At 35.6% G+C, this 72,089-nt stretch overlaps 2 protein-coding genes across 2 annotated transcripts; both read left to right on the top strand.

Moving 5' to 3' along the window:
- The first annotated feature begins 35,862 nt into the window (after nucleotides 1–35,862).
- LOC112785589 (uncharacterized) lies at nucleotides 35,863–36,483 on the top strand. Its single transcript, XM_025829046.1, has one exon. The coding sequence runs from the start codon at nucleotides 35,863–35,865 to the stop codon at nucleotides 36,481–36,483; it is 621 nt and encodes a 206-aa protein (XP_025684831.1).
- A 31,628-nt stretch (nucleotides 36,484–68,111) lies between these two features.
- Nucleotides 68,112–68,630, top strand: LOC114926118 (uncharacterized). The gene has a single exon (XM_029296588.1). The coding sequence runs from the start codon at nucleotides 68,112–68,114 to the stop codon at nucleotides 68,628–68,630; it is 519 nt and encodes a 172-aa protein (XP_029152421.1).
- Nucleotides 68,631–72,089: the final 3,459 nt, after the last annotated feature.

Raw genomic sequence — 72,089 nt, 5'->3', positions numbered from 1 at the left:
TCCATTCAAGTTTCTCTCTGTGCATAGGCAAGATAATATTAAAGTTAATCCCTTCATATAGGTACCACTCACAAGGCCACCAAAATTGCAAACTAAAAGAAAGACCTCACCACTACTGGGGACTGTGACTGTGGATCTATTCTAAGGAGAAAACTTAATGATAGCTTTCAGATTGACCAGCTTCATGAAGTTTGTCCGAATACTGGGTTTCAAGCTATCAAGGAAGAAGAAGTGAACTTATTCTTGCATTTGTGTAGCTTTTTTGGATAATGTTAATCAATTATTAGGGCATTAGGCCTTTTGTTTTATTTTCTTTAAACTGTTAGATACAATTTCGTGAAGTCTCTTATTTTTTGGTATGTTTGATTTTACAGTTGGTGTTTTGTTGAATGAAGAACTTGTTATATCGAGTTTATGGTACTATCTGTTATAATATTTGAATAATGTTATGTCAGGTTTATGGTACTCTTCTGTTATGACATTGTGTGATTATTATCACAATCTTAAATTATTATAATGACACTCTTTTGTTATGGTATTTCTGTTCTGCTGGAAAGAATTTATTTTTAGCAATTTCATGTGTATCAATTAAGGAACATAGTTCATACTGCATTTACACTAATTCTAGGTAAAAAGTCTTACATTCCCAATTAAGGAACATATATCATCTTACATTTTTTATTTATCCATATTCAAAATCTTACATTAACCTTAGCGTTTGAAAAAAGAAACTCCTACCTACTATCATTACAAAAACAGTCACAAATAACATTTGAATGTATAATCTTTGAGTTCTCATTTCATCTTCTAACTTTTCTATTCTCTACACAAAATTTAGCCTGACTTGCTCAATCTTCCCTGCAGAATTCAGAGTTTCTCCTACCTCTTCTTGTCTATTGTCAACTAACACAAATAATCCGCATCACCTCTTGCCAGTAGTCTGGAACAAACAATTTTTTACATTAAAAAAAAAAACAAAATCTATTAACAAAGATGCAATCATTGAGTAGAATTTTTCACGTTATAGTTGGAACATCCAAAGAATGGCTTGTTAGAGTTTGAATCAGTTGTGGACTAGTAGAACCCAGGGTGACAACTATAACCACACCACTTTGGAACCTACAAAGATCTGCTATGGCTAGGGTTATAGTGGTTGAATGCATAGAACTTTGGCTGCCACCTGCAATCATGATTCCTAACCTATAACTATGCATAAAAAAGAAGAAGAAGAGTAAGAAGAAGAATATGGAGAAGAAGAAGAATAGGATGAATGTTATTTGCTTTAGGTTATAAAGGGGAGAAGGACCAAATTGGTTTAATCTCATTTTTCTTCTACGTCATCTAGTCATTATCATCTCCAGTGTGGCAAGGACTAAACCACATCACTCACGATGTTGAGTTCTGGTGACAAAATATGTGCTTGGGACTAATATAATGCACTTTCTCGAATCTAGAGGACTAAATTAAAGCAATTGAGATCTCAGAAACTAAATTGGTGCAACTTGCCAATCTCAGGGACCAAAATGGGGTTTAACCCTATCTTTTCACTTAAAACACCTACAAAATGAACCGATTCAATTCATACATATGTGAAATGAGCATGTTTTAAGGTGTTACCTAAAACTAAATTGTGTTTTGAGTCTGGATGTGAGGTCTAGATGCCAAGAGTAAATCGTTGACGCTCTCACCTAGTCAATGGTGGAAAGTACTTGCAAGGGATTCTGATTCTTAAGTTAGCAAGAGTTTTTTAGGAAGCTATGTGTAAAATAGATTGAAAAAAAATTCCTGAGTCTTAGGATATTTATAGAATGAAGAAATAGACTATAGTCATTCCTTGGAAATAATGTCAAATGATTATGAGTGGTTATTCACGTACAGAGTAGGAAGTTACCCTCATGTTTGAGATAGTTATAACCATAGTGGTAATAACCGAAATAGTGGGAAGGAGCTTTTGACTTGCTCCCCAAGTTGGTGGGATACGGGTTATGGATGACCTGTATCTTAGTTAGTTCTACTCGTGTAAATGTGAGGTTAAATGGTTTGGAATCACTACTGCTAGACTGAGTTATAGGATAATGAACCAATGTGAGGGTTATTCGCTATTCAATAGAGTCTTAAGCTGGACTAACTTAAGTTAGGTATGGATAGAGTTCATGTCACCTCTATTGTAAGTAAGACGGTTCTTCCACTTCCATATCCCACAAAAATAGGTTTAAATTGTTGGAGCTTATTTCTCTCCTATGTGAGGTTCAAGTCCAAATTTTTAAAGGTGTCTCCTTGCTTCATTTTGTCACTAATCTAAGCAAAGTTTTAGGATCTTTGAGAAAAAGAAAATGCAACCACAAGAGTGAGAGAGAAGAGAAAAATACAATTTCCATTTTTATGCAAAGCAAGAAATTTTGAACAGTTGTTTCTCATCGACCGAGTACTTTATGGTAGCGTTTGTTTGCAGAGACTGGAACTGAGACTGGGGGATAAGAACTCAGTATTATGTTTGTTGAGGTAGAGACTGATACTTAAATTTGTGTCTCTATCTAAAAAATTTTAGTATTTCAATACTTCCAAAATGTAGGGACACTAGAGACTGAGATTTTTAAAGACAGAGACAGAAACTTTAATAATATTTTTCTACCTAAAATACCCCTATTATAATTAATTAATACGAACTTCTTTCTTCAAATCAGATTAGGGTTTCAGTGTGAGCAGTCCCCTCACTCCATCTTCTCATTCGTGCTTCAAAGTGTGGGTTCCAGCCTCTGCATCGCTAGTGTCAGCACAGCCCCATCGTCGCCGCCGTCGTAACCACCGCAAGGTAAGTAAGTCGCAGTTGAAGTTCATCTTCCTAGGACACAAGTTCTCATGTCTTTATTTGCTCTTTCACAGGATAATGTCCGAGGAACTCAGTTGAGAGAGTCTCCCCTGTTGCTGTCAAGTTCATCAGACTTCGTTGTTGTCATCACAGTTTGTGTAACCTAGGTTAGTTGTGGTCAAATTTTATTACTGATTTGGGTCGATTTTTTATGTCGTGAGTTATGTTCTATGGATTTCATCCGTTGTTCAACTAGATGCATAGAAAGAATCTGGGTTTTTCTCTCTTCAATTCGATTTAGTTTTTTGTTCTGATGTATAGATGCGTATATGTTTTCACGCCTTGTTTCTTTAATTTCGTTTGTGATGTGCTTCTTGTGAATTGGTTTTGTTCATGCTTGGTGTTCAATCACTGGCCTGAGCTATAAGGGCCGGGTTGGCCGAAGACAAAGGGACCGACCTCTTTAAAGGTTGGTCCACTACCTACCTCTTCACAAAAAGCTCGGAAGATCGCCACAGAGGCCCAAAGAGGCCCAAAATGAAGGACCACCGCCTACTAAGACGCGGATGACAAAAGATATGATCTCACCCATGAAAAGATAAGATAAGATAACAAACTTATCTCAAAGGAAGTTGTAAAACACCACTATAAATACACTGGAGCACCCAGGTATAACTCATACTCCAATTCTATAAAAAAAACCTGCCTAAAGCCTGTACTGACTTAAGCATCGGAGTCTCTTGCAGGTACCACCACCCCCTTGTGGCCAAGGACCGGCGGTATCTCCAGCTCTAACAAGTCGGACACGACAGGCTTAGCTCAACCAGAAGATCTCGTCCAAGATCAACCTCCACATTTCAGGTAACCCTCGGAACATTGGCGCCGTTGTCGGGGACCTGGAAGTCATCCCATCATCATGGCAAACAACCCTCCTAACAACGACCACACCTCTGGGTTGGAAGACGGTACACCAACAAAAAATGCGGATACCGCACCACCGTCACCAAAGGAAGCAAACCACTCTAAGAAAGACAAACAAACTCAGAATACAGAAATCCTAGATGCCATCCGTGAGCAATAAGATCGCCTCAAACAGCTCGAACAAGAGGCCGAACGACAACGGAAAGCCGAGCGAGATCTGCAAAGAGAAACAAGACGGCGCAGAGAGCTGGAAGACAAACTCCAGAAACTCGAAGCCGACCTCAAGGCCAAAACTACTCGATCCAACCGTGAAGCTATCCCCCATAAGGAACAAGACCCATTCACAAAAGAAATCATGAAGGCTAAAGTCCCAAAGCTCTTCAAAGCCCCTGACATGACCCCATACGACGGAACATCCGATCCGAGCCATCATCTCAGCAACTTTAGGAGTTGGGTGTATCTTACAGATGCCTCGGATGCAACTCGCTGCAAGGCCTTCCCGACTACTCTCACCAAAATAGCTATAAAGTTGTTCGACAGCCTACCCCCAAAGTCCATCACAACTTTTGATGACCTCACTAAAAAGTTCCTAGCCCGGTTCTCCATTAAAAAAGACAAAGCCAAACACGCTCCAATTCTACTAGGAATCAAGCAAGGAGATCGAGAAAGCCTTCGAAGCTACATGGAAAGATTCAATAAAGCATGCCTTGACATACAAAATCTTCCCATAGAAGCGACTATCATGGGACTCATCAACGGCCTATGAGAAGGGCCCTTCAGCCACTCCATATCTAAGAAGCACCCTACATCCTTGAACGAAGTACAAGAACGAGCCAAGAAATACATCAACATGGAGGAAAACTCCAGACCGGGGAAAGCTTCTAAGACAGGGTTCTCTTACCCCTCCTAGGACAAGGACAAAGAATCAAGGAAAAAGGAAGACCAACCCGCAGAGAAGCCCAGAAAATACCATAACTATACCCCCCTTTGGGTATTTCTAGTGGATGTCTACAGGAAAATATGCAATACAAAAAAGATCCCGCTACTCCACCCAATTAAGCACAAAAAGGGAAGGAGTCAAACCGAGTACTACGAATACCACAAAATCTACGGGCACCCCACTAACGAATGCTACGACTTGAAGAACGTCATCGAGAAGTTGGCCCGAGAAGGAAGGTTGGATTGGTTCCTAGCCAGCAGATCAGATGAGCCTAAGAAGAGAAGTAGGGACGAAGAGGGAGGACGAGCCGAACGCCTCCCTCACACCCCGGAAAGGCACGTCCATAAGATCAACGGAGGATTCGCAGGAGGAGGGATCTCAACGTCATCCCGCAAAAGACACCTCAAAGAAGTATACCACGTCGGAGAAGGGAGTAGGTCGCCCGACCTCCCCACCATTTCTTTCACCAAGGAAGACGCCGCTGGCATCATCCCTGGGCATGACGATCCTATGGTCATTACCATCATACTCGCAAACGCCAACCTCCACCGAACACTGGTCGACCAGGGAAGCTTGGCAGATATCCTATTCAAATCTGCCTTCAACAAGCTCGGACTAAAAGAAAAAGAGCTAAGAGCATATCCCAACAGCCTATTCGGGCTAGGAGACGCTCTGATCCAACCCCTCGGGTACATCCCACTACACACCACCTTCAGGAAGGGAGCTGGTCCAGGACGCTAAGCATAGACTACATCGTAGTCGATATGAAATCCGCGTATAACACTCTTATAGGCCGGACAACCCTGAATTAGCTCACTGTAGTAGTCTCCACACCATAATTGTGTATGAAATTTCCATCCGAAGAGGGAATAGCCACCATTAAAGGAGACCCGAAACTCACGCGACGATGCTATAATGAAAGCCTGAACCTAAAGGGCAATCCCAGAGGAAAAGAGGCCAATGCCATCGAACTCAGAGGAGCCCGGGTTTGCGAAGAACTTCGTCCTCAACCAGAAGGCGAGATCGAAGAGGTTCAAATCGGAGACACCCAAGATAAAACAACAAGTATAGGTTCAAACCTAAAAGAAAACCTAAAGGAGCTGCTAATAAAGCTCTTAAGGTAGAACTCCGACCTCTTCGCATGGAAGGCCATGGATATGCCCGGCATAGATACTGGCTTAATGTGCCACAAACTGGCAGTGTACCCTGGATCTCAACCAATACAACAAAAACACAGAAAGCTCGGTCCAGAGATATCACAAGTCGTGGAGGAACAGGTGCAAGCCTTGCTAAAGGCAGGGCTCATAAGGGAGGTTAAGTACCCATTGTGGCTAGCCAACGTCGTATTGGTAAAAAACCTAATGGAAAGTGGCGGATGTGCGTAGACTACATCGACCTCAATAAGCCTGCCCAAAAGACCCCTATCCCCTCCTGAAAGTGGCGGATGTGCGTAGACTACAAGTACCTTTTCTTCATGGACGCCTACTCAGGGTAAAACCAGATCCCAATACATCAACCCGACCAAGAGAAAACCTCGTTCCTAACCCCGAAAGCAAACTACTGTTACGTAGTAATGCCGTTCGGACTAAAGGACGCGTGGGCCACATATCAGAGGTTAATGAACAAAGTATTTGCCAACCACATCGGGAAGCTGATGAAAGTCTATGTAGATGACATGTTAGTAAAAACCCAAAAAGAGGAAACACTGCTGCCCGACCTCGCCGAAGTATTCGGTACCATAAGAAAGCACGAGATGAGACTAAACCCCACAAAATGTACCTTTGCGGTAGAAGCTGGCAAATTCCTAGGGTTCATGCTTACCCAGAGAGGCATTGAGGCAAACCCAGACAAATGTCAAGCCATACTCAACATGAAAAGCCCGACCTGCATGAAAGACGTACAACAGCTAAATGGAAGACTAGCGGCCCTGTCCAGGTTTCTAGCTGGATCGGCACTAAGATCTCTCCCTTTCTATGCAATACTAAGGAAAGGAAAGAAGTTCAAATGGACCCCAGAGTGCAAAAAAGCTTTCCAAGACTTCAAAACATTCCTGGGGCAACCACCCATCCTGACCCGACCTCGACAAGGAGAAGAATTGATACTATACCTCACCGAAGGAAGTCGGGCGATAGCATCAACACTAGTCAGAGAAGATGACAATGGACAACAACCCATCTACTTCATAAGCAAGGCATTACAAGGGGCTAAACTGAACTACCAAAAGATAGAAAAGTTTGCTTACGCCCTCATACTCACCTCCTGGTGACTTCGACCATATTTTCAAGTCCACACCATCAGAGTACGGACTAATCAACCCATGAAAGGCATCTTACAGAAAATAGACTTGGCTGGAATAATTCTACAATGGGCGGTCGAGTTGTCTGAATTCGACCTCAAATACGAAGCTCGCACCGCCATCAAATCCCAGTACTTGGCCGACTTCATTGCAGAGTACACAGACATCCCGGGGACCCCCATAGAATGGAACCTCTACGTCGACGGCTCATTGAACAAAGCCGAAAGTGGAGCAGGCGTTATCCTAGAAAGCGACCAAGGGACCCAACTCGAACTCTTCTTAAGATTCAAATTCCCCACTTCAAATAATCAAGCAGAGTATGAAGCCATACTGGCTGGCTTGAAGCTGGCTATAGAGGTCGGAGCACAAAAGCTTACCATCTTCAGCGATTCACAAGTAATCACCTCACAGATAGGAGAAAGCTACTAGGAAAATGACCGCACTATGAAAAAGTACTTGGACAAGACCAAAGAACAGCTTGAGAACTTCAGAGAATATGAGATCCGACATATACCTCGTGAGAAAAATGTCCGAGCTGATGCACTTTCAAAATTAGCCAGCACCAAACCAGGGAGCAATAATAGAAGCATCATTTAAGAAACCCTACAGCACCCATCGACCTCAAGGGAAGAGAAGGTCTTAAGCATATCAGACCAGGACCAAGGGTGGATGACCCCTATAATCAACTACCTCAAGTTTGAAACACTTTCCACAGAAAAAAAGGACGCAAAAAGGCTCATACGGAAGGCACAATATTACACTCTGGTTCACGACGTCCTGTACAGGAGAGGAGTTTCAACACCCCTCTGAAAATGCGTCCCGACTTCTACCACAAAGGAGGTCCTGAAAGAAGTCTACAGCGGAATGTGCGGCAACCACCTCGGAGCACGGGCACTGTCCAAAAAGATATTCCGAGCCGACTTCTACTGGCTAACTCTACAGAGGAAAGCAGCTGAGTTCGTCAAAACATGCCCTTCATGCCAGAAGCACGCCAAATTTCACACCGCCCCACCTGAAGAGCTCATTTGCGTCACCTCACCCTGGCCGTTCGCAAAGTGGGGGCTCGACCTCCTCGAACCATTCCCTCAGTAATCAGGGCAAGTCAAATTTCTCATTGTAGGAATAGATTACTTCACAAAGTGGATCGAGGTAGAGCCATTGGCCGCCCCTCCACCCAGAGAAGTCGAAAGTTCCTATACAGAAACATCATCACAAGGTTTGGGGTTCCCCACTCCATCACCACGGACAATGGAACTCAGTTCACCGACACGGGTTTTAGGAACCTGGTAGTCGATCTAAAAATTAAGCACCAGTTCACTTCAGTGGAACACCCACAAGCCAACGGACAGGCAGAGGCCGCCAATAAAGTCATACTGACTGGGTTGAAACGCCGATTACAGGACGCAAAAGGAGCCTGGGCTGAAGAGCTCCCACAAGTCCTATAGGCATACCGGACAACACCACACTCCACCACGGGGGAATCACCCTTCCGACTCGCTTACGGAATGGAGGCAATGATCCCCGTAGAAGTAGATGAAAGATCCCCTAGGATGATCTTCTACAACGAGGACACCAACCCCCGAGCACAAAAGGAAGAATTCGACCTACTTCTAGAAGTCTGAGAAAGAGCTCAGATCAGAGAGGAAGCCCTGAAGTGTCGAATGGCCTCAAGGTACAACCAGAAGGTAATCCAACGAAGCTTCGCCACTGACGACCTCATCCTAATCCGAAATGACATCGAAGCAGGTCGGTCAGGAGAAGGAAAGCTGGCAGCAAACTGGAAAAGACCATACCGGATTACAGAAGTACTAAGAAAATGTTACTATAGGGTGGCCAACCTCCATGGTCGTGGCTCGCCTGTAACCTAAGAAGGTACTATAGATAGAGAAAGGTCTTGAGCCAAGGTGCATTCTTTTTTCCATTAAAGGGTTTTTTAATGAGGCACCAGGCCAAGACCCGAAGGCAACCTGACTTGCAGGTTAACCCCACACATGTACATACTCTTATTTACATTTTTGATTCATTGCATTTTATTCTAATAAAAATAGAGATTCCCTAAAAAGTTTCCTACCAAGGCGCATTAATTTATGCTCGAAAAAACGTAAAATTCATCGCCCGACCAGGAAAGGTCGGCAAGGTGAAGAGACGAGGTCCAAATTAATGTGAGAAGTTATAAAAGCAACCTGTATAAAGTGGCTTGACGAGGTCGGATAAAAAATGGAGTTGCAAAAAATAATTTGAAAAGGCCCGACAGAGAAGTCGGACCAGCTAAAGGATCACTAAAAAAGGGAACAAAGCCTTCCTAACCAGGAAAAGGTCGAAAAAGGTTGAAAAACATAGTATCAAAGTTGCTAAGCTAAAAGGTAGGAGTCCAAAAAAGACGCTACTTAAAAAGCAAAAGCAATCACAAACCCAAACAAGGCTAAAAGGTTGTCTAAATAAACTAAAAGGTAAAGGTTCAGAACAGAACACCACCTAGAAAGTTATTGAAAACTAACCAAAAGCCTGCAACACCAAACACCAAGCTGCGAGGACGAAATTACCAAATGCAGAATAAAGAAACTCGGACAAAAGTTGTCAAACACAACTAGAAGAAATGTAGACACAGAAAAGAAAAGCGCAAAAGATCAAAGAAAACCAAAAAGCCCCAGCCCTTTCAACAATAGTAAAAGGAAAGATAAAAACTTTAAACGAAAAATGGAAGCATGCAGTAGAAACAAAACACCAAGCAGAAGGATCGCAACCATGAAAAGAATGGGAAATACACAGAGCAAAGTACCAACCTAAAATGAGAAGAAGCAGTAGCGACGAACGCACGGCAAAATCACGGACGATCCACACCAACAAGCGCCTCGAAGCTTCAAGAAAAGGAAAAAACTTGGGGCAAATTAACGAAATAAAGTGAAAGAAGGATTTTCTTCTCAGAAAGCAAAAGAAAGCAGATGGAAGCAAGAAACTGAAGAAAACAAAACCCCTTTGATTTCAAACAAAATACAAAGAAGAAAACGAAACGGCAAAGGAATAAAGGCCCAATTAAAAGGTTTTAAAAGCGCTTGCATGAACCCAGGAAACTAACGCACTCGAGAATGATGCAGCATTTAAAGAGCAAAAGAAAAAAATGCTTGGCTTTTCGAAACAGCATTAAAGGCGTAAAAGCTCGCCCGAATGGAACAACAGCACCTCGGGCATGATCAACAAAAAAGATGCTTGAACGCGACTTACCCAAAAAGGTTGAAGCTCATAAATGAGCACAACCTCATGGAGAGGTCGAAGCTTAAGCAGGGGCACTGTTCATACACTGGCCTGAGCTATAAGGGCCGGGTTGGCCGAAGACAAAGGGACCGACCTCTTTAAAGGTTAGCCCACTACCGAGCTCTTCACAAAGAGCTTGGAAGATCGCCATAGAGGCCCAAAACGAAGGACCACCACCTACTAAGATGCGGATGACAAAAGATATGATCTCACCCATGAAAAGATAAGATAAGATAACAAACTTATCTCAAAGGAAGATCGTAAAACACCACTATAAATACACTGGAGCACCTAGGTATAACTCATACTCTAATTCTACAAAAAACCTGCCTAAAGCCCGTACTGACTTAAGCATCGGAGTCTCTTGCAAGTACCACCATCCCCCTGTGGCTAACGAACGGCAGTATCTCCATATTTAACAAGTCAGACATGACAGGCTTAGCTCGACCAGAAGATCTCATCCGAGATCGACCTCCACGTTTCAGGTAACCTTCGAAGTGTTTTTTTTTTGTTTTAATTTTTATGCATCTTTTGATTCTGAAATCTGGGATGCTCTATTTGCCTAATTTACATCTGTTTGATGTGAAAATGTGTAAATTATTTTGTGAAATGTATGATTGTTGTGGCTATAACCAGCACACTCACTGTAATTTCTAAAATTGTATTGATGAGGAATTTGTTAGCTTAGTGTAGTTTAAAGAGTAATGGCACTCCAGCTTTTGGAAGACTTTGATTTGCTTGAAACTAACTTAAAATTGAGAAGTAAACTTCAGTAGAAACAAGTAACGAGAATTTTATTTTTAAGGTTGGTGTATATATAAATTTTAAGTTTTTCTATATTACCAAACTTCATATATGCAGTTTTGTTAAGTACAGGATCAATTCGGTTTATTAATTATTATATCATACTCTTTTTATATATATACTCTATTATGACATAAATTTATGGTCACATGTGACAAAAATTTGAATCCCTGTATGTATAATGCTTCTATTAGACACTCCAATAATCTTAATAATTTATATGTGAGTGGTGCCCTTACTTTAATTTGCCTCTTTTAATTATCAGCCAACCTTGTAGCAGGAATTCGCATCTGATATGGTAATTGTGGATGCTTAATTAATTAAATTCATTTTAAGTTTCCAATTAAATCAACTAGGTTTCTTAATTAAGGTTCCAAAGAAGAGCATCAGATTCTTAAGTTTAAGAAACTTTAATATATATGATTAGACCTAGATAGTGTTAACTGTCTTTTGGTTCCAGTTTCTTGATCTTGTTTTTGGTTCTAAGAAGATATAGCAGATTTTGCATCAAGTAGTGTTAGATTTCTTTGAATGTTTATGTATTTTTTGATGTAATGACTTTTCTAGGAAGAAATGGAGTGGTAAAAAATTATTAAGCGATGCGTGTCTTTTTATGAAGAGATGAGATCGAACCATGAAGATTTGATGTTGTTATTTGTGCATACGCTATTTGTTTACTTTAGGGATAGAACTAGTGGCCAACTGTCGTTAGGCAGAAGAATGAATAGTAGAATTAGACGTGAGGCTTTAGAGCGTGTTGTTGGTGAGGGTGATAGGAATTGTATCTGGGAGTTGAGAATGAACACAAATGCCTTTGCTAATTTATGTGAGTTGCACCAAGTTCAAGGAGGACTTACAAAGGATGGTCATGTAAGCCTGCTAGAGCAAGTTGTGACTTTCTTAATTATCTTAGCGCATCACAAAAAAAATCGTACTCTGCAGGTTAGATTTTGTAAGTCCAGCGAGACAGTTAGTAAGTATTTTAATAAAGTTTTGAAGGCTGTAATACCCGATTCAAAGCATTTTGTTTTCCAAAGCTACACCAGTTAAAGAGAATTGTCTTGACCCCACATGGAGAAAGTTTAAAGTAGAGCTTATTCGATGTTGTGTATGATTCATATTTTTCTGAAAGATTCTATATCTGAGTATCATAACTTTCTACGGATGACAGGGTTTCTTGGGAGCATTAGATGGCACTTATATAGAGGTGACAGTCCCCGAGTCTAAGAAGGCAAGATACCGAACAAGAAAGGGTAAAATCTGCACCAATGTCTTAGGAGTGTGTAACCGGGAGATGGGTTTTATCTATGTACTCGGTGGATGAGAGGGATCGGCATCTGATTCATGGGTACTTCGAGATACAATAACTCATCGTAATAGTCTTAAGATACCCCACGATAATGATGCCATCTTTGGAGTTAAGCTTATACAATTAGCTTGAGTTCACGATAGCCAACGTCTTACCTTGTTTGCATTACTTGTCTATAGGTAATTACTACTTAGTTGATGCTAGTTACACAAATGATCCGGGGTTTCTTGCACCTTATAGAGGCACTCGATATCATATAAGAGATTTAGCTCAGGGAGCACGTGCACTGCGCAATTATCAAGAATATTTTAATAGGGTTCATTCTTCCGCAAGGAATATCATTGAGTGATGCTTTGGTTTGCTGAAGAAGAGGTGGTCCATCTTAAGAAGCCCTAGCTTTTACCCTCTAAAGACACAATCTCAGATAATTATGGCCTGTTGTTTGCTACAAAATTTCATTTGAAGGAGTATGGATATGTATCTGGAACAGGAAGGTAGCATATTGGATGAATTTATGCCTGATGGAGACGAAGAACAGGATGCAATGATTGAAGTGGTTGAAAACACGAATGAGTGGACTCACTGGCGTGACAACATAGCAACTGAGATGTATGAAGAGTGGCGTATAAGTCGTATGGAGTAGTGTTGTAAGAGTAGTGTAAAAAATACCATAATGGATTGAGTATTGTTGTAATGGCTGCATTTTAATTTGTATGACTTGTTGAGATGGAAAACATTGTAATAGCACATCTTCATTTGTAATGGCAACTACCTATTTGTGTTATTGTTTGCTGTTTTATTATTTTTTGTAATGGCAACTACCTGTTTTATTATTTTTACTATTTGTGTTATTTTTTGCTATTTCATTTTTAATGGAAACTACCTGTTTTACGTTAATTAATTGTAATTTAGATAATTTCTGCATTGTTTTGATTATCTTAATTTTGGTAGTTAAAAATGGAGAACAAGCGCATGTGGAGTGATGAAGAGACTAATGCTTTTGTTGGCTTCATGGAGGAGTTTGTGGTAGACGATTAGAGGGCTGACTGTGGGTAGTTTAAACCCGGAACATTCGAGAAACTGGCTCTGAAGATGTTGGAGGCCTTCTCCGGTTGTACCCTGACCGCGAAGCACTGCAAGAATAAGCACAAGTGGTTAAAGGAGAAGTATCAGTATGCTGCTGACATGCTTGGATGCAGTGGATTCGGCTGGAACCATGAGAAAAAAATGTGTTGAGGTCAACAGTAAAGATGTCCTTGATGCATAGTTGAAGGCGAGTGTGATTCCTACTTTTTAATATACCATTTTACAGTTTGTATAGAACTATATGATTCATATTGAGTCTGAGCCACTTTGAACCTCTTGAACAAGTCTAGTTGAATAATGCTTTAATAATTCAATCTATGATCAATAATTATGCTATTATTCTTCTGGTATAGAGAACTTTAGACTTGTCTTACCTAGTTACTGTGTCTGCGAGGCTTAGGTGGATGGTCAGATAATAAAGACTGTTTTGTTTTGAACCCTACACCTTTTTATCAAATTTTAGGTTAGAAGTGGAAACTGACCTTGGCTATGATGCATATAATTATTTCACAATTACATTAGGTACCCATCTAGTAGCTAAAATTTGCTGACTTGAATGAGTTTGTTTGAAATTTTTTGTTTCACTATTTACTTAAGGCCTTGTTCACAATCAGATTCATTTTTTTGTAATGGAAAAAAAAGTTTATAAACTTATATTTTAGTATTACACGTCCTGCCTTATGTCTGAACTATATCTATATATCTATCTAGGCTAGGGGTCTATCATCTTTGGAAGGATCATACAAAATTAACTGCAATATAATAAATATGCTAAAGCGTCATCGTTGACCCCTTTCCTTGGCTTTAGTTATCCACAAGTTGCTTATCCTAAACTTGTTCATCCCGTTTTCTATTTTTATCCACAAGTTGCTTATCCTAAACTTGTTCATCCCGTTTCCCTTTGCATGTTTCCCTCTAATTTGAGAATGTAGTTGTGGCATTATTAAATTATTCAGAACTTCATTATTGTAACTAGTTTTTCAGCAGGAACTTCATCAAAAATTTGTTAAATTCGGTTTATATTTTCACAGGCACATCCAACCAAGTTCTACAGTCCTGGCAAGCCATTTCCTCTATTTCACTGGCTGGAGGGTATATTTGGCAGGGATAGAGCCATGGGAGCAGCAGCAGTTAGTGGCTTTGATGAGGAGGAACAGGTTAACAAAGAGACAGAAGACACTGTAGTTGAATTTGATGAGTCTGAGATGTCTCCACATCCAGACAACGACGGAGGGCCAACAATGCAAGGACAAGCATCACATTCTAAAGCCGGTGTGAGTGTAGGAAACACAAGGCGATATGGGAGGAAGAGAAAATAACTTGACGTACTGGAGAGGATGGCCGACCATATTCAGCAATCTTTGGCTGACCAAAGGAAGAATGCCCAACTGATAGCTGATGCCATTGTTGGTGTGAACGAGAGGTGGAAGGTTGGCGAGAAGCTCACACAGCTTGGGTTCGGGATGACGAGGTGGTGAGGGCGATTTTGAAGTTTGCTGAGAGTCCTAATGTGTATGCACACTTCTGGGGCTTGTCAGATTCACAGATGATTGGCCTTGTGTATTCCATTATATGAAGTTGACCATTGGTTAAGGGTATTAAGTTTGGCTTAGGGTATTAAGTTTTTCACTATAGGGTTTTAGGATTTTGTGAGATGGTTATGTTTAAGATGGTATAACGTACAAACTTATATTTGGTATGCATTTGGATAGATATTTTGGTAACGCCTTTATTTTGCTCTGTTCAAAATAGGGTTAGGTTCTTCGTACAGTCTTATTGGTATTGTGGTATGGCCTTTATTTTGGTCGCTTGAGCAGGAATTGTTTGCTAAGTACAATATTTATGGTCATGATCATGTCAATAACAATTATCTTAGTTTTTGGTCATCAACTGTCCCATTCTTATAATTTGTGGTTCTCAGATGATACTGTGTATGCTGATTTTATTGAATATGTTGATGAAGTAGTGGAAATCAAACTTATTCTACAAAGAAGGCCTGGAGACCAATTAGTGCCTCTTTTTTCTCCCTTTTTTGTGGCTAAAGAAGTAAGAATCAGTTACAAAACCAAAATGGGTTTGATCAAATTTCCTGAAATATTGAAAAGGCAATTGCTTAACATCATTTTTTCCCTGAATTCAAACTTATTCAACTATATCAATATTGAAAAATAGTATTAAAATCAGAAGCAAGGACAAGCATAAAATGTTTCATGGCTCAATTCATATAATCCCATATATGTTGTCCTTAGATTGGTTTGTGTCAATCAAATATTCACGGAAAGCTAGCAACCTTTTTGGAAGAGAATTTTCATAGTACCACCACATTTTTTTTATTTGTTATATGAAAAGAATATAAGTGAGAGAAGTAGTGAAGTAAAAAGGACTACAGTGACAAAGAGAAGAAGAGATGTTGAACCTGTACTCATTTTATAATTAACAATAAAAAATACTTAAACATGTTCTCAAACTAGTTATTACAATTTTTCATTTGCCTATTTGAGTTCATAGGTCAAACTACAACTTATACAACAATAAAATGACCAAGACAACACAGACTATAGAAACAAGAAGTTGAAGGAACGCTAATAATTTCAGATACACAACATCAGTATGAAGATTTTCCACTCGTTCGCTCGTCTTCAAATTAGAATTCAGTTGACAAGAGCGATCATCTCCAATGTCAGAATGTTGGATACTTGGACCTGCCCATCTAAACCATCCACATCGCCTTGCAGGACACGCGTAATATTTTCTGCCCAGGTTGGCCATGCTATTCGAGACTTGTAACGGTGCTCTTAAACCACACTCACAAAAACATTCTCCTGTTATGTTGTTGCTGTCGTACGAACCACTTGTAGATCTTCTACTTGTGGAAGCCATAGTTAACCAGGCTATACATTTAACAGTAAGCAAAAATCATTTACCAGGTTAACAACAAATAGTAACACAACACAAGAATGAATTAACTAGTCAAAATAAAATTATTTAATGAATCTAATCAAAACAAATTTTCCAATTCAAGATATTTCCAAGAAAGAGATTCTTTGTTGTATTTAAAATCAAATGTTGGTGCCTCTAGCTTTTCCAATAAATTTTCACACTCCTAGTATGTTAGACAGTAGTAAAAATACATTCTCAAATTAATATAGCACACCAGTTCATACATTATAATTTCAACTCACTAAATCATATTGATTATTGCAGGTCATATAAACTAATTTTGGATTTAATAAGTTTTGGAAAGTGAACCAAATTCGTTATTCTATAAAATGTTGAATACTAAGTTAGGATCAATTCAATTAAATGAGTTAGTCACTTGTTCTAATTACTCCGGAGTCTGACATCTCGGCCACCAAACGCTCAATCTCTTCCTTTTGAAAGTGAGGGTAGCGGTAAGGTCTCACACTAACCGGCTGGGAACCCGGCGCCAAGTTAATTGTGTGATCAATGGTATGGTGAGGAGGTAGTTGAGTTGGTTCATCAAACACCTGAGCATACTCCTCAAGGATCTCTTGTACTTCACCACAATAGGTGTTGGAGCTTCCTTTTCAGGTTCTACTAGCTTGAGATGATAAAGGGTCGTTACTGCTGCTGCACTGATCATTTTCTACAGCATGCGATTGCTGATGGCCTCGCTTTGGAGTAAGCGATCCCCTTGCAACTTAATCTGTCGCCCATCAACTTCAAATTCCATGGTCAATAACCCATAGTGAGTGGTCACATAGCCTAAACACATCAGCCACTGCACCCCTAAAACAATGTCTGCACCCTGTAAATCCAACACAAATGTACTGATATTGAATTGATAGCCTTGCATCACAAGAGGAAGATTTTCACATGAAGCTTTACACCCAATAACATCTCCATTACCCACCAGCACTTGTAATGGATTAGTTTGTTTAATTGGGAACTTCAGCTTCTTGGCCACGCTTGTTTTCACAAAATTGTGAGAACTTCCCCATCAATTAGCACCATCACAGCATTCCCTTGGTATGTCCCTTTCAATAGAAAGGTTGTGGGTTGGTACTGTCCCACCATGGCATTAAAACTGATCTCAGGCTGCACCGTAGTTACCTCCACCGAATTCGCCTCGTCAGGTGTTTGCACCACTGCTGGCTCCGGTTCTTTAAGTATTTCTTGCATTTCTTCGTCTCCAATTAACAGGTAGCAAGAGGTTTTACACCTATGGCCAGGTGCCCATTTGTCTTCACAATAATAGCATAAACCTTTGTCCCGCTTTGCTTTAATTTCTGCTGTAGATAGTTTCTTAAAAGATGGGTTGGTCGTGGTTATTTTCTGATTAGAATGGGTGATATAAGAGGATTGCAGAGGCATAGGGGAAGGGCTGGGTTTGAGCGGAAGGTTACGGTTGTTAGTAGAAAGGGAATGAGTGATTCGGTGACTTGGTTTTGGGATATTAGCAAGGGGTTTGTGAAATAAGATAGCAGCATGTTTTTGCTCATGTAGTTTTGCTAATGAGACTGTAGTAACATAAGAAGTGGGTTTGGCTAACAATAATTCATATTTCAAATAATCCAGGAGACCAGCTACAAACAAGAAAATTAACCATTCTTTGCTTAACCCAGTTACCTGGTTTGTGAGCTCTTCAAATTGGCTTTGACACTCTGCAACGGTGCTGGTTTGTTTCAGTTCTTTAAGAGCAGCTTTGGGATTGTAAAACTGGTGCTGTCCAAATTGCTCTAGCAACGCATCCAAAAAACCCTCCCAAGTGTACGAAATATGGTTGTTGACTCCCCAGCGGTACCACAAATAAGCTGCTCCAGTGAGATGGAAGGAGATCATTCGGATCCTCATGTCTACAGGCACATCAAACCACTCAAAGTATTCTTGCGCCTTGAACACCCACTCTTCCACTTTCTCACGGTCAAAGCTTGCGAGCTCTACCTTCGTTCCTCGTCTCCCTTGAAAAATCAGTTGAGCGGTGCGGCTGAATAAAGAGTGTTGCAACTCCTCGTCCTCGGAGTCACCCGCTACCTTCTTTAATTTCAGAGCGTCCTTTAGCATCCCACGGATCTCACGCAAAGACCCTTCTAGACCATCCATGCGATCGTTTGTGGAGGAGACTTGACTAGCGATATCCACATGGCTTCTCTGTAATGCGGCCAATTCATTTTGGTGGCGGAGTTCATTGGGATTCACCATCCTCTCTCAATGAAAGCACCAATTGTTATACCTGAATTTGCATATAATGAAACAGTAGAAGAATGCACAGGATAGAAATAGAAGAAAAAGAGAGCTTGTTATTGAATGATAACAGAGGTTCAGGTATAGCCCCTTTTCGAGTAAGGGAAAACTCCTCCAAGACTCACGTCTTAATCCTTTTCTACGTAACATGTGAAAAAGACTCTCACCACTATATACTCTTTCACACTCTCTAACTAACTTTTCCACCTCAGCAGAGAAATAATTCTCTGGTTCACACTCTCACTTAGACGCATAGTCCCTCATCCAAGTGGGAGCTCTCCTATTCCTACTCATTATGGGCTCTGTTTCTCTTGCTAACCCAGCCCCTTGTTCCTCATCATTTGCTGAATTCTCCTCTAGGCTTGGTTCTGATGGCCCAATATTGTCTGAGCTAGATGGAGATCTATCAGAAACCATGCAAATATTATTAATTTTGTGCTCCATTACAGAATACAGGAAGAATAAGTATTTCAGTTTGAAATTATACTAAAAACGGAACACATATACCCTTACATGTGTCAGAAAGTACGAGATGGAGGTTACAACTTAAAACCCACTTGTTTATAAATAGTTCTAACGACTAGTTATACTTATACATAAGAACTTTTTAATTTAAATAAATATATAAAATATATTAATTTTAAAAAAATACAAGTTATTTTTAAAATGTGCACCTATCATTTTACTGCAAGTACTTGTAAAATGAGTTATAATATCTTTTCACTTAAAACATCTATAAATTGAACTGATTCAGATATATGTAAAATGAATCTGTTTTGAAAATTGTTGTCTGAAACTAAATGGTGTTTTGAGTCTGAACGTGTGATCTAAACGCCAAGAGTAAATCGTCGACGCCCTCACTTAGACGATAGTAGAAAGTATCTGTAAGAAATTATGATTCTTAAGTTAATAAGAATTTTTTAGTAAGCTAAGTATAAAATGAATTAAAAAAATACTTGAATGTTAGGATATTTATAGAGTAAGAAAATAGACTAAGTCATTCTTTGAAAATGACTTCAGATAATTATGAGTAATTATTTTCTTCTTGAGTAAAAAGTTATCCTTATGTTTGAGATGGTTGTAACCTTAATGGTAATAATCGAAATAGTGGAAAAGAGATTTTGACTTGCTTTCCAAGTTAGATGGGATACGAGTTGTAGATGATCGGTATTTTAACTGGTTTGACTCGTGTAAATGTGAGGTCAAATAGTTTGGATTCACCGCTCTTAGACCAAGTTATAGGATAGTGATCCAATAGGAGGGTTATTCACTATTCAATATTGTCTTAGGTTGGACTATCTTAAGCCAAGTATGGACAGAGTCCATGTCACTTCTATTGTAAGTGAGATGATTCTTTCACTTTCATATCCCACAAAAATAGGTTTAAATTGTTGGGCTTATTTTTCTTTTATGTGAGATCCAAGTCTAATTTTAGGAGTATTTTTTTGCATCTTTTTAACACTAACCTAATCAGAATGCTAGGATTTTTAGCAAAAGAGGGTATAGCCACAAAAGTGAGAGAGAAGAGAGAAAATAAAATTTCTATTTTTATGCAAAGTAGCAATTTTTAAATAGCTGTTTCTCATTCGTTCATCGTTGGATTTGTTCATCGTTAGGCTTTTCTTCTTATTAATTCGGAATGATGAAAATGTTGATTGGAGATCTGTTGTGGAAGAAATTTGCTTCAAATAGAAGCTCTAACTTTGGATATTTTACTTTTTCTTGTAATTCATTTGTAAGTTTTGGTACTTATATGCATGATTTGTGCTTTATTTGAGACTCTTTAGTACCTCATATTTAATTATAATGGAGCTATTTCATTAATTCATTGGTGTGAACAACTCGTAATTTTTACATCTCATATTGAGGAGATTTTTCATGTTAAAATATCTTAATGTGTTTTTGTTTGCTTTACTTGATATATTTACTTGCTCATAATTATCGTCATATTGTATTGTGAGTGTTTTTATATTATTCTTGTGTTAGATATTTGTGTTGTTTCTACTAATGAACTCTTTCATACACCACTATTTTTAAGGATTTATATTTAATCATATTTTTTGTATACAATTATTTTCACACAAATTGTAAATTTTAGTTATAATATTTACAATATAATTTTGAATCTATTGCATCATAATCTAGCTATACGTCATTTTTCATAGAATTTTCTCGCTATTATATGTGTTTGTAATTTGAAATAAAAAATCAAATAATTTTTTTATCTGATTATACACAATTATTTGACGATTACTTCGCTACTTTAAAAAATGAGAGGATAATTTTTCTTATATTATGCATTATTGCATGCTAAACCTAATTGTGTACGCATTTAACATATTAATATATTTTCTTACATATTTTTATTTGAATATGAAATATCGTGTTTCAATTAAACTTCCAATAATTAATTTCTCGCCTAATTTCGATTATAGAAGTAAAAAAATTGAAATTCTGGGAAAGTGATATGAAAAATAACATATTTTGGTGATAGTGTATTGGACTCAAAATTACATTGTAAATATTAAATTTATAATTTGTGTGGAAACAATTGTACAACTTAATTGAATATAAAATTATAAATAGTTAAAAGTAGTGGTTTAAGCAAGATCCAGGAGTGAAAGGGCCATTTCACAATTCACATCACCAAAGTTGAGATGGGTCTGGTTCATTTGCATCAGAAGTAAATTGGTTCATTTCGTAGAAGCTCCAGCCTCCAAGTAAAATAATATTATGGAAAATTAAAATTTTAGCACCTAAAGAAGTTAACGTGGTTATAATGCATTAGTGCTGGATAAATATAGGGGTGAGCACGGATAGCGGGTACCCGATTACCTGTCTGAACCTGAACCGAACCAATTAAATTGGTTTTGGAATCAACGGGTAATCAGGTTCAACTCGAACCAAACCGATAACCTTTGTTAGTGATTGGTTCGGGTATCGGTTCTGGGGGTGCAAACCCGAACCAACTCGTGAACCCGATCATATATTAATTAATTAAAAAAAATTGGTGTTTAATTAAAAAATTTGTATTTTCATTAGACAAAGATTATTCACTATTAATATGTTTAGATTTTAATGAGTTTAGTTTTTACTGTATTTGGTGTTTAACATGTTTGAATTATTTCTATTGATGTTATTGTTGAATTTTTAAGATAAAAATTTGATTTTTTTATGAATTTCAAAGTCATCGGGTACTCAATTACTCGAACCGAACCAATTCGTTATTAATTGGTTTGGTTTAGTTCGAATACATACACAAAAAAATACAAATCCGAACCAAACCGAACCAATTACATTTTAATTGGTTCAGTTCTAATTTCATCTTGAACCCAAATCAAACCGATCCGTGCTCACCCTTAAATAAATAAGTGTTTTTTTATAGAGCACACACTTTGACAATAAAGCTTGCATTGCTGTCAGTTTTTGCTTTATTATATTATACCAGTAATAATAAACTTAATAATTTTTTCTCTTTTATTAGAAATAATTAAATTATTATATTAAATTATTTCCATAATCTAATAAACAAAATAAATACCTTAATTTTAAAATACCAATCATGAAACAGATCTTAAAATGACTTCAGCAAATTGTTATATATTTTTTTTACTGATGGTTATGCACTTTAAATTACATACTTTTAAACTTTTAACCGACATTTTTTGTAAAAAATATTTGATTTCAATTTAAAATATTGATTTATTTTTTCAACCATCTAAAATTTTTAAAATAGAAAAAATAAAATAAATACTAAACAATTATATTATACAACAAATTTGTTTGTGAATTTTTGCATTACCTTTTATTATACTTTCTTGTAAAAAATAATTTAATCAAAGTTAACTCATTTTTACAATTATAAACAAAGAAACGCAAGCATAAAAGAAACCACGTTAATGTATTATTCAACTTAAGCAACAAATAATATAAAAAGAAAGTTTAGTAATTTGACTGTTATTATTATTATTATTATTATTATTATTATTATTATTATTATTATTTAAGACCGTCTTTTTTGACAAATAATACCAATTTCTCTTTTACTATTTTTTTATTTTATAATTTTTATTTTATTTTTTAAATATTCTTAAAAAATATTCACTTTTTAACTATTTTTTTTAAATTAATTATAGTTTATAGATTCTTAATTCTAATGAGGAGACAAACTATACTTCATGAATGACATATGTAATCCATAGTACTTGCTGAAAATTTTTTTCATCATCATCATATTTTTTTTTTTTGAGAAATTTTAGGGTGTTGATGGAAAAAATTTTTAACACTTATAAAAATTATGTACCAAATAATTAAAAGAGGCATGTGTTCTTTTTACTTTTGCACCAAGTACTATAGATCACATATGTCATTTATGACTTATAATTTGTCTCCTCATTAGAATTAAGAATCTATAAATTATAATTAATTTGAAAAAAAATTAAAAAGTGAATGTTTTTTTAAAAATATTTAAAAATAAAATAAAATTTATAAAATAAAAGAAGAAATGGTAAAAGAAAAATTGGTATTATCCGTCGAAAAAGACGGTCTCACAATAATAATAATAATAATAATAATAATAATAATAATAATAATAATCAAATTACTAAACTCTCTCTTATATTATTTGTTGCTTAAGTTAAATAACACATTAACGTCATCTCTTTTATGCTTGCGTTTTTTTGTTTATAACTGTAAAAGGGTTAATAGTCAAATTCGTCCCTAAAAAATCACTCATTCTTTAAGTTAGTCTTTAAATTAAAAGATTTTTTTAGTCATATTAGTCCTTGAAAGATAAAACGTAAGTCAAATTTGTCCTTCCGTTAGTTAGATGATGACGTGTCACGTTAAATACCACGTGACATGATGACGTGGTAGGTTAATGCCACATGTCACAAAATGATTGGTATAACACCCTAATATTCAAATCCTTATACTTGAGTCATAAGTCAATGATAATAAGGTGGTACGACTCACAAGGTGGATTTTTAATACATAATTATAAGTATAATTGAAAGGAGTATTAATCGAGAAGGCTGAAAAGAGTAAAAATAAAATCACGAAGTCGTATCACTCACGCATCGACAACGAAAAGATAAAACGTGAAGTCGAAAGCAATATACAGCTAAAGGCATAAAGGAGAACAAGGGAAGGATAGTATATAAATATATAACATAAGTAAATAGCCACTAGTCGCGGCCTGCAAAGTTTAGGCCGGCTAGGGTATAGTATGAAAGTAGTTGACAACAGTATCTCCTAATCTCTCCCAAAAGAAACATAAGAGCCTCTATAGGCAAGTTCAAAAGAGTTCAATATATGATATAAGCTTTTCAAAATAAAGGTGGAGAGATTCTAAGCAAAATATAAAGTAGAGAATATAAAGATCTTCGCCATCTCTCAGATGAACCACAGCTCACTTCTGAGCACCTAGACCTGTATCTAAAAAACAAGAGATATATACGGAATGAGAACCCCCGACCCATGGGTTTCCAGTACGGTGAAAGTGCCAAATAAATACAATGCATTGTAATAAAAACCCACTAAGCATCCTAAACTTCCTTTCACCAAACATTCACCCTATGTTCTCGCTAATCCATAAATGGGCAACTGTCATAAGGGAATGCTAAGTCTAATTCTTATTCTTCATGCTTCTTAACTCTCTCTAGCTCTCCAACGAATCAAAATCAGAGTCATAAACAAAACCATCACCAGTTATTCTGTCTCAGCAATTCTATATCAATACATCATATCCTCACTTGGAGCAAGTGAAATCACTTCACCGCGTCTACCCAAGGAGTTCAAATTATCTCATTCAATAATCATTATCATTATTCAATTACATCACCAACTCATCTCATCAAGAACCGCCCTCAGCGTCCACTGACACCAGCATGAGGGACCTCTCAGTTATACAAACACAAGCAATACAGACAAGTAGTACACAATTAAAGTACAAGTAGAACAAGTAGCACATAATCAGGTAACATAGCATATATGATATAGCAATCCAAAACAAATAGGCAAACCCAAATAATTCAAACATATGCAAATGATGAATGCCTGCCCTATGCCTGATGAGTCTCATTTGTCGGTTATAAAGCCAACCTGACAAGTCCTAGTAGCTAACCATTGGACTGTCCCTCTGTCGTGCATCCCTAACTCGAGTTGTTCTCAATCATAAACATGATTATAATCATAATCATACAACACCTACACTGGTGTTTATCCATATAACACCCACACTTGTGTTTATCCACGGGGACGAGCTCATTCGAAACTTTCACAGTGTCCGGCCACACTTACGACATAGGGTCAGCAGAGTATCGAGTCTCAACCTGGAGCACGTGGTGGCTAGTCACTGCTTTCATCCAGGGAAACTCGTATCTCAGATAATCCTTCCACATTCATTCATAACATTCTATAATCATTCATCATGACTATATCGTCATTTAAACATCACATGATGGCACATTTTGTACATCACTCATCATAATCCAGGGCAAGTGGGGCAAAACTACAACCCTTGCGTCCACCCGAGGAGCCTCTATACTAACCAACCTGGAGAAAGCGGGGCGAAACCACAACCATTGCATCTACCCAGGAGGTACGTTCTCATATGCCAGGAGGAACCAAAGAGGGGATCCTAACCTCCCACCATCTCACTGGGGGCGATTTTATAATACCAGGAGGAACAAGGAAGGGGATCCTCACCTTCCTTCCTCTCTCTGGGGTCGCACTTCCGAGAAAGAGAGCTCAAGATAAAATAATCATTCAAAGCCATATTTTCATTTTCAGCCATAAATCAATATTTATCATAGCCATCCGGCTCATGGCATAAACCACAACCAGCCAATAATCATTATTAAACACAGCCCATTGGCTCACGGCATACACCGCACTTCCATCATCACCCTCAGCAACTCATACAGTCATCATTAATCATAATACATCATTACTCTCCCCTTACTTCGTCCACAAGTTACCACATCTCCTAGCCTCTTTCTATCGCTAGGCATACTATAAGTATTTAGGACATAAAGGGTGAGAATGGAGACTTAGGAGTCTGAAATTTGGCTTTAAAAACTCAAAATCAGCTTTGGAGTGAAAACGTGGTCACGCGTGCGCGTTGCCCATGCACACGCGTGGAAAGCAGAAAAGGTATAGTGACGCGCGAGAGGGCTTAGGTGATCCATGATTTATGTTTCGTCTTTCGTTTCCTTTTCGTTTGTTTCGAGAGATATATTGATCACTTCCGATTCTTTTTCCATTGATTCTTTTTCGATCGAGATGTATGGATCCATGGGTCTATGTGTCTATATAGATCCTATTCATGGATTAACGTCATGGATTAACGAAAATGTGCAAAAGCTCTATTTGCCTCTGCCATTCTATGAGTCTCTTCCTTTTTGCATATGGCATCGCCACTCCCTTTTGCAGCATCCACTAATTCGGAACTTAATTTGAAAGCCATATTTCGACCCGGACGTTTTCGGGATGCCCTAATAACCAACGAATGGCAAGTGCTTTTCCTTGTGTGGATCCTATTTCAATGGGAACTTGATGAGTAGATCCGCCTACACGTCTTGCTTTTACTGCTATATCGAGAGTTACTCCACGTATTGCTTGACGTAAAACAGATAGTGGATTTGTTTCTGTCTTTTGTTGATATTACCTTGACACCAAAGAAGAGTTCGACCCAATGCTTTATTTCTGTCCTAGTTGATCCCGATTCGACATTAGAAGTATATTGATTTTTCACCAATAACCGAATACCTTTGTTTGTATATACTGCATTTTTGATTCCATTCATATTTGATTCCATTCATAAATAGATTTTCTTCCCTATGAGTTCTAGTCTCAATAAGAATACTAGTTTTTATTGTTCATATGTTATGATTTGAATATATCACACCAATTCGTTATGTATGGATGATGAGATTCCATTGATACAGAGCCAATCATTCTTTTTTCTCTGACAGATGGTCAGAACTGCATCTGGGTTCGAATCCTACTGAGAGGTCTACTAGAGATCAAAAATTGCTGAAGAAAGAACAAGATGTTTCTTTTGTTCTTTCCGGGCGATCAGAAAGTAAAGAAATGGTTAATATATTCAAGATAATTATGTATTTACAAAATACTGTCTCAATTCATCCTATTTCATCAGATCCGGGATGGAGGCATCCAGGGGTCGCAGACCGACCATAGAACCCTATTCAAAAAGCGGAAAGCATTAGCTATCCGCTCTCAGGTTGGGCAGTAAGGGTCGGAGAAGGGCAATCACTCATTCTTAAAACCAGCATTCTTAAGACCAAAGAGTCGGGCGGAAAGGGGGGCTCTCCGTTCCCGGTTCTCCTGTAGCTGGATCCTCCGGAACCACAAGAATCCTTAGTTAGAATGGGATTCCAACTCAGCACCTTTTGAGATTTTGAGAAGAGTTGCTCTTTGGAGCGCACAGTACGATAAAAGTTGTAAGCTGTGTTCGGGGGGGAGTTATTGTCTATCGTTGGCCTCTATGGTATGATGATTTGAAATTGCAGTCAAAATATTGAGTCTCATTTTCTATGTAAAAGAATTAAGTGAAAAAAAAATTAGAAACAGACGAGTCTTATTACCCCAGGATTGGATAATTAGTAATATTGTCTTGAAGCGGGCTCAAAAGACCAACAGGCGATGCGTAGATGGCAGAAAAGTAAAGTGACGCGTGCGTGTCAGCTACGCGTACGCGTGGATGCGCTTTGTGCTCCCCGCACAACACCAGCACAATACTCGCACAACTCTCTGGAATTTTGGCTAGGAACATGAATCAGTACATCGACGCGTACGCGTCGACCAAGCGCACGCGTGAGAGGGTAAAAATCGTGAGTGACGCATGCGCGTCGGCCATGCGTGCGCATCGGAGTATGTTTTACCAAAAATTTTACTAAGTTAAAAAGCTGCAGAATTACATTTTCAAACCCCAAACTTCCAACACACATAACTTCTTCTACAAAATCCCTTTTGCAACTATTTATGAACCGTTGGAAGGAACTTTGAATAAACTTTCATAAAAATCTAATTTTGAAGAATTCCGAACTCCGTGGACTGAGTTACAGACCGCCAAAGTTGGTCAAAATAAGTTTTTACCCAAACATAGAAATCACCAATTTTTCCAATGTTCACAAGCCAAATTCATTTTCACTCATCCAAATGACCACAACCCAACTACATTCACATAATTACACTCAATCAAAACCAAACCTACCTCATCTACACAATTTCACCCAAAACTATCAAAGTCCACACCTCCAATCCTCAAACCTTATTATTCAATAACCAGACCAATTATTCACACATTCAATATCTAAAATCCATCCAATCTCTTATATCATCATACGATACATACGTCAACTTATCTTCCTTACCTCTTTCCGGCCTCTGGCCCAAAATTCACAATTTAAATGCATATTTCACAACCAACACTCATTATCCAATTCATCAAATTCTCAACACACCAAACATACAAATCACACAATTCTCAACCCAATCATTAATTTATATTACATATCAACTATGCATATTAGTACCAACCATTTATACAATCCAAACTTAATCCTAGGGGCATTTAGCCTAGGAATTCTCATCACACCACATGGTACTTAAATGAAACTTAAACCGTTCCTTTTGTAGCCAAAATAATTGAACTTCTTCTTGAGAGTCTCCACCAACCCTTAGCTCTAAGCCTCACCAAAGCTCCTCAAGCAATATCAATCTTCCAATTGTGCACCAAAATCACCCAATACGCTAACATAATCAATTTTCACACTTATAATCAACCTAGGGTTCATGAAATTGATAAATCACAAGGGTTTGAGTATTTTTTACCTCAGCCCATATGAAATAGGGATAGAACCCATTTAGAATCCATATTAGAGTGTCCCTAAACAACCAAAATCACAAGATTTTAACACTAACTATCCAAAAACGTATAACAGTGGGGAATTTTAAAAACTGGGCAGAGATGAATAGAATACTCACCACAATAACTAGATAGAATTAAAGAGTATGAGAAGAGCAATGCGTGGCCATAAACGGCTTATCAATCGGAGTTCCGGAGAGAAAGTTATGATGATTTGAAGTTGGAACTAGGAGTAGGTTTTCTCCTCTCTTCTCTCTTCACCAAAGCTGCGCCCAAACCCTTTTCTTTAGGGTAAATGAGCTGAAATGCTCATAACTAATTTTTGTCCGTTGGTCCAATTTTGGGCTAAAATCCTTAAGATTAGGGTTTTAAATCGCATTTTAATATTTCTACCTTTCCTAATTATAAATCATAATTTCTTAGCCTTATTCACTTATAATTAATTTTTCCAACTACAGTACCAGACAGATCTCAGTTGATGCTGCCGGTCAAAATTCCAGTGCGCATTTTTACGCAGAAAACTATGTTTTCCAACTAAGATTGCTAGATTTTCTAACCATATTCGCTCCTATTTAATTTATTATTTGATTAATTACGATTTGACCGGATTTTACAATTGGTTTAAGGTCAGTAACACCTAGCATGTCACGTGACACTTGACATGTAAAAAAGTTATTTATAATCAAAATAATCCCTGAAAGTTCAAACGTAAGTCATTTTCATCCCTAAAATTTTAAAAATTAATCAAATTAGTCTTTGTATAAATTTCTTTTATTTTTTCTTTCTAATATTAAATTTAAAATATTTTTTCATAGTACTAATTTTAATATTATTTTTTAGATCTTAATAAAATTTTTTTTACATAAAATAATAAAAATAATTAAGTTATTATAAAGTTATTTTGTTATTTATATTTTAAAATTTTATATTTTCAAACTGTAATTTTTTTATAGTAAACTTTTTTTATTTAAACGAAGTTATCAAATTATTGTTGATTATAAATTAAAAAAATTAGTATTTTAAATCTCACTAAATAATATAGTAGTTATTTTAGAATTTAAATCTTTTAAATTTTTTAAAATTATAATTTTTATTATTATTTAATTTATATGGGTAGAACTCAATAATTAAAAAACCGATTTGTGGGATCACTTGTTGACTCTTAATATTTTAATATAGTTTTTTTAAATAATAATTATATTTATTTATTTAGTAAAATCTAAAATATTAAAACTTTTAAAATAACTACTATATTTATTTAGTGAAATCTAAAATATTAAAACTAGTTATTTTAAAACTAGTTATATACTAAAAGTTTTAATATTTTGGATTTTACTAAATAAATATAGTAGTTATTTTAAATATTTTAATCTTTTAGATCTCACTAAATAAATATGATAGTTATTTTAAAACTATTTATATACTAAAAGTTTTAATATTTTAGATTTTATTAAATAAATATAGTAGTTATTTTAAATATTTTAATTTTTTCGATCTCACTAAATAAATATAGTAGTTATTTTAAAAAATATATTAAAATATTAAGATTCAACAAGTGATCCCACAAATCGGTTTTTCAATTATTGAGTTCTACCATATAAATTAAATAATAATAAAAATTATAATTTAAAAAATTTAAAAGATTTAAATTTTAAAATAACTACTATATTATTTAGTGAGATTTAAAATATTAAATTTTTAAATATATAATCAACAAAAATTTGATAAACCCGTTTAAATAAAAAAATTACTATAAAAAATTATGATTTAAAAATGTAAAATTTTAAAATACAAATGACAAAATAACTTTATAATAATTTAAATTTTTTTATTATTTTATATAAAGAGAATTTTGTTTATTATGGTGTAAAAAAATATTAAATTAGTACCATTAAAAAACTATTTCGAATTTAATATTATGAAGAAAAAATAAAAGAAATTTATATAAGGACTAATTTGATTAATTTTTACAATTTTAGGGATGAAAATGACTTACGTCTAAACTTTTAGAGACTATTTTGATTATAAATAACTTTTTACATGTCAAGTGACACGTGGTGTGTGACGAGAGAACTTTTGCGTGGTCTAGAAATTTGCGGATAAATCCTCGTTGCAAGTATAGTTTCTAAACCTTCAAAAGTCCTTTCATACAAACGTTTTGGTTATCACAAGTAACAAACCCCTTAAAAATTGATAACCGAAGTATTCAAACCTCGGGTCGTCTTCTCAAGGAACTGCAGGAAAGTATGTTCTTATTATTGGTTATGGAGATTGTAGAATTGGGGTTTTAAGAATGAGGAACAAATATGACAAATAATTTAAATAGAAATTAAAAATAAATAAATAACTGTAAAATAAACTTTTGGCAAGGTATGAGAAATTGGAAGTCCAGACTTAGTTATCCTTATCAATAATAATGAAAGTTGAATCTTAATTCCACTTGGTTAACCTTTACTGAAGCAAAGGAAAGTCAAGAGACTAATTAGTTTGATCTTCGAATCCTATTTATTTCCTAAGAAAAGGTTGGGATTATTGAAGTTCAGTTCAATTAGCAAAGATAACAGTTATCAATTATGTTGAGATAAGATAACTCCTGAGTTACTGATTCCTTAACCAAAACCAAAAGGGGAAAAGTAAATTTGCTGGAATAAAAAATGTCTTCAGATTGGAAGCAATGGTGACATAAATAAAAGAGAGCAATAATAAACTGAAATACCTCAAATAATATTAATTCAAATAATCTGGAACATAGAAGAATTCATAAATTAAATGGCAAAAGTAAGTAATCAACTAAAGTAATGGAATGAATAAAATAAAAGGGAAGCTTAAAGTAAAGGAACATTAAATCTGGGATTGAGAGTCACTCCTAAAACTAAGAGAGATCCTAAATCCTAAGAGAGAGAGAGAGAGGAGAGAACCTCTCTCAAAACTAATCTAAATCATGAGAAGTAACTAAATTGGCGAGCTCTCCCTCAATGGATGCATTCCCTCACTTCATAACCTCTAATCTATACCTTCTGGACTTGGATTTGGGACAAAAAGGGCTTCAGAAATCGCTGGGAGCATTTTCTGCAATTTCTGGTACGTGGCCTCTGTCACGCGTCCGCGTGGGTCATGCGGTCGCATCATTCGGAGCTTTTCTTGTCACGCGGTCGCGTCAGTCATGCGGCCGCGTCGCTGTTGATTCGCGCTTGGCATGCGTCCGCGTCGTCCATGAGATCGCGTGGATGCCAGTTTCTTTAGGAACTCCGTTTTGTACTTTCCTTCCATTTTTGTATGTTTTCTTTCCATCCTTTAAGTCATTCCTGCCTTAGAAGATCTGAAACTACTCAACACACTAGTCACGGCATCGAATGGAATTAAAGGTAATTAAAATAATTAATTTTAAGCATAGGAAACATGTTTTTCACATACATCACATAATAAGGAAGGAGAAGTAAAATCATGCAATTAATATGAATAAGTGGGTGAAGGATTGGATAAATCACTCAAATTAAGCACAAAATATATCATAAAATATGGGTTTATCAGTGTGCTAGGTGTCACTGACCTGACACGTCAACCAATCATCTTGTGACACGTGGCATTAACCTACAACATCATCATGTCACGTGGCACTTAACGTGACGCGTCATCATCTAACTAATGGAAGGACTAATTTGATTTACGTTTTATCTTTCAAGGACTAATATGACTAAAAAAATCTTTTGAAGACTAATTTAAAGAATAGGTGATCTTTCAGCGACGAATTTGACTATTAACCCATTATAAAAATGAGTTAACTTTAATTAAATTATTTTTTATGTTTTAAGAAAGTATAATAAAAGGTAATGCAAAAATTCACAAACAAATTTGTTATACAATATAATTATTTATTATTTATTTCATTTTTTCTATTTTAAAAATTTTAGGTGGTTGAAAAAATGAATCAACATTTTAATTTGAAATGAAGTATTTTTTTTACAAAAAATGTTGGTTAAAAGTTCAAAAATACGTAATTTAAAGTGCATAACAATCAGTAAAAAAATACATAACAATTTATTTAAGTCATTATAAGTTGTTTCATGATTGGTATTTTAAAATTAAGGTATTTATTTTGTTTTTTAGATTATGAAAATAATTTAATATAATAATTTAATTATTTTTAATAAAATTAAAAAAAATCACGTTATTAAGTTTATTATTACTCATATAATATAAAAAAACACAAACTTACAGCATTGCAGGCTTTATTGTTAAAGTCTCTACTCTATAAGAAAAAAAGTGTTTATCTAGCACTATAACCACATTAGTTTCTTTAGGTGCTGAAATTTTTCATATATTTATCTTGATTCTCTATCTTCTTGACAATTTTTTTTAAGTAATCGTTCCATTAGAGAGAGAGATAGATAGATGGCAAGGATCTAAAAGTTTGGAATTGAGAACAGTATCGGCGGCTGGAAAATAAATCCTTTTCCATATTTGTGAGTAATCTTCATGAGGACATATTAAAGAGAGAATTATTCCATTTATTCAATTGGACAGGACGCATCAATGATATCTATCTATCCCGAAAACATAAAAGTGGGATCATATACATGTTTGCTTTCATTCAGTACACAACAAAAGGAGGGGCGTTGAAAGCGATAGCAGAAATGAATCGAGTGAAGCTGAGAGGGAAGATTATCTTTGTGGGAGAGGCTAAGTACAGAAGACGTGATGTCACTCAAAACCTCAATACTCGGAAACCACACATGGAAGCAGTACAACACAATTCTCTGTCGTCTGGACATGAATTAAGAACACAAAAGGTTGAAAAGGACCCACATGAAAATGGATGGACGAAGAAGGTTGAAGTGGCAGTGGCGACAGAAAATGTGGAATGGATACAGAGAAGTTTTGTAGGAGGCACGATGAGGCCTATTAATTTTGCTTCTTTAAGGACAATGGTTGCGAAGAACGTCCCAAATGTTGTCCAGGTTCGGCAAATGGGAGCATACAAAGCGCTTTTAACATTTGATAGTGTTTTGCATGCTGAGGAAACTTACACATTGAACATGAATGGTCTACTACATTTGTTTCACAGTGTATAGAGATGGGAGGAGTCGGAGCATAGTAAAACTCGTAGAGTGTGGCTGGAATACTTTGGGGTTCCGCTGCACGCATGGTCAGTCGATACGTTCAAAACTATAGGAGGTCAATGGGGCGAAGTCGTTGGATGTGATAGAGAGACGGAATTATGTAACTTCTTTACTGTCGGACGTGTTCAGATTGATACTTGTGTAATGGATGTGATTCAAGAATGGATCCATATCACTGTTGGTACGGGAGAATTTGATGTTCTAGTGAAGGAGGTTGGACATGAAGCATGTAATTTACAATGCACGGGGAACACTAGAGAGAAAGAGACAAGTGTAAAATGGCATCACAGTAACACAAGTAAGAGCCCAGGACTGGATTTGAGGCAGCGGCAGGGGACGGAAGGTTTACATGAAGGAAGCCAGGATGAAGAGCTGGTGATGATGGTTGTACGAGGGGAGGAAGAAGACAAGGGCAGATTTGTAATTCCGGACATAATTTTGAATGAACGGGTTAATATCAATAACTATCGTAATCGCGGAGAGATCAGAACAAATCAATCAGTTACTGGTGATAATCAAGACTTGCCAGATTTTGGGGGAGGGAACGTTATGAATTGTGGGGCAGATTCTGAAAAAATTTGGACATGTGAACTTAATGGGCTCGGCAGGAGGTCCATAGGGAGGAACAAAAAAAGAGTTGCCTAATCAAGCCTTGGACTGGTTGTAATAAGAAGTTGGAGGAGGGGAATCGGGCCTTGCTAGGCCCAACGCTATCAGTGTCCAAAGGGGCAGCACCTGCATCCGCGTTGGATCTTGCGGATTGGGTCTCCAATGCTTGTGACAGGAGCGGGTCGCGAACTGCAGCGGGCAAGAGAAACGAAGGCAGCGCGCAGGGAGAAGACCTTCTCGAAGGTCATAGCGGCGCACATGATGGGGATGCCACAGAGGTACTCGGCGAGTCAGGGGCCTACGCTGCCGGTTCTTCCGCGGTGGAGAGGAATGTGTCCATGCCAGTGAAGGTGGGGCTATCGACAACGCCAGGACTGGGACGGTTGGCGGGGCAAAGAACCCAGCAGTCGAGGACACCAATGGAGGTTGTGGTGGTGCGGATCAGCAGGGAGTGGAAGCCGAAGGAAGAGGCGAAGCAGATGGGATCGGGGAGGAGAGATGCACGATGTAGAATGGGGCTTGCACGGACCAGAGACTTGTTCAGATTGGTAGGAGAGTATGCAGACATGATCACGCTGGCATTAGAGAGGATGGCCTTAGCTATGAGGGTACAGATAATGAAGCAGAGGATAGTAGTAGCCAGAGCTCATTATTGAGGGAACAATTATTGGAAAACAGAAGGACCTAGGAGCTGGCCACAGAGTCAGGGGCTATGCTATATGATGAAGAGGAAGACATTATGATAATTCTACAGGCACAGAATGAAGAAATAGCTTGGAAAAGAAAAGTGGCTAAGTAGAAGAAAAAATGAGACGGTGCAGACCCAAACATAAAAGACAGGTGTGTAAGAAAATTTTAAATGATTGTTAGTGCATGGAATGTTAGGGGATTACGGGGAGATGGGAAGTTGAGGATGGTGAATGACCTAAAGAAAAAATATAACTTAAATATGTTAGGATTGATTGAGACTAAAAGGCAGGTTGTGACGAAATTTGACGTTGCAAGGTTATGGGGGCATGATAGTACAGGTTGGGAATATGTAGGTTCTGATGGTGCTTCTGGTGGACTTTTGCTAATATAGGATGAATGTGTGTTTAAAATGAATAATTGCTATAAGGGGGGAGAGGTGGCTGTGTGTTGAAGGCATAATGTTAAAGAGTAGTTTCAATTGCGCTTTTTTCTTGGTCTATGGTGCACATAATAGAGATGAGAAGACTCATGTTTGGGAGGAGCTGAGTTATATAGCTAGGTTATGTCAGGTTCCGTGCTGTTTTCTGGGAGACTTTAATGAAATAGTCCATGTGGAGGAACGGAAAGGTGCCACTAGCTTACCTCTGTCTGTGGAAGAGTTCAAGGTTTGGGTACAAGATATGCACTTAGTGGATCTGTCGCTCACTGATCGCAAGTTTACATGGTTTCGGGGATGATCTTGCAGTTGTATAGATAGAGCGTTGGTTAACGTGGAGCGGCTAGAAGAGTTTTCGGATACTCGGCTACGAGGTGGGCTAAGGGGTTCGTCAGACCATTGCCCTATAATAGTTGAGGACAAAAAGATGAAGGGAGGTCCAAGACCGTTCTAAAGTCTCGATTCGTGGTTTACACATGAGGCATTTCTTAGCATGGTTAAAGAGGAATGGAGAGGATTGGGGGATATACAGTTCACAGATAAACTAAAGGCATTGACGACTCCGTTGGGAAGATGGCATAAGGCAAACTTTGGTGGGATGGACAACAAAATTACTAAGTTTGAGGAAGAAATCAAGAGAATTGATGACATGGTAAGCAATAGCGGGTATGATGAAACGTTGGAGGCTAGAAGAAAGGTGCTGGTCTCTTGTTGTGAGAGATGGTATGTAAGGAAGGAAGTCCATTGGAAACAGATATCTCGGTCTCGGCATGCGAAGGAGATGGACAAAAATACAAGATACTTTCACAATATAGCATCAGCAAGGAGACGGAATAATAGGATTGATATACTGGTAATAAACGGCAGACAGGTCAAGAATCAAGCGAGAATCAAGATAGCGATCAGAGAGTTCTACAAGGATTTATATCATCAAGAAGCTTCTCCTATGATGGGATTTAGAGATGGCTTGGTGGGTAAGATAGATGAGGGAGATGCTTTGTCTCTAGAGGAATTGCCGTCCGCTGAGGAGATCAGAGAGGCTATCTGGGACTGTGAGTCATCTAAAGCGCCAGGCTGTGATGGATACAACATGAATTTCATTAAGAGGTGTTAGGGGAAGATTGGGACTGAATTCACGGCAGTAGTGATGGGGTTCTTTCAGACATCAAGATTACCAGTAAATGCTAATATCATTTGGGTGGCACTAGCACCCAAATTTGTTGGTGCAAAGGAGATCAAAGATTTACGACCGATTAGTATGGTGGGGTGCGTCTACAAGGTTATTTCGAAGGTGCTAGTTAGGAGGATGAGGGTTGTGATGCCGGGGTTAGTCGGGGAGACTCAGAGTACGTTTGTCAAAGGAAGGAAAATACATGATGGGGAACTTATTACGTGTGAAACAGTGAACTGCCTTAAACTGAGGAAAAAGGAGGCAGTAATAATCAAGTTAGATTTTCAGAAAGCATATGATAGAGTCAAGTGGAGTTTTGTGGACATTGTCTTACAAAAGATGGGTTTTGGGCATAGATGGATAGCGTGGGTTATGGAGTGTGTGACAAATGCATCTATGTTGGTTCTGATAAATGGTTCGCCATCTAAGCCATTCAAAATGAAAAGAGGCTTGAGACAAGGTGACCTACTTTCCCCCTTCTTATTTGTACTGGTTGTGGATGTGCTGCATTGAATGGTTGGAGAGGCAATCAGGAACAGACGTATATCACCGTTGTTGGTTGGGAGAGATAGTATTGAATTGTCGCACCTGTAGTTTGCTGATGATACTATTCTGTTTTGTCCACCGGAAGAGGAGTCTATTCAGAATTATAAGAGGCTACTGCGATGTTTTGAGTTGATGTCAAGGCTCAGGATCAATTTTGACAAGTCCAGTTTGATTCCAATTAATTGTGATGAGCAGTGGGTCCAGCGTATGTGCAACTTATTGGGTTGTAAGGGGGACACTCTTCTAGTTAAATACCTTGGAATCTTTTTAGGAGCAAATCTGAGGTTGGTGAAGACATAGAAGCCTATAATAGACAAAGTGGAGGAGAAACTCAGTCTGTGGAAAGCTAAGGTGCTAAACAAAGCTGGTAAGTTGTTGCTTATTAAGTCCGTCTTGAATAGTTTGCCAATGTATTATTTGAGCGTTCAAGATGCCGAAGGCTGTTGCTGAGAAATTGATTTCATTGCAAAGAAGATTCCTGTGAAGTAAGGAAGATGGGAGAAACGGTATGGCACTAGTAAGATGGGAAGTAGTGCAAGCCCCCCAAGAAATTAGGAGGGCTGGGAGTTGGTGATTCAATGATTCGTAATGCAGCCCTTCTGTTTAAGTAGTGGTGGCGGTTTGCAAAAGAAGAGTGCCCATTATGGAAGAAGATCGTATGTTCGTGTAATAATCTAAATCCCAATGAGCTACTACCAACTCAAGTGCTACCTACTAAAGGAGGCTCGTGGAAGGATATATGCCAACTACAGATCACGAATCAAAATATAAGGGATAAGCTGGTTATAGGGTTGTCAATGGAGATTGGAGATGGGCAACGGACAAGATTTTGGGAGGATGTATGGTTACTCTGTGGATCTTTAAAGAATCGGTTCCCGAGGCTTTTCTCTGTTTCAAACCAATGTGGATCTGTCATTGGGAATTGCGGATTTTGGAATGGGCTAGACTGGGTATGGAACTTCCAATGGAGGCGAGAGCTCTTCCAATGGGAGTTAGAACTCCTGAGTCAATTACATGAAGCTCTAAGACCTGTGAGATTAGTACGTAACTGGGAGGATAGAGTGCTGTGGAAATACGATAGGCAAGGTATTTTTTCAGCTAACTCATTTGTATAGGTGATGCAGGAAGAATTGATTCCGGAAGATTTAACCAGTTACAGTTTCACTAGAACCATTTGGAAAGGTTTGATTCCACCAAGAGTGGAGCTGTTTACTTGGTTTGTTTTGACAGGCAGGGTGAATCCAAGGAAAGGCTAAGCTGATTTGGAATTGTCAGACCGGAAGATAATGTCTGTATTTTGTGTAATAATGATATGGAATATGTATGTCACTTGTTTCTAGGCTATGCATTTGCTTGGCAGGATTGGAGTGCTTGGATGTCGGGTTTTGGCCATCAATGGTCATATCCGGGTTCGATGAAAGAGCACTTTTTAAGTTGGACAGAGGAACCGAGAAGGAAGGAGGATCGCAAGCATAAGATAAGATGCTTTCTATCGTGTGGAACATTTGGATGGAAAGGAACATGAGAATTTTTCAGAATAAAAGTAAAGGTGTTGAAGAGATCATCAACATGACTGTGACCAGCGTTAACGAGTGGATAGGTGTTGATCCCTTTTATTGTTAATGGCTATGCTGAAGATGACATAGGGACTAATTGTTGTCTGGGCTGGGTGTGTGTTTAGTTTTAATTAGAGTTATTGTTTAGCTCTGTATACTCCACTTTATTGTGTTAAGCTCTTATTTTCAAAAAAAAAGAAACTTTTTTTAAGTAGTTTTTTAAAATACAACTTATTTATCTAATTCTCTATCTACTTAATTGCTAAGCATTTTCTTGATACCTTTGTGATTGCTTTTGATCTTGTGTCTTCCTTTAATGGTCATGCTGTCCTCTTTTATATAGCCACTTCACCCATTTGTCATTGTTCTTCTTTGCCTCTTGTATCCATATATTTCTTTCTTTCAATTTATTTTCTCCCATGTACTCAACACCAACATTGTCAAATAGATGCCTCTTTGTATAATTTTTTTTTGTTTTTTTTTAAGTTAGGAATGAGATTCGAATCCAAAATTTTTAAATAAAAATAAAAAAATATATTATTTAAATTATTGTTCATTAACTTTACATAAATTTTATTCCTTATGAATCTCAAGTTTCAATTTCTCACATCCTTACTATTAATCCAATCCACGATTTTTTTATTATTTGTTATAACCCATTATTATTAGGCGTATATTAATTAATATATCAGCATATGACCGTTGCATATATATATATAAGCGTTGCATATATATTATATATATTAATAAAAATATATGAGCATTATTATTATGGTCAAAAATTTACTTTTTAAGAGGTGTTGGAATATATTTTATTTAGAATAAAAATAAAAAAGTTAATTACTAACATAAAGTAAAAACTTAAAAAAAATTAAAGTCAGTGTAATTTGAGCATATTCATCATCATCAAATTTAAAAATATCGTTGGTTGAAAAGATTTGTGTGGACTTTTTTATTTGTCCACAAAAATTAAAGAAGAACAAGAAAAAGGAGTAATGAATAGGGAAAAGGATAGAGAAGAGGAGAGGAAACATAAAGAAAAGATTATAGTAATCAAAGAAAAGGAGTTATAAATTCAAGCGGCGATGTAGGAATAAGAGTTACAAACTCAGAGGTAAGCGCGAAGGAAAGAGAAATAGAAAGGAATAAAGGATGGCTAAGGAAAGAGAAAGAGAAATGGATATGCAACGCAAATACTTAATGTTGACACGTTTACAATGAGAAAAACGACAGGTTCTTCATGAGATTGCATGTGAAAAAATAATTAACAAATGGTTTACTTAATGATTTTTTGTATTCATAGAGTTAAGTAGTCTGTTTTAATAATTTCTTGTATTCATGGACAACAGCATCGACAACTGAAAGAGGACTTGATTGAGCCCATATGGCAATTTCATAATGCTTATCATCAACTATAGAATTTAAGTATGTTTTTTTATATCAAGTAATTTTTTAAATTAATTTAATCTCAAATTATATATTGTGTATTATTGTTATTTATGAAGTTATTAATTTTTGTTAAGTCAAGAATTGATTTGGTTACTTGTGATGACAAACATAACTAATAATATCCTAACATACTTATTTTTTTTTATAAGAATTGTAGATATTAATGGATTCACCATCAAAGATAATAATCAAGTAATCCATGATTCAAGTAAGAATAATACATAATTGATTCTTTATAAGCAAGAATCATTTCATATATGGATTGAATAGCTGCTGCATTTTTATCAAGCTAAACAAGGAATAGATTCTCATTCAATTCCAACAGCTAAGAGCATTAAAGGTGCATCGGCTATCTTAATCATATTAGGAATGATTCTAACGGTAAACAAGAGATATGAAGCTTTATATATTGATGAATCATCAAGGAAGAAGGCAACTATTTTCCTGCATATTGAAGACCATAAAAAACAACATTTGTTTTTGTTTTTGTTTTTTTTTTTTAGTGTATTCTTACTTCTCTTTTATCTAGATTCAAGCTTATTTTGAGAGATACAAAAGACAAAGAGAGTAGTGCATACAAAAGTCATTTAACCTTTGATTGAGAGTTTGATTTCAAAAGTGTGTTGGGTTAGAGTGCACTTGATTCATCTTAACTAGATTGGGTTAGCACCTAGGTAATTTATTAAGCTTGTGATAGCATAGGTGGTGGTTTACAAGAGTGTGAGTTTTTTTGAATTGGTGTTTGTAGTCAATCTTGATTATAGTAAAAATTCTACTATTATTGCAGTGGAGACTAGACGTAGATCACATTACACTTCGTGACCGAACCAGGATATATCGTGGTATTACTCTTCTTCTTTCCCAAAATTTGCAACCTACATTTTTGTTTTATTCTCCTACCATGGGATGAGACAAAAACAAAAATAATCTCTTGTTTATCAGTTTTGATACATAATCTAAAAAAGTGTTTACACTTATATTTTCTTGATTTAATCATCTTCTCAAGTCATTTAAAAACCTTCAATTAACATCAGATCTTAGGCTAAAAGCACAAACTTAATGGCTTGAAGTAAAAGATCTATGGAAACCTTTGTGACTTACACATTGACCAAAGGACAATCATATTATAGACTTCTTGAAACTAACTATTCTTATTGAAAAGAAAGGATGAGGATTTTTGTGCAATCAACTGACTATAATATATGCAAGATCATTGTGAATGGCTCAAATGTTCCTACCAAATGCAACATCGAAGGCAATGTTGTTCCAAAGGAAGATTCCAAATGGACGGTTGAAGAAAATAAGAAAGTGAAGCTAAATGCCAAAACTATCAATATGATGCATTGCGCTATTAGCTTTGAAGAATTTAAAAAAATCTCAAGATACAAAATTGCAAAGGAGATATGGGACAAGTTGTTGTTCACTCATAAAAGAACTGAACAAGTTCGAAAAACTCGTATTAACAAGCTTATGAAGGAATACGAAATGTTCTTTATCATGGAAGATGAACCAATTGATGCTTTATTTGAAAGATTTTCCATAATCATCAATAACCTTGATGCAATAGAAAAACACTTCTCTGAAGTAGACTTTTTAAGAAGATTTTAAGAAGTCTTACCAAGCAATGGAAGATCATGAGCACTATCATATCAAAGCTAATAATCTCAGCAATATTACTTATGATGAATTGAGAGGAAAGCTATTGATTTATAAATCCACACGTCTCAACAATGATAACAAGAAAATAGAAGTGATATTTAAATCAAGAATCACATCAAAAGAAAAAAAAATCTGATCATGAAGCCCACGTTTGTTATTAATGATTTAACTGAGAATTCAGCAAAGCTTCTTGAAAAATATGGCAAATATAAAAAGAAAAAGACTAATTACCTAAATCATTCCCCAAAGATTTTAAAAGTGGATATTTTAGTCTCCAAGAAAAATTAATACACAGATCAATTCTTAAGGTTTTATTCCGGCAGACAAATTAGTTTCCAGTTTATTTTTTGGCAGAGTAGTTACCCATATCAGTCCCCAAAGATTTTAAAAGTGGATATTTTAGTCCCCAAGAAAAATTTATACATAAATCGATTCCCAACGTTTTTCTTTGTCAGACATAACAGTCCCCCATCCATTTTACTTTTACTATATATCGACCTTTATTATTATTAACTTAGCTTTGTGCATGTGGACGACGACACTAACATATTAATACACTCTTTTTGTTAGAAACAAATAAGGTGAATAATGATGCTTTGAAATCCAAATTAAAATATTTTCTTTGACAAAAATTTCAAAAATACTCCTAAATTTTATTTTGTTTCAATTTTGTCCCAAAAGTTTTCGATTTACATCAAATATACCCCTAACGGCTAAATTTTCAAAAAATTTAAGACCAATCTAACAATAATGCATGAAAATTATGCTTGATTTGCTTGTGTTGAGAGTTGTTTTTATGAAATTATTGTTGAATTGGTCTTAAATTTTTTAAAAAATTAGCCGTTTGGGGTATATTTGATGCAAATCAAAAACTTTTAGGACAAAATTGAAACAAAATAAAACGTAGGGGTATTTTTGAAACTTTTGTCAAACTTCAAGGACAAAAAGTATACTTTATCCTAATAATAATAATAATAATAATAATAATAATAATAATAATAATAATAATAATAATAATAATTTTTGGATGGAGGCTGTTATGTTTGACGGAAAAAATGTTAGGGATTAATTTATATATTAATTTTTTTTGGGACTAAAATATCCGCTTTTAAAATCCTTAGGGACTGATCTGGGTAATTACTCTGCCGAAAAATAAATTGAAGACTGATTTGTCTGTCGGAGTAAAATCTTAGAGATTGATATGTGTATTGATTTTTCTTAGGAACCAAAAAGTCCGCTTTTAAAATCCTTGGGGACTAATTTGGGTAATTACTCAAAGAAAAATGAAGTCTTGAAGTTGGAAAATGCCAAGCTCAAGAAATATTTAAGCATGGTCAAATCTTCTAAGTCTTTGAAACAAGAAAATGAGCTTTTGAAAATTGAAATAGGAGATCTAAAATTGAAATATTCTACTGTAAGTGATTCTCTTGCTAAAAATATAAAATTGCAAGAAAGGAATAAGAAATTAAAAATTAATTTAAAAAAGTTTGCTCAATATTCCAAAAACTTAGACAAAATTCTTGCTAATCAAAAGCCTCTCTTTATAAAATCTGGTCTTAGTTTTGTGAAGGAAGAAAAATCTGATTTAGAAAATGATCTTAAAGCCTCATTTTACAACGAAAGTGCTGAACAAGCCTTCTATAAAAATAAAATCAAAAATTTCTTAAAAAACAAGAATCTTTCTTATCATGCAAAAATTTTAGCAAGATGCAAACATTTGTTCAAATTGTAAGAGAGCTAGACATTTTTCACCTCTATGTTTTATTTATAAAAGTTTAGTAGGTAATCATGTTTATAATATTATTTGTGATAATAATTCTCTTGGACAACTAAAAAGAATTAACATCAAAGGATCCAAGTTAGTTTGGATACCTAAAATTCCTTGAAAACTTTGTAAGTTTTTCTTGCATCCAAGAAAATCAAAGACATATAGTATCTTGATAATAAATGCTCAAGGCACATAATGAAAAAATCTATATTCTTCATCAAATGGTACAGTGGCTGCAAATAGCTCTAGAATAGGTGCAGTTCTGAAAATGCAACCAGTTTCTACAGATACTGTTGCAAACGATAATTTTGGAGACAAAACAGAATTATCTTTTGATTCTACAGAAGACAATACAACTGCAAAAGATCCTAAATCTGTAGAACCAGTACTTGAACCTTATCCAAATGCTTCCAAACCTAGAGAATAAAAATTCATATAGAATTATCCCAATCAATTTATTATAGGTGATTCTTCACAAGGCATTACAATAAGATCTTCTACAAGAAAGCTAGACTCAAGCAATTTTTCTTGTATCTCAATAATAGAATCTCAAAAACTTAAAGAGGCTCTTCAAGATTCATCTTGAGTTAAAGCTATGGAAGATGAACTAAAGAAATTCAAAAAGAATAAGGTCTGAACTTTGGTTCTGGGTTCGAATGGCAAGAAGGTCACAAGAACAATATGGATATTTAGAAACAAACTTGGAGAAAAATAGAAAGTTTGTGAGAAATAAAGCAAGGCTTTTTGCACAAGGATATGATCAAGAGGAAGGGATAGATTTTGATGAATTATTTACTCTAGTTGTTCGAATAAGGCTGCTGCTTACTTGCTGCGTTCCAAGGACTCAAGCTATACCAACTGGACGTAAAGTGCTCCTTTCTTAATTGTTTAATAGATAAGGAAGTGTATGTGGCTCAACTGCCTGATTTTGAAAATAAAGACTTAGCACTTTTCTTTTGAAAAAGGACTTTCAAAAAGGAACTACAAACACAACTCTATTTATTAAAAAATTCTAATAATCTCTTTATTATTGTTCTTGTATATGTTGATGATATTTTTTACTAAACCCTTAGCTGAAGATAGATCCTATATTAGAAATTGCTTTGCTTATGTTAAATGCTTCTCATCTGTTTTAACTGCACTGATGAGATTTTAAAGTTTTTGTCTCTCAAGTCGAGTCGAGATTTTCTGGATAGATGATGAACAAGTTCAAGCTTTCAATCTGCCACCTTTATATCTTTGTTGAATGATTATCTGATCTTTGCATTTATTTCAAAAAAAAATTTTTACTACATTAAAATAAATTTTATTCAAAGTATTTCCAGCATTAATCATCTTATTTATTTTAAAAATCTTTTCTAGAATTCTTTTTCAAATCAATTTCACAATCTTTACTATTTTAAAAGAATTTTAATCTTGCATCAGTTTTAAATGCCTCTAGCCTTTCATAATATTTCTGTTGCTACTGGTGATGTTTGAATTTTTTTTATTTTCCACCTTGATAATAAAAGGAGAAAAAAAGTAAAGATTAAACTAAGCTTATTTGGTTTATGAATTTTATGACCTTATGATCTTATTAGTTTATTCTTTTAGTTTTTGATATCTCTCTTGATTAAGATCTAATATATACTTTATATATATGTTTGTTTGTTGCTCTGATATATTTTATCATATTACTTTCATTAAAAGAAAAATGCTATATACCGTTGGATCCATTTAATTTACCGTTAGATTTAGCGTCAGACATTAGTGGAAGGTTTACCAGTAAATTTGGCAATAAATTTGTCGGATAAATAAATTATCATCGGATTTGGTTTTTCGACTGTAAATTTGCCTGTAATAATTGAAGGAAAAAAAAAAGAAAAATTGATGCGATCATTAGTGCAATGCTGTGTTTTGGTCACTTACAAATCGTTACCGTCAGATTTATTTGCTGGTAATCTTATCCTAAATTCGAATCCCAAATCCTCTCCCTCCTTATTTTTGAACTCTCTCCCACAAACCACCTCCAGCAACATCGACCACCACCAACAGCATTTAAAGACTGCGTGGACTACTTGCATCACGTTGGTCGCTTTATCGCCGCCGTTTTTGTCGCTCTCGCCACTGCTGCCGCCGTTACTACTACCTCCCCTGTCATTGTTGCTTCTTGTATTGCCAGAGCTGCCTCCTTCCTCCGTCGAGGTAAGTTTGTCCACCTCCTTCTTCCTATTATTTTTTTCAATTTATTAAAAAAATCCTAATGCAGCCCTGCCGGTTGGTCACCACCGCTGTCACTTTGCTGTCCGGGCTGCCACCATGCCAGAAAAGCTTTTTGCACCGCCACTGTTTTCAGGTAACTCACTAATTAGTTTATAGTAGTTAAATCTTAAACTCTAATTTATCTATAATTTGTTATATATTAAAAATTTTACAATTAAAATATTTGTATTAAAAATTTAACTATGTTTCAAATTTAGTTCATGTATGTTTTTTAAATTGTTTAGGTAATATACTGAAAATAAGGTTTCGATGCTCTTTAACAAAAGTTTTTAACTTGTAAAATCTTAAATGATGATAATTTTTATAATTTTGATTGGCAGTTAAATATCATATCTACACTGCTCAATATTGATTGACTTGTCCATTATAAGTTAGGGCTCTGCTTTCATTCTTTTTATTGATAAGTGGCTGTTTGGAAAGGAAGGAGAAACCCACTTCCTTTAAAAAAAATTTCATTGGAGTTTGGAACTTTAGATTTGGGAGTAGTTCTTTTTCTTTCTTTCTTTCTTATTTATTTATTTATTTAAATGAGCTTTTCAATTGTCTAATTGGTTAATAATAGTTAGCTGTATGGAGAAGTCATTATACCTTATAAATGCTATTTATTCTGGCAATAGAATTGGATAATGGATATACTCTATATATTTAGTAACTTACATGAAGTAGCAGCAAAATCTTCTAAGTTTGTATTTCCGTTCGTTTAATTGTTTGTGTAATTATTATTGTTGAATTTTTTGTTTACGTATTTAGAGTTTGTTTAATCTTTTGTTAATTGTCATATATATGTATATATATGCTGCTGCTTGCTTCTTTTACTTAATGAATTGCATAGGATGAGGATACATTTATTATTGTTTTTATTCTGATTAATCTATTTTACATCTGGTTTGTTGCTTTTGATGTAAATATTTAAATCTCTTATTGTTTGGGTATTTTCAGAGTAGTTAATTATAAAAAAATTGGAGTTAATTTGGTATTCTGGTATTAATTTTATATTATTATTGGTTATTTTTGTATTATGATGGAGGATTATGTGTTTTTTTTATTAAATAATTTAGACCTGACAATGTTGTTTATGATTTTTAATTTTTTATTATGGGGTGAATTGTTGTTAATAAGTAAATTATTTATCTTTGATTCATTGTAAATTTGCAGTTAGACAGCTTTATTGATTTGGTATGGTTCCTAAGGATTCTTCAGGATTTAATTTCTACGAATCTTGCAATCCGTAAGTATTAAAAATAGTTTGGTAGGGTTGATTCTTTATGTAATGTAATAGCATTAGTTAGCCTAATATTTAATGCTCATTATAATTGCTCTTTTAATTTTTGGTTTAATTTTGTTTAATTTTTGTAATTGAGAGGTTGGTGCATTTTAAATATGATTTTCTTACTTAATTGAATTCTCTTATTTTGTTTAGTTTTAACAATAAACTTTGATATATGAACTTGTTTGTGAATTTTTAACTAAAAATTATAAACAAATTATTATAAAAAATTGTAAAACTTTAAATTTTATTAGTTTAAAAATTATTAAATTTAAATATTTAAAATGATATATTAAATTTTCAAACAAATTTTTAAAAAAATTAAAATTAAGTTTACTGTCGTTAAATCTGCCGCTAACTATTAATTTGACTATTAACAATAAATGATATATTACCGTCAAATTTATCGAGAAAAAAATCTGGCTGTAACAAGTTCCAAAATTTTGCCAATTTAAAATTTATATTTGCTGTTAAATCTGCCGGTAATTAGTGGTGGACAAAAATATCCGCTGGTAAATAGTTACCGACGAAATTTATACCGTCAAATTTATTTCGTCGTTAAATCCGACAATAAACAGAAAAAAATTTTGCCGGTAAATCTGACGGTATCCGACGACTTTCTTGTAGTGTTTGATACCTAATGGTCATATGCATCAAGCTATGTCTAGTATTTCTTTGGCATATGTGTGCAATTTTTGTAAATGATTAGGTTCCACAGCTTTAAGCTATTAAGCTTGATTAATAGATGCTGACAAATAGGGAGAGCTTGTTAAAAATAAGGGAAGTCATTCTTTATTCTCTCTTTAATTTGAAGTTTAATCATCTTTGTCATAAAAAAAATTATTGAGTCAATAATTGATTTAGTTCTTTGTCATGACAAATATAATTAATAATATCCTAATATATTTTTTCTTTATGAGAATTATAGGTATTAATGGATTAACAATCAAAGATCACAATCAAGTAATTCATGATTCAAGAAAAACAATACACGATTGATTTTTTGTAAACAAGAATCAGTTCATATATGGATTGAATAGCTGCTGCATTTTTATCAAGCTAAATAAGGAATAGACTCTCATTCAATGCCAACGGCTAAGAGCATTAAAGGTGCAACGACTAGTTTGATCATATTAGGAATGATTCCAACATTAAAGAAGAGATATGAAGCTCTATATAAGAAAGAAGGCAACCATTTTTGTGCATATTGAAGACCATAAAAAACAGCCTTTATTTTTCTTGTTTTTGAGTGTTTTTATTTCACTTTTGTCTAGATTCAAACTTACTATGAGAGATACAAAAGACAAAGAGAGTAGTGTATACAAGCCATTTAACCTTTGATTAAGAGTTTGATTTCGAAAGTGTGCTGGGTTAAAGTGCACTTGGTTCTCCTTAACTAAGTTGGGTTAGCACCTATAAGTTTGGGATATATAGCTTAGGTAGTTTAAGAGTGTGAGTCTCTTGGAATTGATGTTTGTAATCAATCTTAATTATAGTAAAAATTCTACCATTGTTGTGAAGAAAACTAGACGTAGGTCGCATTGCATTTCGTGACTAAACTAGGATATATCGTGGTGTTACTCTTTTTCTTTTCCAAAATCTACAACCTGCATTTTCGTTTTATTCTCCTATCGAAAAAAGAGACAAAAACAATGTTTATTAGTCTTGCTGCATAATCTCAAAAAGTGTTTATCACTTGTATTTTTTGATTCAATCCCTCTTCTTAACTCATTTGAAAACTTTTAATTTTTAATATTAATATTTTTTAATAATAAATTATTTTTTAATTTATAAATTTTAATAATATTATTATAAAAAAATAATAACTACATTAATTTAATTAATTAAATGAGACTATAATAAAAATTAAACTTAGTTTTTTTTAATAAAAAAAAAGAGATGTTTTAAATTTTTATTTATTATTTATTATTTATAATACAAAAATTAATATAAAATTATTTTTTATGATAAATGAATCATAAATAAAAATTAGAAATAGTTTTAGTACTCACGAGTCACAACCTAAGACATTGCTGTCAGTAATGGAACAGATCAAGTACTCACCAAACTTGGACGAAAAATATTACATAACTCTTTCTTGACCACAGAAGGATATGAGTATTGCTAAGCTAACCCTTTTTTGCTTTGTAAGCAACACTCGATTCCATTTTTGCTTTATCTCCATAAATCTTGGAACGCAACTCTAACCAATATAACATTCTTTTAAGCTTCCTGGAACTCTGGAACGTAACTACCAAGATAGTTTCACGTTGAAATTCCATAGTCAGCCGTTCTGAATTTGTCTTGAAAACTTGGAGTAGAGGAAAGATGCTCAAGATTTTTCAATGCATTATGTCAATTATTATGCTTTCTCTTACATGTTCCTTGGTATTTATCCTTTTAAACAAGACCAATCATGCAAAAGTTAAGCCTTTTCAAATGTAAGTTTTTTTTTTTTTTTGGACAGAACTTTTCAAATGTTAGCTTGATATCACATTCGGCATCATATTAATTGATAGTGTTATGATTGTTATCTAGTATCTACACATACTAATTTTAAAGGTGCTTTTTAATTCCCCCGTGCATGTGCTATTGAATATAATTGTTGGATATCTTTCTCTGTCCCTGATGGCCTAATGTATATCATACCATTTGCCTTCAAATTTGATCTTTATGGAAGAGGGAAAAAAACAAAAAGGGAAGAGGGGGGCAGGGGAATTAATTGACTTTAATAGTGAATCAGATTCACCTTTTTTCATAAACATCACTTTCTTTTTACATAAATTCTAGCTAGGGACCATGTATGTGCACATGCTACCTTCAACAAACGACAAGGTTGCGTCGCGATTCTACAGTTCTTGCGTGATATATGCACATTTGAAGTTTGCTGATGGTTCATGATTGTGACAAACTTCACTTCCTCTCCTCTTCACTCTAGTCTACACAACCTTTGTTTAAAGTACTTCTTATTCTCATAAAATCATTCCTCTATAAGACTACATAATTTGTATATGATTTGAAATGAGGTGAAATCCACTAAAATGGCAACGTAGGCGTTTTGTGAAAATACGAGAGATAAACAGAAATTGGATTTTTTTTCTATTATAAATTAAAAAATTTTATTTTTTAAAAAAAATTAATTAAACTTTAATTTTTTAAATATGTCTTTTTTTTTGGCATTTAAGGTAAGTTCACCACACCCCGTCGAACTTCTAATTTTATATAGAGTTTGTCGCATCCCGGCAAATTTTGAGTCGAATCCTTCATAAATACTCATATTAGTCGAGAACGAAACTCAATACTAGTAGCCGTTCTTCTCTTTAATATTCATATTCTTCTAATTTACTCTCTACAATGTTTAGAATTCCATTGTTTTCTATTCATTATGATGATGAAATAGTGTATGAGGAAAAAGGTTTTTATCATATTTAGGTCTGCTCAACCAGTAATTACATACATAGCACTTGAAGTCAATAGTCTAATAGCATTGAAGAGTTTGATATTGCATTCCATTGGCCAACAACACACTAAAAGTGAAAAAAATTTACTACAAATATCCGTCAGAAGTAGATAACTCTTTGTTTTACAAATGGTATATCATAGATTATAGTTGTGATTGTTATTTTCGTATTATTTTTATTAGAGTTTAGGTTTTGATAATATTTTATGTTTTTTGAATTAGGTATCGGTTACGTGATAACGAGGACATACATCTTATAAAGGTGTGGCACAACCGTTGAACAAATGTCCATTTGTTAGAATAATTTGTTTTCCTAGTTGAGTTCGGTGGACGAGGATCATCCACGGATATTGCTGATGATTTTCCTTTAAGTGGAGTAGTCAGAAGAAATATTAGAAGGACAATGGTTGACCTAAATATGTCACCTGAAAGTAGTCAAGAGGGGTCAAATGTTGAACATTCTAATGATAGTATGATGCAATTAGATGTTGAAAGTCATGAGGGTTCTGCTATTAGGGACCCGATGATCGATCCCTATCAAGTTAATCCCGATGATGGTGAAGATGTTGAGGCTTAACCAACGGAAATTCCTAATGAGGGTGAGGAGGAGGAAGAGATGAACTACTACGGTGACATACAAATTACACTGACACAACCTGCTATTTCTTGATCATATGACCGGACGGATCACTTTTTCACTTTGAATCTCGAGGCAATGACTTTAGATTGTTTATTTAGTCATGGAGGCCTCAAAGAAGATCCCACGTATGAGTTTGAGATTAGATAATAGTTTGAAAACAAGGAGGAAGTCATCTTGGCAGTTAAGACGTACAACATTAGGAGGATTGTGGAGTATAAAATACTAGAGAGTGACCAGTTAAAGTATGTTGTACAATGTACCCAATTTGGGTCCGGTTGTGGATGGAACATATGTATATCTTATTGCCAAAAACAGGAGAAATGGGAGGTGAGAAAGTATAACAGTCCTCACACTTGCATGCAAATATCGGTGGGTAAAGACCATCGAAGGTTGGATTCAAAGGTGATTGCTCAGCATATATTCATAATGGTCAAAACATATCTAACATCAGCATAAGGGTTCTGCAAGGAGGTGTATGTGGAGAATCACTTCAAATACAAGACGTCTTATAAAAAGGTTTGCCTTGCAAAGCAGAGAGTCATTTCTAGGATATACAGAAAGATTCTCCTAAACATTATCTTTTTTTTATTATCTTCTTTAGCGGAGCTTGGTGAAGAACTTCTCTTTTTTTGTTCTGGAGGAAGAGTTACTTTGAGTGTGTGAATAGAGAAAAGTGTAATGTGAATGTGTGAGAGTCAAAATAGTCTTTAAGTAAATAAAGCAGGTTAGGAGAGAATGAGAGGCAGCTTAGTCCGTTGCATGTGCAACACGTGATCTTGGTACGCAAATCGAACTATTCGATTACTTCTTCTGACAAGAAAGACCCTCCAATTTGTGATTAGATAGCTCCATAACAGCGTTAAACACGCAACATTCCAATAACATTATTACATTATACAACGGTTATCTCCATTTTAAAATTAAAAAGTTTTACAATTGATCATTAATAATCTTATCATAAAAAAAAGTTTTAGAGAAATATTAGGAACTTTTAATATATTTTTTTCTGTAAAAATCAAAACAAGAAAATTACTATTAAAGATTTATCACACTATCATATTACTTATATGTAGGAATGGCAACAACAATCTATTTTTTGGTATCTAACTTAATCTAATCCGATTAGATAGGGTTGTCAACTCGATTCACTGTGGGTAAAATTAAGCGTGGATCGGGTTGATTTGTTGATTAAATAGAGTAAGGATTGAGGTTCAACCCTACCCAACCAACCTACACCATATATATATAATATAAAGAATATGATAAGAGTGAATGTCGAATAAAAAATTTTTCATTCATATAAAAAGTTCTACTAAACTAAGATCTTTAATCGAAAATTTAACATTTTTGTTTATATAAAAATTAGATTTATTTAGTGATATATAAATATTAAATTATAACTCCAAAATCTTGTTAAATTATTAAATATTGTATTTTTTTATGATTTACGAATAAGATCGGATACCTATAAATGGAAAAAAAAATAAAATTGACATATTATAAACCTGTAAATTAAACAAAATAGAGTTAACTTTTAGTAAAAAAATTAAACCGCAGATAAGATTGGAATTAGATTTAAACCCTGCCATACTTTATCCATTATTACCCGTCTATATGGTACATAACCAGCTCTAAACTGCAGTTTGTAACAAAGGAACTGGTGTTTGTTACAACTTGCTACAAAGTATACGAACAATAATGTAGTTACTACTTACCATACAATACAACATGTATGTAGGTGGTCCTGGGGCAGTTGGAATGGGCATTAACATTAATTAATTCTGCACTTGCAGAGACAGAATTTAATTAATAAATAAATAATGATATTTTCATTCAATACTAAAATTAGTTATTGATATAAGACAGGATCACAAGAATACAAGTGTACAACCCCCTTGACCAAATGAGATTGAAGCAGAGAGACCAAAAAAAGGTTGAGACCTCGTTGGGTGGGAAGTGATGTTGGAAGGGTCAGTCATATGGCAAAGCCTCTGTCTGTGTTTGATAGACTCATGCAGCAGCCATGGGCATGGAAGGTCTTGTCATGTTCTGTCCCTACCAAGCTGACTCCTATGCCCCACGCTTCCACTTCTTTATGGCCTAAACGGCCTAAACTTGCAATTTATTAGTTTTGGATTTACCTATTACAGCCACTAGTATTTTTTGTAGTAATAATACTACTTGTAAATATTTTTAAATAAACTGTGTAGTAATATTTAATTTTTATCGTGGAATAAAAACATTCAATAATATATAATATTTTTGAAATAAATATTAAAGAGATTATTAAATTAGAAAAAGAAAAAATATATAATATTATCAATAGTACTAATTTTATAGTCAATTTAAATTTCTATAAATTAGGATAAAAAAACTTAGAGTCATTTCATCTATATTAATTGTTGGTTAGAGTTATATATAAAATTAGAGGTGGTCAAATAGGCCACTCTAACCCATTTAAACCTGACCCACTTAAATTTGCGAATTATACATATTAATCTCTTTTTAGTTTGTTTGTTTAGGAATTTCAGTTTTTAAATTCGGCCTTTTTATAGCCAGCCAAATGAATTATTTAGATTAGTATATTTATTTTTTATTTTTAAATTCAAATCTCTCGAAAGTAATTAAAAAAAAAAAGAAAAATTGTTACAAAAGTCTGTTAAAAAAATGTAATTATTAAAAAGGAGCTTTTAATATTAAAATTATTAAGAAAAATTAATTTTTATAATATTTAGAGAGAATGACCAAATGTTTTTTGTAAAGAGACATTTTTAAGTTATTTTTTCATTTATTTTTTTCTTGTAAATATTTTATTTTAATTGTCTATCATACTCAAATCCTTATTGATATATTTTCATTTTATTGATACATCTTCATCCATAACTCATAATAGAGATTTTTTTTTTGTTGTGAATCACAAATTCATCATTAGTTAATGTGATCAGAGCAGTCATAATCGTGCTAAATGTAAATATTTCAATATTAGTCTTTTCTTAACTTATGCATACGTAATGATTTTGATTTTAGTTGTATTTATCCAACACTTGATTTTACAATTTTGCTTTGATTTTAGTTGTATATGTGCAAATGGACACTTAAAATATGCACTTATATTGTACAACAGATTTGAATTTTAGCTATATTGTATAATAAATTTGAGGGATAAGTATTGTTTTCGTCTTTAAAGTTATCAAATCGTCCCTGACCTTATTTTAAATTTAAAATCATCCTTAACATTTTATTTCGTATTATAATCGTCTTTTTTAAATAAAATATTTTTTTAAATAACAAAAATGCCCTCTCTTCCCCACATTTCACTCTTCTTCTTCGTTGTCTTTTTCTTCTTCAAATAACAAAACTTTCATCTTCTTCTTCAATTAACAAAATTCAGAACTTAGATCCAACTAACCAGAATAAAAAATCTCCAAATTCATCACTAATTACAAGAACAAAAAATTTATAAATGCGATTACCAAGAACATATAATTAATATATATGAAACACAGCAACCTTAAAAAATGGCTCCCCTGGTTTTCTTTCAACCCCCGCTATTCAAACACATGAAACACAGCAACCTGAAAAAATGGAAGAAGCAAAATAACTTCCATGTTCAATTGTTCTTGCTGCTTTGTCTTTCATGGAGATTCAAAAACAACCAACCTCACACCTTTTACTGTCTTAATATCTCACGCTACAAATCAAACTCTTGTTTCCTCATATATAATCGTGTGTGCTTATATATATATATGAAGAACAAGAACACAAATATAAGAACAAAAATTAAGAAAGTAGGGATTGTAATGAATAAGAAAAATTAGGAACTTGAAAACGCGAGGAACATGATGATCACCACCACCACCACCACCACCATCACCTCTTCGACGACGACGAACACAAGGAGAGCGAGGGTCAGGCGCGGCGCTGCGAATGTGATGAGTGACGCTACGTGGGGGAGTCACGGCACACCTCTCTGACGACGACGAACACGAGGAGGTGAAGGTCAGGCGCGACGCTACGAATGTGATGGGTGACGCTACGTGGGGAAGTCGCGGCGCTGGCGATGGGGAGTCGTGGCGCCGCGATGGCGATGGTGAGGGTGAGTCACGACGACGACGGCTAGCGCGGCGAGGCTTCCTTCCCTCTGAGTCTCTGCTTCTCTATGTCTCTCTAAATCTCAAGTTCTCTCTCTTTTGGCGTTGGGAATGAGAATAAGGGGTTGTGATGGAGATGATTATAGGAGAGAATAATTGTCCGAAAGAACGATTTTAATACTAAATAAAACGTTGGTGATGATTTTAAATCCAAAATAAGATCAAGGACGATTTTAATTTTGACCCTAAATTTTAGGGACCAAAACAATACTTATCTCTAAATTTGATTATGCTTTATAATTTGCAGTTCTGTAATTAAACTGCAAAGTTATACCGTAAAATTCTACAATTTTGCACTATAAATTTATAACTTTGTAAATTTATACTAAAATTTTGTAATTTTATAAACTCTAAAATTGTTTAATTCTGCACTTAAAAAGTAACATTCTATTTTAAAATTTTGTAATTGTACTCTAACATTGTTCAATTCTTTACTTTTTTTTTTTCTCGATCATTACACTTATAGACCACAAGAAGAAGTGAGGTGAGCCCATAAGAGTACAACAGCACCTTAAGTGCAAGTTTAATTTAACAACTAAAATTCACAAAACATAAATATCCTAAACTAGAATATCCAACCAATCCGAAATAGTTAATAATTCCTTAGCTATGATTATTATCCACCCTTATGAATTCTTTTTCTCTTACTTATATCTTTGCCATATTCCTATTAGCCTTAACATCTCTTGTTCCATTATAGATAAGTGAACATCCTTGTTGCTAAATATTTAGTTATTTTTAGGGTTCCAAAGATATCACACAATGGCATAAAATGAAGTGTACCATACCTCTTTATAAGATTTCAGACACCATACATTCATCCAAGATTAGAAGCATTGAACTGAATTTCCAGGCCATGATCACGAGAGCTTTCTTTTTTGTAGGGCGTACTTAAACGATAGAATTATGTAATTCTGTAATTTTGCACTAAAAAAAATATAATTTTGCAATTCTGTATTAAAAATAATCAGTAGAATAAAACAAAACAATCTCATAAAAAATACATTCTATTAAATTTATAATACAGACTTAATATTTAAAATGGTCCTTGAAATTTGACTCCTGATTCAATTTAGTCCTCTAATTTTCAATTGACCCAAATTGTACCCTGAAATTTTAAGATGTGACTCAAGTTGGTCCCTTCGCCCATTTTCCTCATCGAAGAAGTGACGTGCCACATTTAGTTGTCACCTAGCACTTAAAATGTAACAAAACGACGTCGTTCATTAAGCAAACTTTCAATTGGCTATTCTTCTTCCTCCTCCTCTTCAATTTGGCACTCTCTCACTGGATTCACCGTCACCATGCCTCTAGCCTCTGTAACACTTTAACTATCAAAGTTCACGCTTTCGACTGCGCGACTCTGATAGCTCGGATATTACGACGACTTTTATACTATTTAATACTAAAATATGAGCCTATTTAAAACTTTAAACCGCAATACCGCTCCAAAATACTTTCATTCGGTAACGTACATCCATACATACCATACAACTTACAAAACTCGCAAAGAGTGCTTACATATATATATAATATTACAAACATTAACCAATACAATTCCTATCCCTCTTACAAAATGTATAAAGGTAGAGGCGAGGGAACAATAAATAATAATTAAAGCAATATAGAGCATCTCAACAACAACTAAATAAACTCTTCGTGACTTCAGCGTCCATATCCTGAAAAGGAAAATTTGTAGGGGGGTGAGAACATCATCCTCGAAAGGGTTCTCAATAGAGGGTTTTTGAGGATTACTATAATAGGATACGCGAGATAAAAATCATTTCGGTGATTAGCAACCGCCTTATGCATCTTTCCAAAAGCAAGAGGTTTACTATCAAGAAAATTTGAAATCTTTTCTGAAAGAGGAAACTGTTCATGTAACATAAAATTCAAAAGCCTTTCAAAAGGTTTATCTATACTGAACCAAATTAGCCTTTCATACTTTTCCAAACCAGAAATATCAACCAGACATGGCCTTCGGCCCACTTAATGATCAACCACGGCTCTAGGCCCAAACAACCCAACCAACAACTAATCACCACAGTCCAACAGAGTCTCAGTTACAAACACAAATAGAAAAGTTCAAGCACAAACAAATAGTTACCGCAAGTAGAACAATTAGCAGTTAATCACAAGTAATCACAAAGACAAACCAAGTACAATATGCACATCCAAACAATGTCACATAGATGCATATGATGCATGCCTGTCCTAGTGGCTGATAATATCATCTGTCGGTTATAAAGCCAACCCGACAAGTCCTGGTAGCTAACCATTGGATTGTCTTTCTGTCGTGCATCCCCAACTCGAGTTATACTCAACATAATTCATAATCTCAGATATCCAACACCCTCACTGGTGTATATTTACGGGGGCGAGCTCATCCGGAACTTTCACAGTGCCCGGCCACACTTATGACATAGGGTCAGCAGAGTATCAAGTCTCAACCTGGAGCACGTAGTGGCTAGCCACTGCTTTCACCTAGGGAAACTCGTATCTTAGATAGGTGGAAGTGCAAAAATCACAATATCAATATCTCAGCATATATACATTTATTCTCAGCCATAACTCATCATTCATTTCAGCCTTCCGGCTTAAATTCATGACTCATAGTCAGCCATCCGGCTCATAACAAAAAGTCACTTCCACCATCCAACATCATCAAATTCATAAAAATCATTATTCAAATCCATAAATCACTTTTTCTCAACTCACTTTGCTGTGAAATCAAATTTTAATTCTTTTCAGCCTTGGCTTTAAAGTTCTCATTTCTCAAATCATCCCAGGCTCATAAGCCCCCTTTTACTCAAAGTAAGGTCCCCTTTTAAAAACAAAGTCACTCTCGGCATAATCTTTCCAAAACTTCCAAAACCATGGCAAGTTAAAGATTTCTTTTGAAATATTCAAAATCATCCATCCAACAACAGAATTTTATAACAAAAGCTCCTCGGCAGAGTCTCAAGTCTTTAGGGGAGAATAACATAACTCATTTCCTCAAATTCACTTAAAATCATTAAAACCTTGACTTCCTGATTCGAATAATAAAATAGGATCTAAGCAAAATCGAGTCATGTAATCAATTACTCCTTTCAAAGCCATTTCCTTTACTTAAACAAAACCAGCTTCAACTCCATGATTAAATCTAAAGCTTTTCAGACTGCTCAAAAATCATTTTTTGTTTTGCTAAACTGGAATCCAAAGGATATTCTGAAGCTTATCTAAAATGTCAGAAGATAAGGTTTAACAACCGAAACCCAAATTCTTTTAAAGTCACAAAAACTCCTCCAAGTGACAATCTTTATGTTAAATAGAGAAAAACATAAGCTCTGTTTACTTTTTTAAAACAGCCTCAAAGCAAAATTCTCTTTCGAATGACTTGCACCCAAAGACATACTACTTTTCTTGGGGAAAAAAGGAGAAATCATAATTCCCTTTTCAATAATTCTTTCAAGGCGTAGCTTCATTGTTTTCATAATTGATCTAAGTAAAGATAATAAAAGAAGCCCTAAATTCACAATCCTCTAAGTAAAATAGGAAAGGCATTAAACTTATAATTTCCCCAAATAACATTTCAATTAAAGACTCGGATTTTATAGAAATTTCAGCAGCATCTCCCCTAAAACTTGGACTTTGCCACCTTTTTCGGGTCCCAACCAAACCATGCCGTAACCCTCTTCAAGGGGTCCAAAACCAAATCAATTCAGTTATTTCCAAAGATACATCGTGTTCAGGTTTCAAGAACACCAAATCAAATTCAAATCAATTCTTGACAGAATAAATCTGATTTCAAGCTTTTAAAAATTAACTTTAAAGAAGCATGTCAAGAACGGTCCATTTCACAAAACCGAACCACAATCCAGCCAATCAAACATTCATATTCGTTCAAGACAATCAACAATCAGATAAGACTTATACAATCACTCTCAGATACATTTTCTCATATCGATATCTATATATAGTAATTCTATTTCATAAAATATGGTTTTCTGAAAGATACCCTACCTCAAAACGCATAACCATAACACAAACACGTCACAAGAACCCTCTCTCTCAACCCGAAATCACCGGCAGCTTGCATCCCAGCTTTTTTCACTTTCGCAGCAGTAGAAACAACCCTTACGCGCAATATGTGGCACCGATAACTTAATCCTAGAAAACATTATTTTTGTGAAAACCTTAAAACACATAATGGGATATGAACGGAGAAGGTTTCAAGGTAGAGATACTTACTGTACTAAGGGATACTGACTGAACCCAAGGACAGAAGCTTCAACAGTGGTCCCGACAGCCACAGAACCGTCCTCGGTAGTCAGAATCACTTGACTCATCCTGCTCTGTTAGTAGTTTCCAGGACCTGTTCCCATGGAAGCAATCGTGACAAGGTTAAACGCCTCCTCTCCTCTCCGACTTGGGATTCCAGGAGTAGCAGCAATTTTTTAAACCGAACCAGCAACAACGTGAAGTGGCCACGGCAGCAAGCAGAAACGATGAATTCAAATCGGATAACAGTAACAATTCTGGAAATTCCAGGCTAACTCAATTTGAAGCAAGAGCAGTAGTATATAATTATTTTCAATAAAATGTCCAAATTCAGTAATTAGAAATAATATAATTAAATCCTTTATTTTTCCAAAACAGTAGTATCAATATTTTAAGATATTAATTATTTAGTCCAAATCATATAAAAATCCTTATTATTTCACAACTACCAACTTTATAATTTTGAATATAGAAAATAATTCAATGATTGTAAAATTGGATAATAACTTTAATTTATTTCAAATTCAATTAATCGAAACTTGCTTTAATTTTCTTTAATAAAGAAATTTCTGAAATTAAAGTTACAGAAATACTGAATTTGAAATTAGCTCATGATAGCCCTTTTTCAAAAGTTTTGGGTCTTACAGCCTCCATCGACATGCCTCTCTCCTCAGTCTCGCCTCCCTCTCACTCTCTCACACAGTCACACTCACAATGCCACTACAGTTCTCCTTCTCTCATCGGGACAAAGCCGTCACAAAGCATGCCCGAGGAACCAACTCCAACATCACCTTAACACCCATACATGTGAATCAAAGAGTTCTGAACCTGCAGCACCCCATCAATCCCATTTTTTAGGGCTTGATCGTGGCACTTCCTCCCAGATTGAAGGCAACCCATCTTAGCACAAGAACCAACAAGGGGCATACAAGCCCTTCCTTTTAGATTAAAGACAACCCATCCTAATACAGAACCAATAAGGGGAACAAAGGTGTAGTTGTTGGGAAAGATACCATTGTGCAAAGAATGAAAGAAAAAAAATAAGAGCTTGATGAGAAATCTGATTGTTAAAATAAGTCCAGATCACTGATTGTGTTGGCGCAAAAGCTGTCTAAGGTGTTATTGAATTGACGAAAGATCAAAAGGGTATAAGTGACGTCGCACAGGTGTAAGGCGAGGCTCAGAAGGGTGCGTGCAATGTGGAGGTTGCGGAAGAGGGCGGTGGTGGTGAGGAGTGCCTGAATTTGGAGGAGATGTCAGGTGATGTGGCACACGCTCTGAAGGATCACATTGAAGTTTCTTAACGCCGTTTCTTAAATTAGGTTCACTCAATTTTTTATTAGTATGTATGAAATTTAAAATGATTAAATTTTATATTTGCTTGAAAATTTTGATTTTTTGCGAATAGGATAGAATAGGGTAGGGTTTATAACCTTAGGTTGCGGGTAGGGTTAGGGTTGAGAGATTCTTAACTCGCAGGTAAGGTAAGGTAGAATTTAAAAAAAAATTTCAACCTGCGAGTAGGGTTAGGGTAAAGCCCAAACCCTACCCTACCCTACCCATTGTCATCCCTACACTCTTGCCATCTCTCTTCTTCAAATAATAAATTAACTTAATACCCTCTCCAAACTTCACCTTTTTCCTTTTATTTTCTCTCCTTGAACTCCACTACAACTACACTCACACTACAACAAATGGGTCATCATTGCCAGTCCATTCCCGGGTTGAGTTGGTGATGTCGTTAAGAACCAAAAGAACTCCACTCCCAAGCGCAAGGATAGAGAACAAAATGGTAATACTAGTGATACTAACAGTGACGGAACTAGAAAATTTTGATAGTAAGGTAGAGTATATATAACATGATAAAGATTTTTATAAAAAATATGATGTGTACATAAAAAAATAGTTATTAAATTATTTATTATGTACTTGTGTATAAATGTATATGTTATTTAACTCATTTTTAATATATATTTTGTATTTGAATATATATTCTTACGAATGGTTATATTTTATGCACATGTACCATAACTATTATTATTGTTATTATTATTTTAATTATATTTTGTTATTATAAAATATAATTAATCTTTAAAATGTCTAATTATCAAATTAAAATACTAAATATTAATTTAAATAATAATATATAATTTAGAATTCTATTTTTTTAAGTTTTATATTTTAAAAAGATTGAATAATTTTTTTAATAATATAATAGAAATATTTTTTTTACATATATTACTAAATGATCATTTAAAAGTTCACATCCCATACAATTAGGTCTTGATGATATTCATAGTTTAGAAAGTTTTTTCAATTAATGCAGTTGTTACAGAAAAAACTAAAACTAACTTTAAAAGAAGAAACATCAATGGATAAATAATATTCTTTTAAGTCGATTCCTAAAAAAAAATACCAATCTCATTTAAATTTGAGAATTGATCATTATAACACATCTAATTTGAAATTCTGAAATTGAATATCAAGTTTTAAATGTTGAGTAAAATATTATTGTGGGGTCAAAATCAATAATTTAATGAAGAAAATAAATATTATTATTATCATGTACTACTTAAAAAAATTTCAAATTGTAGTGAGATACTTATTCCCATACCCTTATATCTAGAACCGTCTCTGGATACCGGTGTTCATGCTACGGCTGCAACAGACGAGATGGGTTCATGTTCTTTCGGGACAGCGTTGACTCTTGCTCTAGTAGGATTGATTGTGGTAGTGGTACAGTGGAAGGGGAGCAACAACAAGTCTCGCTAGAAACTATTGCGGGTTCAAGGTTTTGGGATGTTATAAGAGATGAGATTGCCACGGAAGTGAGGGAATATGTATCTTCCAATTTTTCTTACCACTTTAACTTTCATTGAGAATTATCTTAATTGGAATCATTTTCATTTTTATTTTTTATTCTTATTATTGAATGTGGTGCTATTGTTTTATATTAACAGCAGTCTCCTATTCTACAGCAACTAACTATATTATCACATTATTATCTCCTTGTAAATAACTTTATCTTGTTATATATCAGTTTACTTATTTCCTTAACTATAGCTCTTGTATAGCTTTGACCGCATGTACATCTCCTGCTTTGTTGTATTCTGGTGTAATACTAAGGCTGTATAAATTCTGATCACATCAATGAGAAATGTAACCTTTCCAAATTTGATATGGTATCAGAGCCCTATTGGCTAACCTCCAACAGATCCAAATAACATGTCATTGGATAATCTTCTTTTCTCTGCATCGAACAATTCTACCTCAATGAATTTTCTCACCCTTCCTATTAAACTCAACCATGAAAATTACTACCTCTAGCGCAAAACAATGCTTCCTGCTCTCGAAACTTCTGATCTTGACTCATTAATTCACCAAGACATAATCCCTCCCACCCACATAACCACTGCACCAATGACTGAAAAACCTTCCCCCACACTTGTTCCAAACCCTGCGCATGCTACATGGAAGAAACAGGACAAACTTGTTCTCCTTCGGCTTCATTCGCACATCTCAGAGAATGTTCTTGCTTATGTCATTGCCTGTGAAACCTCTCGCAGCACTTGGATTGCTCTAGAGGAGTTGTTTGATGCTCAATCAAGTGCTAGGGTTGATTATCTCAAAACCTCTCTTCAAGATTTGCAAAAGGGATCATTAACCATGACTGATTATATTGCACAAAAGAGAAAGCTAGCCGATTCTCTTGCTGAATGTGGCTACATAGTTCAAGAATAGGACTTGAAGAATTTCATCCTTAAAGGCCTTGACTCGTCCTATAATAATCTTCGAATCTCCTATGGTCTGCTCCAATTTCCTCTCCCTCTCGCCAAATTTATTGCAGCCCTTTTGCGTGAAGAGACTACCCTGGGTCATTCCCACTCTGGCCTTCTTCCTTTACCCTCCCCATCCGCCAATATTGCCCAGTCCTTCTTATCTTTGAACCTCAATCCTAACTCTCAACCTCAGCCTTCTCAATCTGCCACCACTCCTCTGAGATTGTTTTGCCAGATTTGTGAAAAAACAGGGCACATTGGAAGGGACTGCTACAACCGTGGCAACTTCAACTTGTATCCCTCTCACAGCAAGCCTTGTAGCAACACAACAGGCGCAACAACAACAACAGCTCTAACCACAACTCTTGCAACACCAGCAACTACCATAACAACAAGAAACCAGAAGCCTTATTTGCATCTCCCTCCAGCATAGTTGATCCGGATTGGTTTCTTGACTCGGGGACAAGTCACCACATCACTAACCAAGCTCAAAATCTATCCAGCCATGCCGACTATGATGGCAACGACTCCCTCACAGTAGGGAATGGTATGTCTCTTCCCATTAGTCATTTTGGATCTTGTATTTTGCCTGCTTTCCATTTCCCTCTAAAACTGTCTAATGTCCTTGTTGTACCCCACATTACAAAGAGTCTTCTTAGCATCTCCCAATTGACCAAAGAAAATGACATATTTGTTGAATTTCATCCTGACCGTTGTATTGTTAAGACCCCACAGGGTCAAACCCTTCTCACAGGTCACGTGGATAATGGGCTATACCGTCTCCCCATCACTTCCTCTTCATCTCCTCAAGCTTACCTTGGAGAAAAGACATCACTGGAAGGATGACATAAGTATCCGGCTCACCCTCACTTTGCTCTTCTTCAGCAATTAGTTCATGATTTTCAGCTTTCTGTTTCAAATAAATGTATTCCAGATGTTTGTGATCCTTGTCAATTTGGTAAGAACTACAGAATTCCTCTCCAAGTTTGTCATGTTGCTAGTGCAAAGCCATTTGAATTAATTTATTCTGATATTTGGTCATCTCCTACTCTCTCTAATTCTAGTTGTCAATACTTTGTTCTCTTTCTAGATGATCATAAAAAATACTTATGGATCTACTTTTTATCGGCCAAATCACAAGTATTCTCTATCTTTGAGAAATTCAAAAAGATGATCGAAACATAATTTGACACTAAAATCAAACAACTACAAACTTATTGGGGAGGTGAATATAGACATGTGTCTACATTTGTTGAAAATTTGGGAATAATCCATTGTGTCTCATGCCCACACACTCAGGCCCAAAGTGGTGCAATTGAACATCGAAATCGCACCATAATTGAAAAGGGTCTCACCCTACTTGCTCAAGCTTCTTTACCTCTCTCCTTTTGGGAAGAAGCCTTTCACATCGCTGTCTATTTGTCCAATCGTACCATCACCCCCACGTTATAAAATAAATCACCCTACCAACTTCTCAACCACAAAATTGCAGATTATAAATTCCTCAAAACCTTCGGGTGTTTGTGTTATCCTTATATCCGACCCTACAATAACAATAAACTGGAATTCAGGTCTCTTCCTTGTCTCTTTGTGGGTTATAGCTCCAAGCACAAGGGGTATTGTTGCCTACACATCCCTTCTTCTCGGCTATATATTGCTAGACACGTGATCTTCAATGAGAGTGTTTTTTCCTACTCTGCTGCCTCACCTCCTCTATTTTACCCACTACCTCCACCTCCATGCCCTCATGCATTCCCCTCCCTTCTGTCATTGACCTTACAACTGCTCCTCACTCCCCTACCTCGTCACCTCCCCCTTCACCCTTTGCGCAATACAGCCCTACTCCTACTCCCTCACTTACTCCGTCTTCCCCCTCCATGACTACCTCAGACCATCCATCTTCTCCCACTTCTACATCTCCTACCTCATCATCAGCATCATCATATTCACCCTCCCTTCTCCTCCGCCACCTCCTCCACCATCTTACTATCGCTCTTCCTCCACCTCTACTCACTCTATGACTAGCCGTGCCAAAACCAACTCACTCAAACCTAAACTCTTCACCGCCACAAAAAGCCCTCCTCCTCACCTGCCCTCATCCCTTCTTGAACCCAAAATATTCTCTCATGCCTCAAAATATCCTCACTGGCAAACCACTATGCAGGCTGAATATAATACTCTTATGACTAATGGGACATGGACTCTTGTTCGAAAGTCCGCTAATACTAATATTGTTGGCTGTAAGTGGGTCAATAGGGTCAAACAAAAATTTAATGGGTCTATTGAACGGTACAAAGCTCGGCTTGTTGCCAAAGGTTTTCATCAAGAGGAAGGTGTGCACTTCTTTGACACTTTCAGTCCTGTGGTCCGTCCAACTACTGTTCGCCTGATTCTTAGTATTGCCTTGTCTCATGGATGGTCCCTTCGATAACTAGACATTAATAATGCTTTCTTGAATGGTGATCTTGGTGAAGTTGTTTACATGGAGCAACCAGAGGGTTTTATTGATCCTACCCACCCACTACATGTCTGTAAAATACACAAGGCTCTCTATGGCCTCAAACAGGCTCCCCGGGCTTGGTTCAATAAACTGAAAGGCTTTTTGTTTACTCATGGCTTCCGTTCTTGCTACTCCGATACCTCTCTCTTTGTCTATCACCTCAATGGAATCACTACTTATATTCTTGTCTATGTTGATGATCTCATTATCACAAGAAACTCTCCCTCTTTCATCACCACTTTCATTTCCAACCTCAATCAAACCTTCTCCCTCAAAGATCTAGGTGACCTTCATTACTTTCTTGGTATTGAAGTCACTAGATCTTCTACCTCTCTTTTCCTCTCCTAAACCAAATATATTCGTGACATTCTCGACCGCTCCAAGATGACCACAACCAACTCCATCTCCTCCCCAGCTGAACCCGGCTCGCAACTTACTCAGATTGGTGATCCTCTTGGTGACCCTCACTTATATCGTAGCATTGTTGGTGCTCTTCAGTATGTCACTATTTCCCGTCCTAAAATTACTTATGTTGTTAACTGTGTTTGTCAATTCATGCATTCTCCTACTGAAATTCATTGGAAAGCATTTAAAAGGATTCTAAGATACTGATGTGGTACTCTTGACTATGGTCTCACTCTTTATCCTTCCAAAGATCATCATCTTGTTGCTTTTTTCGATGCCGGGTGGGCTAGTGACATTGTTGATTGTAAGTCTTAAACATGACTTTGCTATTTTTCTTGGTGGTAATCTCATCAGTTGGTCCTCCCGAAAACATAAAGTGGTTGCCCGTTCTAGCACTGAAACTGAGTACCGTGCCATAGCTTTTGCTACCACTGAATTGGATTGGCTTCGTGAGCTTCTGCGTGAACTTCATCTCTCTACTGCTACAGCTCCTATGTTACTCTGTGACAATGTTAGTGCCATTTTTCTCAGCTCTAATCCGGTCATTCACGACAAGTCCAAGAATATAAAAATAGATTATCACTTTATGAAGGACCAAGTTGATGCAAGTGATCTTATTATTTGTTATGTGCGCTCAGCTGATCAACGAGCCGACATTTTCACTAAAGTTGTAGGAACATCACGGTTTTGCAAGCTCTGATCCAAGCTGCATGTTCTTCCACAACCATGAGCTTGCAGGGGGTATTAACGGCAGTCTCCTATTCTACAGTAACTAACTATATTATCACATTATTATCTCCTTGTAAATAGCTTTATCTTGTTGTATATCAGTTTACTTAGTTCCTTAACTATAGCTCTTGTATAGCTTTGACCGCATGTATATCTCCTACTTTGTTGTATTCTGGTGTAATACCAAGGCTGTATAAATTCTGATCACATCAATGAGAAATGTAACCTTTCCGAACTTGATATTTTAAGTATATTCAGCACCTTAATCTATATTCACTTGTGTTATATGTTAATAACAATCTTCTTCTTTTTGGATGATTTATTTGATTTCTGGATAAGTATAATTAGTGTTTATTTTATTTTTATATTTTAATTTGATCATTCAATTGGCTTATAATAGTACTATTTGAATTCAAATTTAAATATGCCAACCATATACATTCATAGCTGGAAATGACTAAGAACCCTATATATCTTAGGTGATTGAATCTTTATAAAAAAGATTCGACAAAGAATATGTGCAGTATTGAAATAATTGAAAGTTTGGATGAGATTTTTATAGTAGTATGTTATATTAAAATGCAAAAGAAAAGAGGGAGAAGAGAAATTGTGGTGGATAGGTGGTGAAAAAGAAATTAAGGGTGGAGTAGAATCAGAAGAATTTGAATTAGGTTAGGATAGTAAAGGGTATTTTAGCAATTTTAAATAATTTTTGAAGTTTGGATAACTTTGTCAACTGAAATTTATTTTTAGGAGTATAATATTAATTTCTTTTTTTATGAATAGATTTGTTAGCATTCAAATTTTTTATGGTCAGAAGTAGTTGTTTACTCTTTTATGGTAACATTCAACTTGAATGCACTATATTATTGCATCATTACTCCTATATATTATTTTACTTCTTGCGTCTTCAGTAATAAACACAATAATGCCATCAAAATTTGCTTGTGCATTTAGATGTGATATATGAGCACAATAGTATATTTGTATGAAGTTTTAAAAATAACTGAAATCTCACTGTAAGAAATCTATGATTTCTCTCATTTTAGGATCTAGTTGTTTTTCAATTTTCTAAAAAGAATTGCTATTTGTGCCTTTAATGTTTTCAAAACATTAGTTTTATTCTTTCTATAAATAATGTTATCATTAGACGTGGGGTTTGACTATTTTCTTGTAAAGTTTGATGTGGCTGAGGAGCGAGAAAAGGTTATCTTAGGAGGTCCATGGATGATTGAGAGAAATTATGTGGCAGTGAAACCTTGGGATCAAGAGTTCAGATCAAGTGAAAACTGTTTTAAAGCAACTCTAGTATGGATTAGAATTTCTGAATTACCAATTTGGTGCTACCAAGAAGATGCAATGCTCCGTGTTGCAGCTGTAGTTGGCATCCCCGTCAAGGTTGATTTGGCAACAAAATTAGCTGAAAGAGAACGATATGCTCGTACCTCTGTTCAGATAGATTTAGGATTGCCAGTGACTAAAAAGATTCTTATTGAAGGTGTTGAATATGAGATTGAATATGAAAGTCTTCACCTTATTTGTGGCTCCTGTCTCAAGTTTGGTCATGATATGAAGGTGTGCAAGACTGACAGCAATGCGGGAGGAGGAACTAATGCCAAGGTGGTCAGTGATGTAGCAAAGCAGCCAGAAAGCTAAAATTCAAAACATCCGGTGCATGTGAAAATGGCAAGTTTTCATTTTGGCAAGAATTTTGGAGGTGAGACCGTAAATGTTGCTGTCCCGAATTTGGTGGAGAGTGAGTTGCATGTTGTTCACGTAGACCATGCACAACATGAGGATTTAGAAGGTTGGACTCAAGTAATTAGGAAAGAAAAATATAAAATAGGTCAAAAGCCTTCTCCTAGCACCCATCAGGTCTAACCAAAAGCAAAGAAGACTCCTAACAAGGCTACCAATACTTGGATAAGGCCTAATCATCAACGTTCAACACATGTTATTGGATCCAAAATAAAATTAAGCAGGGGTATCAATATTGGAAAGCTGGTTAGTATGGTTTCTTCAGGGACCCATCATAATGTACATCATCAGCAACAAGGTGAGACAACAAATGGCACTGTGCAGAAGTGCTCTCGCCCAAACTCTTTGCAGAATTTGCCGACAGATAAGGATGGAGCATCGGCGGTGGGTGTGGCGCAAGTTTCGACGGAGAAAATTGAGTTGCAACTTGAGAGTCCATTAAAGGCGGGATCGTCGAAGATAGGGACATCATGTTGAGTCTCGGGTGTGTTACTAGAGTTCTCTTTTTGCTGTTTTTTATGGATAGTTTCAATATCATAGACTGGAATGTGAGGGATGCGTCTAACAAGATGGCCCGTGTTCATTGCAAAAATTTGGTGAGAATATATAAACCATCTTTCTTCTTTCTCTTTGAGACTCATACCGTGTTTAATAATTTGAAGAATTTTTAGGAGAAATTGGGTTTTTATTGTGTTGGTGTTGAGGAAGTAGTAGGACACAGGGGTGGCATTTGGTTTCTCTCTTCTATTGATAATGCTTCTTGTGTGGTTACTGACCAAACTGACCAATGTATTACAGTAAAAGTAAGTGTGGGTAACTTAGTTTGGCTTTGTAGCGTAGTGTCTGGGAGTCTTCAATTCAAAAAAAGAAGTATGCTTTGGGATAATTTACGTTCTATTAATTCATCACATAATGAACCATGGCTGGTCGTTGGTAATTTTAATGAGATTGTGGCACCAGACTAGAGTACGGGTGCTTATTTTTCTTCTCACAGAGCTAGTCTATTAGCTACTACTCTAGATGACTGTGAATTCTTTGATCTTAAAGTGACTGATAGGAGATATACTTGGTATAGAACAGTTCAGGCTGGCAGAGACTTGGCTAAAAACTTGGATAGAGCACTAGTTAATGAGGCGTGGATGACAATATTTCCTGAGGATTATTTTGAAATTCTTAGCATGCTTCATTCTGATCATTGCCCTATTTTAGTTCATTGTCATGATGGCCCCAGAGTGAAAGGTTCTCGTCCTTTTAGGTTCCAAGCTGCGTGGGCAACACACCCTTCTTATAAACATGTTATTAGTAAGGCTTGGAATCAAGGGTTTGGAAGCGTTACTGAAAGGCTTAAGATGGTTCAACGGGCTTCTTTGGACTTTAACTCAAATGTTTTTGGAAATATTTTTGTGCAAAAAAGTAAGCTGGAATATCAGATTGATTAGATTCAATGGCGTTTGAAGGTTACCGATGTGTTGTCTCTGAGAATTGAAGAAGCTGAACTGAGGAAAGATTACAATAGGCTTTTATTGCAAGAGGAACTTTTTTGATACCAGAAATCTAGAGAGTAGTAGGTCAAGTATGAGGATAGAAACACTAAATTCTTTTATCTTCAGACTTTGGTGCGTAGAAATCATAATAGAGTACATGGATTATATGTTAGAGATGGGTCTTGGTCTACTGATCCAGATATTCTCCAAGAAGAAGCCCTATCTTTTTACAAGAATCTCTTTAGTACAACGGAATAGGTTGAAGTTGATTGTTTAGGGGATGTTCCGATGCCCACTCTAAGCACCGAGGCTTGTGCTAAGTTAATTGATCCTGTCTCTTTTGCAGAAATCAAGTCAGCAGTATTCAGTATCGGTCCTTTTAAGGCTCCGGGTCCAGATGGCTTTCAAGCTTTTTTTTTTAAAGAATATTGGGAGATAGTAGGCACTGAGGTTTGGAATGTTATCCGGAGCACTTTTTTGGGAGAGTACTTAAATCCTATCATCATAAAAACTCTGATTGTGCTTATTCCTAAAATTGATAACCTTACCTTTATGAAGCATTTCAAGCCTATTAGCTTGTGTAATGTTGTTTATAAAATTATCACCAAAGTATTAACTAATCGACTTCGGCCCTTTCTTCCAGATATTGTTAGTCCTTTACAAGGAGGTTTTATTCTGGGTCGTGGTGCTCCTGATAATATTATTGTAGCCCAAGAAATTCTGAATTTCATGAAGCACACAAAATCCAAGAAAGGTACTCTTGCTTTTAAAATTGATCTTGAAAAAGCTTATGACAGGGTGGATTGGAGGTTTTTAGAGAGTACTCTCATTGCTTTTGGTTTTTCTATCATCACTGTTAATTTGATTATGAATTGTGTCTTTGCATTATCTCTTTCTATTATGTGGAATGGGAATAGATTGGATAGTTTTGCTCCTAGAAAGGGGCTTAGACAGGGTGATCTAATGTCTCCTTACTTATTTATGCTTTGTATGGAAAGACTGACTTGCTATATATCTCATAAGGTGGTCGAGGGTGTGTGAAAACTAGTTTTTGTCACTAGGGATGGCCCGAAATTCTCTCATTTGATGTTTGCAGATGATCTCTTAATATTCTGTCGGTGTTCCGATGGTTATTTGAAACGGAGAGGCCGATCTCGGACGAGATCTTCTGATATGGTCGAGTCTACTGTGCCCGATCTGCTGGAGAGGGAGGAGCTACTGATCCTTGTCCATCGAAGGGAGGTGGCACCTGTAAGAGACTCTGATACTTAAATCAGTACGGACTTTAGGCAAATTTTTTGTAGAATTGGGGTATGAGTTATACCTGGGTGCTCCAGTGTATTTATACTAGTGTTTAGCGATCTTCCTTTAAGATAAGTTTATTATCTTATCTTATATTTTGTGGGTAAGATCATATCTTTGGGTCAACCACCTTCTAGTGGACGGTGGCCTTTTTGTTCTGGGCCTTTTAGGGCCTCTGTGGTGATAGTCTGACCTCTTTACAGAAGAGGTCGTCCAAGGGGCCAACCTTTAGAAGAGGTCGGGCCTTCTATCCTTGTCTGCCCTGGGCCTTATAGCTCAGTCCAGGGTATGAACAGTGCCCCTGCTTAAGGAAGTCGTGTTCAAGCATCTGTTCGGTCTGCTTCTCCGTACGTGAGTTTCGCATCATTTAAATGCCGTTTTGAAAATGCAAAGCATTTTTGCTTTCGCTCTTTTATTGCTGCGTTGATTTCTCGAGAGCGTTGTTTCCTTGGGAGTATGCGAGCGCTTTTAAAGCCTATTGATTGGGCATTTTATTCCTTTGGCCATTTCTTCTTCCCGCTTTACATGTCATTTGAAATCATTGCTCTTTGCTTGCTCTTCGTCTTTGCTT

This window comes from Arachis hypogaea, chromosome 20, assembly GCF_003086295.3.
Source record: "Arachis hypogaea cultivar Tifrunner chromosome 20, arahy.Tifrunner.gnm2.J5K5, whole genome shotgun sequence".
NCBI lineage: Eukaryota > Viridiplantae > Streptophyta > Magnoliopsida > Fabales > Fabaceae > Arachis > Arachis hypogaea.
Note: the sequence above shows the minus strand (reverse complement) of the source record. Positions and strands in the feature narration are given on the sequence as shown.

Excerpts from the sequence above, each read along its gene's own strand:
- LOC112785589 (XM_025829046.1), top strand. The coding sequence starts at position 35,863 with ATGGTTAAAGAGGAATGGAGAGGATTGGGGGATATACAGTTCACAGAT.
- LOC114926118 (XM_029296588.1), top strand. The coding sequence starts at position 68,112 with ATGTTATCATTAGACGTGGGGTTTGACTATTTTCTTGTAAAGTTTGAT.